This window comes from Ipomoea nil, unplaced genomic scaffold (genome assembly GCF_001879475.1).
Source record: "Ipomoea nil cultivar Tokyo-kokei standard unplaced genomic scaffold, Asagao_1.1 scaffold0444, whole genome shotgun sequence".
Lineage (NCBI taxonomy): Eukaryota > Viridiplantae > Streptophyta > Magnoliopsida > Solanales > Convolvulaceae > Ipomoea > Ipomoea nil.
In genome coordinates, this window is record NW_017616872.1 from 125,461 (window position 1) to 197,549 (window position 72,089).

General features: G+C 38.1%; 5 protein-coding genes across 5 annotated transcripts in view; 1 reads left to right on the top strand and 4 right to left on the bottom strand.

Annotated features, from left to right (window-relative positions):
* Positions 1 to 19,422: 19,422 nt before the first annotated feature.
* LOC109172880 (uncharacterized mitochondrial protein AtMg00810-like) lies at positions 19,423 to 20,616 on the bottom strand. The gene has a single exon (XM_019322123.1). The coding sequence runs from the start codon at positions 20,614 to 20,616 to the stop codon at positions 19,423 to 19,425; it is 1,194 nt and encodes a 397-aa protein (XP_019177668.1).
* A 1,661-nt stretch (positions 20,617 to 22,277) lies between these two features.
* LOC109172881 lies at positions 22,278 to 23,489 on the bottom strand. The gene has a single exon (XM_019322124.1). It carries the CDS (start codon positions 23,487 to 23,489, stop codon positions 22,278 to 22,280), a length of 1,212 nt encoding a protein of 403 aa, XP_019177669.1.
* Positions 23,490 to 23,520: 31 nt separating this feature from the next.
* Positions 23,521 to 23,919, bottom strand: LOC109172882. Its single transcript, XM_019322125.1, has one exon. The coding sequence runs from the start codon at positions 23,917 to 23,919 to the stop codon at positions 23,521 to 23,523; it is 399 nt and encodes a 132-aa protein (XP_019177670.1).
* Positions 23,920 to 58,042: 34,123 nt separating this feature from the next.
* On the bottom strand, positions 58,043 to 58,459 carry LOC109172883. Its single transcript, XM_019322126.1, has one exon. It carries the CDS (start codon positions 58,457 to 58,459, stop codon positions 58,043 to 58,045), a length of 417 nt encoding a protein of 138 aa, XP_019177671.1.
* A 13,404-nt stretch (positions 58,460 to 71,863) lies between these two features.
* Positions 71,864 to 72,089, top strand: part of LOC109172877 (beta-amyrin 28-oxidase-like) — a 2,874-nt gene continuing 2,648 nt past the window's right edge. The window contains exon 1 of the mRNA XM_019322119.1: positions 71,864 to 72,089. This exon is cut by the window's right edge and continues 16 nt beyond it. Within this exon, the coding sequence (XP_019177664.1) occupies positions 71,930 to 72,089 (160 nt within the window). The 5' untranslated portion in view covers positions 71,864 to 71,929.

Below are 72,089 nucleotides of genomic sequence, written 5' to 3' on the forward strand. Positions count from 1 at the left end.
AGAGATTAGAGGAGTCAGCACTCAGCATCCCTTTAAACGGGCAGGAGTAGGCACCACTCAAAGCGAGATTCACATGAGGCTGCCTTTCATCAATGATAATGAAACTTCAATAGAAGCAAAAAATCAATATATGAAATGGACTTGGAGTAACCGTAGAAATATTCAGAATAAATCATAATCTAGGCATATGATATGAATAGCTTTTTGCTGAAAAAAGTATTAAATTTGGACAACACAACCATGAAAAACATATTGTATCTAATCCAATCAAACTACTTGGATGCTAAACCTACCCTTAATTTCGAAACGCGGCTGAACTGAATGATCAAGGGTGAAGACCTAGTGGGAAAAAAGGGATTCAATATAAAATGAAGACTTATAATTTTTGTAGTCATCAACTCATTGTATTTATAGGTGAAAAATATGAGAATTATAAATTTGTAAAAATTTTCAAAAAGAAAGTGTATTTATTTATTTAAGGTATTGCCCTAATCAATTCATTATATTGATATTCCTAATCAATTCATTGTATTAATATTCCTAATTAATCTTATTCCTAATTAATTCATAATATTGATATTACTAAATTTCCATTTTTCATTTTCTTACCAAATAAGCTTTATTAAGTATTTGACCAATAAAATATAAAATATTTAATTAATTTGACTACAAAAGTTTGAGCGAGAAAATGAAATAGGAGGATTTTACTTTTATATATATATATATATATATATATATATATATATATATATATATATATATATATATATATATATATATATAAAAGAAGATTTCTCATTTTTTACATATGTTGAGTCCAATTATAATTGAGTTGTGGTTCAATTATAATTAACATTAAATACAAATCAAGATCTATTTATACGCGTAATATTATCTTTTAAAGGTTTTATCTAATTTTAGTATTTAATGAATTTATAACATTGTACGTATTTCTTAACCTTGTATCTTATGTGTTGTATAAACCCAACAATCTTTTCACACACACACGCACACGCACACGCACGTACACGCACGCATGCACGCACCGCGCACGCACACACACAAAACTAATTTTTGGGCATTGCAAAAATAAAAAATAAATCAATTAACATTTTATAATATAATAAAAAATAGAATTTTTAATATAACAAATAATGCTGGGCCAATACATGGTTACTTTTTTTTTTTTTTTTTTTTTTTTTTTTTAATTTTAATTTCTAGGCCAAAGCTAATCCATTGTTGTAACCCAATACCTAAAATCCATTAAACCCATTAATATTGGTTAATTTTTTCCACCAAATTATAAATTGGTAACTCTTCTCCAACATCACGGAACATTTCATCCAACCTATCTTCAGGCTCATCATCTTCATTTGCTTCGTTGTCAACATACATGTTAGATGTACTAGTCTCTCTTCCTGCTTCACCGTGCCATATCCATTTTGTATAATTTAGATTAATTCCATCACAAATTAGATGATCATATATGTCCTTTGCACTTAATAGTTTTAGATTACAACACTTCTTACAGGGACACCAAAACATCGCATCATTATTTGGAAGATGACGTTTTGCAAACTCTATAAATTCTCTAACTCCGGCTTCATATTCCGTACTCAACCGAGAAGCACTCATCCAACTTTTATCCATCACAAGTCAGTCTAGGATAATATTAATTCCAATTAAACTTTTGTTAACATTGATTCAACAAATATCTAAAATAATTGTTGTGGTGAGAATAGACTAGTAATTACAAATATATACAAATAAATCCTAAAATGCAAATATATTTACTAAAATTCGAAATAAATCAATAATAATAATTACAAATATATACAAATAAACTCTAAAATGCAAATATATTTACTAAAATTCGAAATAAATCAATAATAATTACAAATATATACAAATAAACCCTAAAATGCAAATATATTTATTAAAATTCAAAATAAATCAATAATAATTATAAATATATACAAATAAACACTAAATTGCAAATATATTTACTACAATTCGAAATTAATCAATAATAATTACAAATATATACAAATAAACCCTAAAATGCAAATATATTTACTAAAATTCGAAATAAATCCATAACAATTACAAATAAACACTAAAATGCAAATATATTTACTACATTTCGAAATTAATCAATAATAATTACAAATATATACAAATAAACCCTAAAATGCAAATATATTTACTAAAATTCAAAATAAATCAATAATAATTACAAATATATACTAAAATGCAAATATATTTACTAAAATTTGAAATAAATCAATAATAATTACAAATATATACAAATAAACCCTAAAATGCAAATATGTTTACTAAAATTTGAAATAAATCAATAATAATTACAAATATATACAAATAAACCCTAAAATACAAATAAATTTACTAAAATTTGAAATTAATCAATAATAATTACAAATATATACAAATAAACCCTTAAATGCAAATAAATGTACTAAAATTCAAAATTAATCAATAATAATTACAAATATATACAAATAAACCCTAAAATGCAAATAAATTTACTAAAATTCGAAATTAATCAATAATAATTACAAATATATACAAATGAACCCTAAAATGCAAATGAATTTACTAAAATTCAAAATTAATTAATAATAATTAAAAAAAAAATTAAAAACGTACCTCTTGCGGCAGAGGGTTCCGTCGATGGCGGAGCGGCGGCGGCGGAGGCGCGATGCAGCGGCGGGGAGGAAACGGTTTAGCAATGGCGACGGCTTGAAGTTGCAGCGGTGAAGGAGGCTCCTAGACGATGCGGTGGGGAGGACAGACGGCAGCGGCGGCGAGTTGCAGCGGCTACGATGGCTGGGATGGTTGCGTCGGCGTCGGCAGTGCGATGAAGCGGCGGCGAGATGGATGGTGGTGCTGTGCGATGAGGTGTTGTGCGATGATGGAGGCGACGAGGAAGTGACTGAAATTGAATGGGCAGGTCTATTTTATAAACTATATAACGTCAGCTAATTGCTATTAGCCGACGTTATAACAAAAACAATTTTAAAAAAAAATGTTTTACAAACCATACGACGTCGGCTAGATAGTTAGCTGACCTCGTATTATATTTATTATTTTTTATTTTTTTAGTATATAACGTTGGCTAATAGCAATTAGCTGACGTTATATATAAATATTTTTTTTTAAATAATAAATATCCTACGACGTCGGTTATTTATTTCTTTTATATTTTATTTTTTATTTATAACGTCGGCTAATAATAAATAGCCGACGTTATAAATTTAATTTAAAAAAATAATTAAAATGTTTTTAACGTCGGCTATGTATATAGTCGACGTTAAAGGCCCGACGTTGTATGTGAATTCTGTAGTAGTGATAAGAGCTATTTTTATTATTACCATAATTTGTTACTCTTATTAATTGTATTTCCAGCTCCATGTTTCGATTTATTTTATTATAATGGTAATAATGTTTTGTTTGTAAACCGCTTTTAATTATGCTTTTATCTGGACTCATAGAGTTAAGAATGTTGATTTATTATTTTCTAGCATTAATGTTTGTTGGCTTAAGTTTTAAGTTTTAATATTTTCTCGAAAAATGTTTCAAAAGCTTACAGTTTTGGTGAATTTTTTTTTTCATTTTAAGTCTTCTAATTGTTATAATATTATGTGATTATTATGGATATTCGTTGTAATTTTGAAATTTTCCATAATTTGATAATATTCTTATTAATTATGTAGTTTGATTTTGTATTACAATTTGAAAAAAAAAAAAAAAAAACCCATTTTTATGTAAATTGGCTGGATATTGTTTACCTTTTGTTATGAATTATATTTTGAAATTATTATTGAATTTGCTTATTCAAAACTTTTATGGTAATAATGATGATATATTGTGACATTTAATAATAATACTATAATAGTTATTATTAAATGTTGTTTGGTTATTATTATGAAAATTGATTATTCCATTATTACTATTATGTAATAATTATTAGAATTATTATAGTAATAATGATTATCGATTTTTTAAACCGATGGATCAATGATATGTACAATTACTATAGATCATCATTAGTCTATTAACATTTAATAACTATTGTTATTAAATGTCAGGGGTTATTATTGAGAAAATTGATTATTCCGTTATTACTGTTACATAATAATTATTGTATTATTATAGTAATAACGATAACGATTATCAGTTTTAGACTGAGAAATTGACATGTCATAACATTATTGTCATTATAGTTTTAGACTTTGATGCCCATGTTGGTTGAGTGTGAATATTTAGTTTTATCATCATACGTTTAATTTAAGATTGTTTTTATGAATATAATCAAATTAAGTGCATAATATTGTAATTTAAATTATGCAATTTGGTTTTGTGAGAATTTAATTTACAAGTAAAAACATATCCTATGGTTTTGATATTGTTGAAATTTGCATTTTAAGCTATTTCTCATTAAGTTTACTATATGCATTGAATCATTTTCTATTGGGCCTACAAGTTAAAACTTTTTGTTTGATCTGAGTGCTAAATTATGCTTACTTCCCAACGGGTCACCTATCATGCGACTGCTGCAAGTCATCCATCATGTGACAGTTGTATGTCAAGCACGCTTAACTACAGAGTTCTTTGGCTATCTGGTTGCAATATCCTACTTAAAACCAATTGGAGAAAAGTAGGTGGACATTAACCATTTAACCACATCCCTCCACAGTAAGCCACAATCCTACGTCTCAAATCGAGACGGGGCTGAACTCGATCAACCTAGCCGACACCCAAAAATCCCCCTCCAGCACCTGTTGCAATATTTGATCACCAAGCCCAGTTGCGCAGTATGCCCGACTCGGTCTTTAGCCTCCGCGCGCATCATCCCCCTCCTGAGACTGGACGCTGGACTTACGCCAACATCCCATCTGGGGCACGACTCGGCTTTCGCCTCGCCATTGATTTGAACCCGTGACCTCGGCTCTGATACCAATTGATGGATCTCAGCTTTGCATTATACTTACTTAACCGTACCACAGAGTTATTTGGGTATCTGGTTGCCATATCCAACTTAAAACCAATTGGTGATAAGTAAGTGGACATTAACCATTTAACCACATCCCTCAACGGTAAGGCACAACGCCACATGCATCTCGAATCGAGTAGGAGCTAAACTCGGCCAACCCAGCTAACGCCAACACTTTTCAATGCTTGAAAAGTATAGTTATTGTTGGTTTGTACAACCCTGGTGGCTGCTCGGCAGGCCAACACTACCAAAAGAAAGTAAAGATCTTTTTGTGAGATAATGAAAATAAAGATGAGTTAATAGAGAGAGAATAATGCGGTGTTATTTGTCTAGGGTTTGGCCCTCGAAAGTGCTGACCAAAAGCCTTTTACATGATGATCCCGGGGGGATATTTATACATAAACGCGGAGTTCACATATGGTAAATAGGGTTGACGTAAAGCCTAACTTAATAGGGGAGTAGGGCTGACGTAAGGGCTGATGTGCTGTCAGCTTACTGCCTTTTCCGTATGAACTAAATAAGGAAGCTGCCTAATGCACGAGGATTGCTTCCGTAGAATCCGCTCAACGCATTACTGGGGCGCGCCCGATCAGGAATGGTCCCGACTGCGCGGAGAGCTCTCCTGGGTACTTGCCCTCGGATAATGACATCTCATTCGTAGGGCCTGGTCGGCCAGCCAGGTCCCTGGAAAGTGTTCGATCAAAGGCGCGCCGGCCGGCGTAACTGGTCGTCTAATCGTATCTCTTCTGCGAACCCGTCCGGGGATACGTCGGCTGGCAGGTCGGCCGGTTGGGAGCGCTCGGCGACTACCGTAAGGCGCTTCACATCAGGGCTGGGAAGTCCTTGGCGATCTTCCCCCTGCTAAGTTGTGAATCTTCTCTAAGTCTGGCTGCCTTGTCTGACCTTCCATCCAGGCGGCAGATTTGTGGTATCTATCACCAGTCCCTCACTTTTTTAGGTTGTAGCTTAACCTGAAAAAGTAAAGAAAGAGAAAAAGAACGCAAGTTCCCCAAGCATCCTGGCCGCCTGGTTTTTCGGCTTGCCCAGACTCGTCTGCAACTCGGGCGGGATCCCGATTGATCCCGTTGTTCCCGACTGGTTCTGCGGGGCGATACAACTGTGATTGGAGTAATTATAATTCTTCTGTTAATTCTGTCGGTTGGGTCTTTAATACCCCTTCATAAGCGTCACCTCAAGTGTAACATCAACGGCTCCCGTCCGTCTAATCCGAGACACACGTCGTATTCTGGTCGCCCCTCCATCGTTATAAATACCCTTCTTCCTCCTTATTCTCCTCTTTACACTTCTCAGTCTCTTCCCGTCTTTCCTTCTTCTCTTCCCCAACACTTCGAGATAATGCCCTGTCGGTTGATGCCCAACTCTTGTTGCTCACTGACTGCCTTCCTCACCTACTGTCATTGCCTTAGGGTAGAGGCTACCCAGTCCTCATTTCAACAACATTTCCATGTCTTCCGAGTTCGGTACAGCTACTGCTGTGTCAAGGAAGCAACCCGCCAACATGGACAAACTGCAGGAAGGCCGATCTTTCGAGTACGTACGGGGGGGGGGGGGGGGGTTAAGCTACAAGGGACCCCCTATGCTAGTGTAGAATCTGACGGGCACTTCACCAGTGAAGCAAGTGCAGATTCGAAAGAAGGACGACCTCCTCTCCATTATCCATCGAGGGCATGGTGCAAACCCAGCAGACTTCGTCTCCGAACATCTCCCGCGCGAATCCATACGAAGCCAATGTCTTCTTCATGGATATAGTACCGGTCAGTGATGGGTCTCGATTTCTAGAAACTTTTTGGTATATCTGCGGAGCGAATCTGAGCTTGAACAAGACTGCGTGGCAACCTTCATTATGATCGATAGAGCGCCTACGTGTCTTCGCCACATCCATGAATTGAAGCAAGAGTCGACCGAGAAAACGCTCCAGCCGGGCAAGGGTGAAGCTTGAGTAGTCTAGTCGTCCATTTCCTTTCCTTTCATTTCGTTTTTTGAATGTAATCTGCCCTCCGGGGCTTTTGGATGCTAAACTTTCCCAACGGGCCTTTTGTTTATCGGCTGCTTTCTTTTTCTTCCCTGCTTGTTTATCTTCCAAGTACAGTTGACCGCTCATGTTGTTCGGTCGGGCTCTTTAGTGGCCACATCCTTCGCGGGGTTAGACTGACCGCCTACGAGCCCCGGAGGAGCATTAATAACTGCTAAGTCCCTCAGTTGGCGAGGATGTCTGCCTATGAGCCCATGAGGAACATCGGAACGGCCAAATCCCTCAGTGGGCGAGGCTGACAGCCTACGAGCCCCTGAAGAACATCAAAATGGCCAAGTCCCTTAGTGGGTGAGGCTCACTGCCTACGAGCCACTGAGAAACGTCAAAATGGCCAAGTCCCTCAGTGGGCGAGGCTGTCTGCCTACGAGCCCTTGAGCGACATCAGAACGGCCAAGTCCCTCAGTGGGCGAGGCTGTCTGCCTATGAGCCCCCTGAGCGGAGGTGGTCGTCCTCGCGGCGTGGTCGCTCTTACCTGAGTAGGCGGTATCAACCGTCTTCGTCGAGAGGAGGTGATCGTCCTTGCAGCATGGCCGACCTCGCCTGAACAGGCGGTATCAGTCGCCCTCGTAGAGAGGAGGTGATCATCCTTGCGGCATGGCCGCCTTCGCCTGAGTAGGCGGTATCAGCCGCCTTCGTAGAGAGGAGGTGATCACCCTCGTGGCATGGCCGCCTTCGCCTGAGCAGGTGGTATCAGCCGCCCTCGTGGTGAGGAGGTGATCATCCTCGCGGCATGGCCGCCCTCGCTTGAGCAGGCGGTATCAGCCGTCCTTGTAGAGAGGAGGTGATCGTCCTCACGGCATGGCCGCCCTCGCATGAGCAGGCGGTATCAGCCGTCCTTATAGAGAGGAGGTGATCGTCCTCGCGGCATGGCGCCCTCGGCTGAGCAGGCGGTATCAGCCGCCCTCATAGTGAGGAGGTGATCATACTCGCAGCATGACTGCCTTTGCCTGAGCTGGCGGTATCAGCCGTCCTCGTAGAGAGGAGGTGATCATCCTCGCGGCATGGCCGCCTTCGCTTGAGCAGGCGGTATCAGCCGCCCACATAGAGAGGAGGTGATCATCCTCGCAGCATGGCCGCCTTCACCTGAGCAGGCGGTATCAGCCGTCCTTTCTCTCAACACGAGATCCCCTACTTGGAGGTATCTAGTATTGGCTCTCTTAGCCTGATAGCGCTTGACATTTTGGTGGTATTCGACTATCCGGGCTTAAGCGACATCTCGCCTTTCTTCTAAGAGATTCTTCTCTATTCGGAATGTTTCCTCATTGCCTTCGTCATTATACAGTAAGACGCGCCGGCTGGGCACTAAGAGTTCCGTCGGGACCTTAGCCTCGAATCCGTATGCCAAAGCAAAGGGCGTCTCAGCAGTTGCCCTCCGCGGGGTTGTTCAGTAAGCCCATAATACTTTTTCCAACTGCTCGACCCACGTGCCGCCCAGTTCTTCCAACTTCTTTCGTAACCCGTCCAAGAGGGTGTGGTTTAGGTTCTCAATCTGCTCGTTGGCTTGGGGGTAGGCCACAGATACTTTGCTATGCCGTATACCATTCTGCACGCAGAAGGCCGCGAAGGCTCGGTTATTAAACTGCCGTCTGTTATCCGTTACGAGCTGCTCGGGTAGCCCGAATCTGCATATGATGTTTTTCCAAACAAAGCGGCGAAACTGATACTCGGTGATAGTTGCCATACAGAAGCGCACTCGCCCGGGCGCCTGGGAGAGCGGTCCGAGCAGGTCGATGCCCCACTTGGCGAATGGGATCACCGTGGTGATTGGTGTATAGAGGGTTGCTGGTCGGGTGCCCTTTGTAGCGAACATTTGGCACACGGAACATCTTAGCACTTCTTCGACGCAGTCCTTTATCATGGTTGGCCAGTAATTGCCCTGAATGATGAGCTTTCTAGCCAATGTGTTGGCGCCCTGGTGGGTCGCGCAGATCCCTTAATGGGCGGCCGCCATCACGGTCCTAGCTTCTTCGGGAGGCAGGCAACGTAGCAGTGGCCCCCCAAAGGATCGTTTGTAGAGCAACCCGTCCACCAACTCATAGGATGGATGTAGCACCCCTAATTTTTTAAAACATTTAAAGCTTATATAATAAATGCAATCTAACGATAATAATCCAAACAGAGCATAAACTATCCATAAGAGTTGGGGTGCTGTGCCAAACCTAGGTTTGAGAACCTAGATGCACAGGCTAAACTAACCAAACATATATAATCCATAAATCAATATTCAAATACAATCCAAGTCACACATGCTATCTACTAATGCTAGAACTAACTAAGCTAAGTCCACAGGTCCAACTAGCGCACTTTGTAGCTAATGATCAGCACCTGAAAAACTTACGGTGTAACAACCGTTAGCGAATAATGCTGGTAACCCACTCCCACGCGTTAAGTACAATATAGGTAGATATAAGAAAATCATTTTGGAAGCAGAATACATATATAACCTAAGCAACTCTAGCTTTAAACCAAGATCAAGACTCAAGACACAATAATAGACTTGACACTATAGAACAATCATAAAGACTAGCATGCATCCTAAGAACACAAGACAAGACATAATAGACAAGTAAGCTCATAAATAGCTATTAAAGGCAACAATGGGATCCAATGACAATCAATTAGCAAACAATCATCAAAGCACACAGTCCATCTTCCAACCTTATACCAAGTTCCAACCTTTACTCCTCTCCATCCTTATATCAGTTCCAACCTGTACCTCCAGGCCACCCTTATATCGCCTCCCTTATTCCTCTGGAGCAACTACATGCCCCACACTGAAACCACCAACAAGTCTACCAACATGGTAGCACTGAAGTGCCATTCGCATGGTCCATGCCTCTAGCACCACTACCAAGGGGTCAGCGCATATAGCTCTGACATGGCACTGCGGCGCTTATACCCTGACCCAAGCCTTTAGCCAGCAAGCCTAAGGGGTGGTCTGTGCCTTTTGCACGACAATCAGGCACTCATTGTGCTTTCTACCAACAATTCATTTCCACCAATCACAATCTCATTCTCATCAGCCACATCAATCATTGCACAATGATCACAACACCTGTCATCATTCAATCAATTAATCATATAATCAAAAATAACAATCAAGGTACAATAACAAACGACACATGCTACATACAAATTCCTAAAACGGTATTTCAAAACATCGTACGAGACTCATAAACATCAAACGGGGTACAACGGGGCACAACAGGACACGGGGAAACATCAAACGGGGAAAAATGACCCGCCGCGCCACCACATTCCAGCGGGTGGGCAGTGGGTGGTGGACCACCCGCTGGTGGGCAGCTGTGATTCCAGCGGGTACCCGGTGGGCAGACCATTGCCCGCTGGAACTGGACAAACCGGGCAGGGGGTAGGTGGTGGGGACTCATTCCCCCCACCTACCCCCCCCCCCCCCCACTGGTACGAATGTAGAAAACCGGTTCGGGGTTCGTTCGTGGAACCCAAAACCATGTCCAAACACATTCCAATACGTATCAACAACAACACAGATTCGTTTAACAAAGATTGAACCAAGAACCATTCCAATTACATTCTAATACGATTCCTAAACTTGCCAAGGCTCGACATCAATCACATAACGGTACAGGAGCATCCGGAACCTCTTCATCAAGAAATCTATATGCAAAGCCCTAAAGACAAGTCTTAGACTAGAATCAACACCCGAGCATGCATAAACCCACCCAAGAATACCAAGAACATCACAACACGAGATTTATGATATAAACCATAGGGACAAGCTCTAGACATAATTAAATACAAGATCAAACTAATAACCACACAGGGCCATCAAGAATATCAAGAATAGCAATAATTCACCATATAAACCTAAAGACAAGCTCTAACAAGATATACATACAAAATCACACAATCAATAATTCAATCAGAGCCAATCAATAAAAGATAGCAAGGAAAATAGGTTTTGTAAGACATGGGTTACCTGGTAGTTTTAATTAAAACTCCTTACAACTTCCTAAGATCTTTCCTCAATCGATCCTCCCTAAGCTGGTAATGGGAAATTCCTTGGCTTGGAGAGGATTTCGTGTGGGGAGAAGGTGGTATGGGTGATAGGGTTTTAATGCCTTCTAATCCCCCCCCCCCCCCCCCCTATATAGGTTAGGATCCCTAATACGAATCTAACTAGGTAAGAGGTTTAAGATTCCTAATTAGAATTTGATTAATAATGAGCCCTCTTTCTTTATTCGTAACATATATATATGTTTAGGATTCCTAATTACAATCTGAATAATAAAAAGGTCTACTTTCTTTATTCCTAACAGGATTAAATGCTTAATCAGAGATAAGGGTCCATGGTCCATTGTGGACCACATTAATTAATCAAATGAATTCTAACTAACTTAAATTCTTTTTAACTATCAGTCAATCCTCGTTAACCGAACCAGACACATAAAATGGGACAGAGAGAATAATTTGGATGATTTTTCCTATGGTTATGCACATATTTATTTGATAAACATCCCTGATAGTACTAATTCCGGGCTGTACTTGGAATGTATGTACGGTATGTATGTGTATGAACAATATAGTAGTAGAACAAAGTAAATCTCTTTTATTCATCAGTGTTCTTATGCTTTAGAGATAAGGGAGAGAATATGTCTACTAGACAGAGGAAAAGGGAATAACCCCTAACTTGGAGGGCTAAGGGCCCTATTTATAGGGTCAAGGGTTGGCGGGTTGACCTTGACCCTGACCCTGACCCGAACCGTTTGACCCGACCCAAGTAGGAGCACGGAGCGTATGTGGAGCCTAAACCCGGGGCATATTCCCCATCAAGAAGCCCCCCCCAGTCCGTGCCCTGAAGATGAGTTAGCGAGGAAGGGTTCGGGCTGAAAAACTGCTTACGGTCCGCGACTTACGTCGGTTGCCTCGTTAAAGAACCTTAAGCTAATAAAAACCCAGTGGAAAAATTTTTAACTTTAGGAAAAAAAGAGCACAACGCTAAACGCAGTCTGGTGGACTAAAGAAAGGGGTTGTGTAACACCCCACTTTTCTTAATCTTAATTACAATTCTAAACCCACAATAAATACAAACTAAGCAGCGGATAAACGACTTAATAAGTAAACTAGTGGGAATTTCACCGCCACAACCACCACTCCATGGTGATTGCACAAGCTAAGGATGGAACTAAAACAATAAATCAAACTAACATTCGAACTACTTCATTAAAAGTCATAAGAGGAAAAACACCCCGATGTCTAGTCATCAAACCGGAACATCAAAACATAAGTTCTAACATCAAACATAAACATTAAAGTCTACAAATCCGTCAAAAGATCAACATAATAATAAAGAGAGTTCAGACTAATAGACTAGTCTAACTCAATCATCTCTCATACGCTGGGCCCACCTGAAAGGGGTTTTACAAACAACACATAGACAAATAGGAAAAACACTCGTTAACACGAAGCTAAGTATAACCACACTCAACCCTGTAAAGTATTATAGAATATACTTTGGAAAAACATTTGATCTCATACTAAGTCAAACAATTTCATCACGTAACAACTGTAGATACATCACAGACTTACTATATGCTTACAACCTATAATATCAACAGTCATGCTTCAAATATAAATAACTCATCAAATGAATATTTCAACACATAAATATCTCAACAAACTCATCACAACGAACTCATGCTTACATGCAATTGTATACTATCAAATCAATAATAAACTATTCTCATGCTTTCGAGTTCTCTTCATGCAAACTAGATTTATATAAGACATCAAAGTACAACTAAAACAATCATACTCAACATACAATCTCGGTTAATCATTCTCACATGCAATGTAGTGCAATACTATACTCAATTATAGTATCGTGCAAACATTCTCATTATGCAATCACGTGCAAACTATAAGTATACTCATACACTCACTTGTAAAATAGAATACTTTTTTTGTGGAGGTTTCTTAGAATCACAAGGACAGGCAGGCAGTAGGCGGGCAGGCGACTGCCCGTCGGGCACCCGCTGCCCAGCGTCTCGCCGCCGGCCACCCGCTGGAAAATCCCAATGTAGGATGGTGGTTTCCCCGTTTGATGTTTCCCCGACCCTCGTGGTGTCCCAACGGACTCCGTTTATCGTGCCTGTGTCTAGTTTGTTGTTTCGGGTACCGTTCGTAGGATAAAAGAGTCTTGTGTATTACATGCTAGTTGAATTGGTATCTCGTTGGCCTAGGTGAAAGAAGTATGAACCCCTTAGGAATATTCCAAGTATGTGGATGACCACGCATAAGTTTATTATACGTCTTCTCTCCCCCTTCCCAATGTGCTAATGTGAGTTGCATGTGCTTGCTATGTGTTATGTGTGCATGATACCCCAATTTGGTTGCGATCAAATTGGCTATACGGGCAGTTGGATGGGTTGAGAACCATAGCAACTGTTAACCAGGCCGGTTGCGATCGGTCAAGTATATAAATATTATAAAGGGCTGCGGTCCACCGTTTGGTTGCGATCAAACGTTTTACATGAGCTGCGGTTCATAATCTGGTTGCGATCAGAAATACACTTTTGGGATGCGGTCCACTGTTTGGTTGCGATCAAACATTATGATGAGCTGCGGTTCATCGGTCGGTTGCGATCGACCCCTTCTGTAACACCCCCCAAACAAGGCCCAATAAAAGCCCTAACACATGCAGATTAAACAGCAAAACTAGCACAGCGGAAGATGAAAACGGGATAAAAAGAAATCCAAACAGGGTGTTATGCCACGTCTACCAAACCCGGTAACGCTACGGCGAACAATCTGCAAGTGTATAAAACTATCCCAAAACATCAATCTAACTACACTGGGCGCACAGGCCACAAAAACCACAAGATAAAGGTGCTAAGCTACCAGGCTCTAGACATCGCGCTCGTCTAAACATCACCTGAAAGATACAAAGATAAACATGGGACGACGCCCGGTCAGCGATAATGCTGGTAACCCACCAATACCGTTAAGTATCATATATAGGTAGATATAAGATAGAAAACCATTTTCGAAACGGAATACATAAGTATATAAGTTAAAAGCCAAGATCGAAAGACAACACAAAACTCATCACTCTCAAAGATATCACCGGGAACACATCCCAAACCACAAAGGTTACCACAACACGAAGGAAATACAACTCACCCATGGCAACACATGCCCTTGTGACTACACACGTCACAAGAAAGAGAACTCATCACAATGGCTACACAAGCCCTCGCGACATCACCCATCACGAGTTGATATGCCTTCCTTATGCCCTGTTCCAACCTTATGGCTACCCCCAACCTTATACCTTATTCCACCATTACCTCCAGGACCCCTGTACAGCCAAGTCCAACCTTATTCCGCCGGGACCGTCGTCCCCCACCAACAACCCGCCTATAAGACCACCAATTTCATAGTACACGAGGTACCATACACACACATGGCACACATGCCCGGATAACACATGTTATCCCCCAATCACGTGAACCTTTCTCGAAGGAACAGAGCTCCATAATCACGTCACGGCCACTACGAGGACCGCTGCAATACCTTGGTGACTAGCGTCCCATACCACTAATCGTGCAATCCAGGTAAAGCCAAACACGCACAACAACTCACACGAGTCAAGCAACGGATTACAACGAAGGTATGAAACATACTCAATCAAGGAATGGGTCACCACCCAACGACAACAACGATGTATAACACAAGTTAACATCAACCACACGGAAGGTACGAACAACACACACGCTAGCATTAAGACAACAAACTAGCATGCTTAACAACGGGGAAACTCAAGGTAGTTCCGAGGAACACACAAGACACCTCTTGGTTCAACGAAGCACAATGTTGAACACTTAGCACGATTCAAGACACCAAAGAGCCTACATGGATACCTACCATATAGTTCTAGACCTACGAAACATCAAGAAGACGCTCAAATAGTTCCACAAAAGAACAACGGGAAGTCAAAAGAGCAAATACCGAGACAACCGAATCACGAGGAACAAATCCCACTCCAACTCCAACCATGTACCCGCGGGTGGACCCACGGGTAGTGCCCCACCAGTGGTTCCGCCAGCGGGAACAATATCCCACGAGGCTGTGTACCCGCGGGTAGGCCGGCGGGTGGTGCCCCTCCCGCCGTTCCGCCCGCGGGAACATACCTATTCCACAACTAATCCCTTCGGGGATTTTCTTCTCCAACACAAATTCAAGTCCAAAACATGCCAAATCTCACCAAATACAACAAAATGACTTGAACCATGGAAAATGCCAAGCAATGGCACAAAGGAACCCTAAACACAAGCTCTAGATACGCAATATCACAAGATAAATGCATAAACACTCACATTTCATAGCAAAGCACAAGTAGAATCCAAGAAATCACATACAGGTAAGCAAAATAGGTTTGTAGAGCATGGGTTACCTCTTGTAGACCAAAAGACTTCACTTTACACCACAACAAGCTCCCCACAAAGCTTACTTCTCAAACCCACTTCAAGATCAAACCAAAAGATCATAAAGATCCTACCTTTAAGAAAAAGACAACTAAGATGGAACCAAAAAGACTAGACAAGCTTAGATCTTACCCTCCTAGATGCCCAAATAGGTGAAAGGTTAAATCTTGGAAGCAAAACTTGGAATCTTGACAAGGGTCTCAACTTGGCTTGAAGAATAAGCTACTCTTCTTTTCTAGAGAGAAGATGGAGATATTTTCTAAGGATTGTAAGGAATGAAATGAAGAAGTCTTCTAGGTTTAGGTTACAATACTAGCTCTTGATGAAAAGACAAGGATACCCTTACTAAGCTTTAGAAAGTGTAAGGAACAAGGGAACTCCTCTCAAAGCACAAGGTACAACACAACTTAAAGATTGACTAGTCAAATTCTAGTCCTTGAGTATTGAAAATTAGGATTTTAGGAATCAATTCCTCAAAAGAATTTGAATTAATTACTCAATTAATTCATGGATTGAAATGTGGATTTTTGGGGTGTCACACCTTCGTGTTGCGATACGAGGCAGGGTGCTGTAGGGCCGTGTTAGCGCTATATGCACTGACTCTCATGTATGGGCGTGCGATTGGTCCTGTGGCGCCACCAAAGTGTGCTTATGTGTTGAGATAATGATTGAATGATGATATATGTGAAATAATCTTGTGACCTTAGGGTATATGCTAGTATCTTTATATGCAAGATTATAACTGCTGAATGTGCTTGTCCCTACCTGTTGAGTCTATTCCCGGTTTTTTAAGCTAGAGTCTCCTAAGTATATATCTTCCGGCTTCAAAATGGTTTTCCTATATATATATATATATATATATATATATATATATATATATATATATATATATATATATATATATATATATATATATATATATATATATATATATATATATATACATATATACATATAGCTATATTGTATTTTAACGCGTTGGAGTGGGTTACCAGCATTATTCGTTGAACAGATATATTTGGCTTTCACGAACAGATGAGTAGACTCCGGAGCGCGCTTGAGGACCGAGGCTTAGGTAGTTAGTTTTCCTTTCGGCCTACGTGCCATGATGATGTATTGACATTGCTTTGAGGATATTTAATTAGAATAGCCTGTGCATCTGAGTTCTCCAGCTCAGATGTGGCATAGCACCCCAAACTCTTCTGTTTAGTAATGCTCTATTTCGGTATTAATAATAGTATTACATTTATTATATAAGTTTTAAATGTTTCGAAAATCTGGGGTGTTACATCGACGGTCGGTTTGCCTAGCTTGTAAGACGTGGAGGATTTACGAAGTTTGGATTTATCGATCAATAGACCAAACACCTTAGTATGATAGAGGGTTTGCATGCTACTCGACCGATCTACTTGGGAAACACTTTAGCGAACGAGCTACTCCACCTGTGTAGCCCCCCACTCCCTTAGGTGCGAGAATCATCAGCATAAGGGAGTAGATACGATGGATTCTCGAGTTCACCTTGTAACTTTGATTGCGATCGAGAAATGACCCGATCGAGCTTATGATGCCAATGCATTGGATCATACTCATAGCGTCGATGATCGGGAAGTGGCTTGATCGGGCTCACAATGCCAGTCTACCACCGGCCGGTTCTGCCTAACTTGTAGGACTTGGAAGATTTACGAAGTCTAAATTTACCGATCAAGAGACCGACCTCTAGTATGATAGAGGGTTTGCGTGCTACCGATCAAGAGATCAATTTTTACTGATCGTGAGAAACGAACGAGCTACTCTACCGTTGTAGCCCCCCACTCCCTTAGGTACGAGAGTCATCTGATACAAGTTTACGCGACACTGCGGTCGTAAGATCGGAGCCTCGTCCGATACTTAAAGTTAACGCGACATTGTGGTCGTAAAATCGGAGCCTCGTCCGATACAAGTTTACGCGACATTGCGGTCATAAAATCGGAGCCTCGTCCGATACAAGTGTACTCGACATTGCGGTCGTAAGATCGGAGCCTCGTCCGATACTTAAAGTTTACGTGACATTACGGTCGTAAGATCGGAGCCTCGTCCGATACAAGTTTACTCGACATTGCGGTCGTAAGATCGGAGCCTCGTCCGATACTTAAAGTTTACGCGACATTGCGGTCGTAAGATCTGAGCCTCGTCCGATACTTAAAGTTTACTCGACATTGCGGTCGTAAGATCAGAGCCTCGTCCGATACTTAAAGTTTACTCGACATTGCGGTCGTAAGATCGGAGCCTCGTCCGATTGGTCCGGAGACCAAAATTGCCTACAAAGTAGGGCTTGATGCCGGGACTTTTCCCGGGCTTAACAATGTCGGTGGTGGCGTGGCCGATCCGACCGGGCTCTAAGTTCCGATGGTGGAAATACCAACCTGACCGAACTTATTACAATATAAATTTATACTATTACAATTTTCTAAGTCTAAGCCTATAAGCCTATAAGTTATACAAATTACAATTTGGCATATACATTTTACAATTTTACTACTAGGAAGCTAATTATATTTACAATTTTTAGCTAATTTAAAGGAGTATCAGTAAGCTTTGCCGCATGTATACTCGGCGAAGAATGGAGATTGAGTTGGAGTCTGTGCGCCAAGCTTCAAAAACAGTGCAGGGAATTCGTTCACTCGCTCTATGAGTCGGTCAGCCGCATCATGCAAGTGTGGACGAAACAACTGGTAGCCGATGCATAAACACATGGTACATAATATTATAAGCGGGATGGGTTCGGCGGTCTGCTCAGGAAGTACTGGTAAATACCTTTGTAAAATTTAGGGGTCGTTTACCAACTTGGAAAAATGGAAGATTTTGCAAAAAAATGGAGAATTGGAGGAGTAAAAAAATGGAGAATGGAAAAGTTGTTTACTAAAATCCTTATTCCAAATGCTTCTTCCTTCTCCATTTTTCCATTTCATGTACATTTTTGGAGAAAGGAAATTTGGACTTCTCTAAATGGAGGGATGGAGGAATTATGGGTGAATAGTAACCTTAGCAAGAGGTTGTAGGTTTGAATCCAACTCTGCGCGTTTGATTTTACTTTTGCTTGCTGCTTCAGTTTTGTCGCCTTTGATTCAATTTTTGTTTGCTGCTTGCCTGCTTACAGTTTTGCTTTGCGGAAAATTATTATTATTATTATTATTATTATTATTATTATTATTATTATTATTATTATTATTATTATTATTATTATCTTTATTATATATATATATATATATATATACATATTTGTTGTAGAAATGTAAAAATGCTATATGTGATGCTTGTATTTAATAAAGTCAGAAAATTAGAGAAATGAAGAACTAGAGGAATGGGGAATGAAAATTGGAAAATTGGAGAAATGGAAAACTGGAAGAATGGAGAAGGAAATTTGGAAAAATGGAGAAATGGAAAACTGGAGAAATAGAGAAATGGAGAAACAGAGAAACGAAGTAAACGACCCCTTAATCTCTCATTTCTTTTCTCTTTCCATCCACTTGGCTTGATTTCTGCGCTACACCGCCACACCCACCAATTAAAGTGCATGCATGCACTATCTAATCACCATTAGACTGACCACATGCAGCTAATCACTGGGAAAGAAGAATCTGTCATCTCTTGACTAAAATAAAAGAAATTAATGGTTCCCTATTTTCTTGTTATTCACACTCTACTCCCAATTTTGAAGATGAAGAACCATAGCCATATTCACATTTCGCGATACAAACTAAGCTTGAAGAAAGTGTGAGAGTTTATTCATTTGGGTGGAGAAGATGAAGATGGACGTTACAAAAAAGGAAGGGGAATCTGCCACTTATTAAATAGTGTGGTGGCAGTTGTAACAACTAATGCAAGAAAATGAAAGTACAGATATACCCTTGTCACATTTTCTTTCCTTCCTCTAATACCCCCCCGTAAGGTGGAGTGTGTAAATTTTGAACACCCAGCTTAGAGACAAAAGATCCAAACAGTGAGATTGGAAGAGCCTTGGTAAAACCATCTGCGACTTGGTTGAGAGTAGAAACAGGGAGCAGCTTGACAAGGCCTTGAGCAATTCTTTCACGAACTACGTGGCAATCGATTTCAATATGCTTAGTTCTTTCATGGAAGACATTATTTTCAGCAATCGCAACAGCGGACTTATTGTCGCAGTAGACAATGGCAGGCTCACTGGCAGCAACCTGCAAAGCCTGAAGTAATGAAGTGAGCCATTGTAGCTCGCAAACAGTGGTAGCAAGTGCCCGGTATTCTGCCTCAGATGAAGATTTTGAAACTGTAGCTTGTTTCTTCGATTTCCAAGATACAAGGGATTGGCCAAGAAATATGCAATATCCTGTGACTGATCTGCGGGTGTCATGGCATGAAGCCCAGTCTGAATCGAAGAAAGACTTGAGCAGAAGAGTGGTGGCAGTTGGATATAGAATGCCTTGTCCAGGCGACCCTTTGATATAACGAAGTATGTGATGTGCAGCAGCCATGTGGATGTCGGTTGGAGAGCTAACGAATTGACTGAGCCGATGAACAGCATATGTGATATCCGGCCTTGTGGCCGTAAGATACAACAATCTCCCAATCAAATGACGACAACTGCCGGGATCATTTAGCGGTGTGCCATCATGTTGTGATAAGTGAGAGCCCGGGACCATTGGCGTGCTCACTGGTTTGCAATTGATGAATCCGGCATCATTCAAGATGTCAAGGGCATACTTCCTTTGACACAAATTCAAACCAGCAGTGGTGACTTTAGCCTCAATACCCAAAAAATATCCTAGAACACCCAAGTCTTTAATTTTGAAAGCCTCATCCAGTGACTCTTTGATTTGTTGAATATTAGTTAATTCACTGCTTGCTACTAGGATGTCATCAACGTATATCAAAAGAGCAATATAGTCACGGCCTGTACCCTTAGTAAACAGAGACGGATCAACAGCTGCTTGCTTGAAACCATCACGCAAAAGGGCGGCTGTGAGTTTGACATTCCACTGCCGGCTCGCCTGCTTTAAGCCATACAACGATCTCAGCAGTTTACAAACTTGGTTCGGCTTCTCTCCTTGGAAGCCCAGGGGGAGAACCATATAAACCTCTTCGTCTAAATCCCCATGGAGAAAGGCGTTATTGATGTCTAATTGATGAACATGTCATGCCTTGGATGCAGCCGCAGCTAGGAAAGTTCGAATAGTTGTCATCCTAGCTACCGAAGAAAAAGTTTCGAAGTAGTCCACGCCTAGTTGTTGCGTGTAACCCTTAGCCACCAGCCTGGCCTTATATCTTTCGATAGAACCATCCGCTTTGAGCTTGACTTTGTAGACCCACTTACAACCTATGGGGATCTTTCCAACTGGTAAGTCTGTTAGCTGCCATGTCTTATTATTTTGCAGAGCAGTAATTTCTACCTTCATTGCATTCCTCCAGCATTCCTCATTGATGGCTTGATTATATGTGCGAGGCTCCGTTATAGACGTGATAGATAATGTGAGAGCCATATGCAAGGGGTCTAGGCGATAATTCGATACATACTTGGATATAGTATGAGGCGAAGAACCTTGTTTCCGAACCATGTCACAAAAATATTCTTGTAATTTTCTGGGTATGTGCCTTTCTATGTGTGACCTTCTCAAGGGAATTGGGGAATTAACAATGGCCTCCTCCTCGTGGATGGTTGTATTGGGAGTGTCACTGTCCACTGGCAAGGATTCAACTATGGTAGGATGAAGCTCATTCGATGACTGATCAACAGAGGGGTCCGCTGGAGTGGACTCATGATTAGCCCGTGAAGCTTGTGGCTGCTCATAATTCAACATAGTTGATGTGGGGATAATTGACAAAGAAGGATTGCAAGATTGAGGAAATGTCTTGACTGGCTGCCCGGAGAAAGGAAATTCCTGCTCATAGAAAACCACATCTCGCGAGACAAAAACAGTGTTATCAAGCAAGTCATATAATATGTATCCCTTCGTATTAGCTGGTATGCCAATGAATACACATTTTCTTCCTCTAGGATCCATCTTGTTCCTTGAGTGAGGTAAAGTTGAAGCAAAACACAAGCAACCAAAAACTCTTAGCATAGTGAAAGTAGGATCTTTACCATACAGTTTGCGGTAAGGACTAACTCCTTCAATCACTGGAGATGGGATGCGGTTGATGATGTATACGGCGTGCATGACACATTGGCCCCAAAACTCTAGAGGCAGCTGGGCTTGGAAGCGTAAGGTTCTGGCCACGTTGAGGATATGTTGATGCTTCCTTTCTACCACAGCGTTTTGCTGCGGAGTGTTGACACACGAAGTCTGATGAATTGTTCCCTTCTCACCATAGAAATCTGTCAAGTTGAACTCGGGCCCATTGTCACTTCTAATTGTTTTAATTAGAATTCCAAATTGTGTATAAGCATAGCTATGAAACTGTTTTATCAGGTTCCCAACTTCTGACTTTCTTTTCATCAAATGCAGCCACGTAAACCGGGAGTAATCATCTACCAATGTCAAGAAATAGCGTTCTCCCTTCATTGAATAAAACGGAAAGGGACCCCAAATATCTGCATGTATCAACTCAAAGCAAGTATTTGAAGAAGAAATACTTATTGGAAAAGGAGAACGTTTTTGTTTGGCAAAGTGACACACATCACAAGCTTTATTCACTATGGGCAAATTTTGAGTCTCTTTAAGCAAATGCAACTTATTTACAGGAAACTGTCCCAAACGCCTATGCCAAATCTCAGTTTTATTACATTGCATGACTAAACTTTTGTGAACAGCAGATCCTTTGGTGGCTTCAACAGATAAAGCCCTCTCTCTTGTTCAGCTAAACCAATCGTCATCCCATGTGGCTTCTGAATTATACACTGTTCAGAGGAGAATGTTAGGCTATAAGACTTGTCTTGGAGCAACTTGCTTACTGAGACGATATTAAAGTGAAATGTTGGAATATGCATAACATCTTTAAGCAATAAATCATGTCCAAGCCTTACAGTGCCTCTGTTTCTAACTTTAATTCGACTCCAATTCGACAGGCTAACTTCATCCCCTTCAACATTATAATACTCATCAAACAGTTCAATAGAACAAGCTATGTGGTCCGTGGCTCCGGAATCTAAAATCCAAGTTGATGCACAAATTGAAAGGAAATTAATTTGAGAAATAGAATACTTGCCTTCCTCAGCATTCTTAGTGAATTTTGGAATCAAGGATACTGCAGCTGTGGCACTGGAACTAGTAGGCTGCTGCCCCATCTGATTTTGCAAAGCTATCATCAGTTTCTGAAATTGATCACTGGAAATTCCCAGGTCTGTTGAGTTGCTCACCACTGGTGCAACACTCTGCTGTTTCATCTTAGATTTGTATCCCGGAATCCACCCGGGGGGATAACCGTGTTTTTTGTAGCACTTGTCAACGGTGTGCCCCGTTATTCCGCAGAAAATGCACTTAGGTTTATTGCCTGCATTGCTTCCATATTTCTTAGCATTATAGGAGTTCATAGCAGCCACCATCTCCTCTGTAGAACTATGGGCATTTTGGACACTGTTTGCCTGACTGATCTCGATGCTACTCAGAATTGGTGCACTAATCTGCCTCTCAACCTTTTTGGCCATCACATACACCTTATATACTTCCAGCAATGGATCCATAACAAGGACACTAGATTTCAGACCATTATAATCGTCATTTAAACCTTGGAGAAACCGTATGACTTGATCGATCTCCCTTTCCTTTCTAATTATATCAATGAGGTCACAGACACTTTTCGGTTCACATTTACAACTAGGAATAGGTCTTAAAGCATTCATTTGTTCCCACATAGTTCTACATTTGGTATAGTAATCACTAACAGAGAGATTAACTTGCTTCGCCTCGTAGATCTCATTCTGTAAGGCGGAGATCTTCTGAGCGTCGCACTGTGCGAAACGCTTTCTCAAATCCTCCCAGACGTCTACTGCACTCTCTATATGCATGATGGATTGAGCGATGGAGGCATGAACCGATCTAAAAAATCCACGAGCACACCATCAAATTGCAGTGCCTCCAAGCTCCATAGCGGCTGTTGCCTCTGTTTGGTGCCGGAAGACTTCCGTCGACGAGGCACCATTTGTTTTTGACTTCCAAAGCAATTTTCATCGAGATTGACCAGGAAGCGTAGTTGGAACTTCCTGCTAGAAGCGGACTAACCAGAATCACAGAAGGATTTTCGCTTGCACTGAGGAAATATGGATTCTCCATATCTTCCACTGCATAGCTCCTTTGCAGATGAAGACTCCTCTGTGGAGTTGCTGTTGAGGACGTGCGTGTTGGCAATCCAACTGCTGGTGTAGTTGCATGTCCTCCTTGGCTGGCTTCGCCGGTAACGGCGGCGGCGTATGAGCTCGACCGTCGCTCTGATACCATTTCGCGATACAGACTAAGCTTGAAGAAAGTGTGAGAGTTTATTCATTTGGGCGGAGAAGATGAAGATGGACGTTACAAACAAGGAAGGGGAATCTGCCACTTATTAAATAGTGTGGTGGCAGTTGTAACAACTAATGCAAGAAAATGAAAGTACAGATATACCCTTGTCACATTTTCTTTCCTTCCTCTAATATCACAGAAAATCTGCTATTCATCTTTTCTTGGAATGGTACATCAACAGCAGGTTCAAGATACTCTTCTCTTGGAGTGGTACATCAACAGCAGGTTCCAAATACTGGTCTGCAATGGCGTGGTGATGTGTGTAAATACTCAGGAAAACACTCTTTGATTTTTGTCGTGGCCCTCAATCACGTGGTCCTTTTTTCCTTAAGTTGAGAAAGGACTCAGAAAACATCAGATTGTTGTGTAGCTTCGTCCCTTCATTTTTCAGAACCCAAAAATTATAATGTAAAATCGAGACCTTTGATACAACGCGAGATGATGTGGATGGTTGTTTGGAGGAGAATGCTATAAAGCAGTGGAGTAGATCAGACGATGGTTGTCGCCTGTCTCCGATGAGTCCATCGAGACCATTCCCTGGCCATGCAGCGTGGCGGTGGGGGAAGTCTTTGGTTATTGAACACGCAGAGCTCTCAGGACTATTAAACATGGAGGATAGAGAAAGGGAGAAAGATGGCGGTGAAGTTTTGGGTTTGCTCAGTGAAGGAGATGGGGTGGACGGTGGACCTGCTCATCTGGGTGGCGGCATGCATGGCGATTCTGCTGAATGAAACGTGTTGAGGAGAGGTGCTCTGGACCTCAAGAACCTCCTACTGCTCGAAGAAGAGAAGTATAAATAAAAAGCCAACAAAGGAAAGGAACTAACAAACATGGTGGTGCAGTGGTTGGGGCATTGGTATGCTTGTAGCATGAACACCTGGGTTTGAATCCTTTTTCATTTCCAGAATCTCTTCTCTAGCTTTTCCTTTTTCTTGGAGGACGATGAGCAATCTGTCCTTAAAATTGAAATGAACAGAGAAAAGGAACCAATGTACCGATTGGTCTGGTGGTTGAGGTGATTGTTTGGCAGTTTGAATGTTTAGGTTCAAATCCTTCTAACTCTTGAATTTTGAGTTTGGATTCTTCTAACTCCCGAACCTCTTCAAACCAATTTTGCACTAAGCTTTAATTTTTCTAGAATGGTAGGAACGTAACTCTTTGTCACGATCCCGACAGATTCCAGATTGTACGTGGAATGTATGTACCGTATGTATGTTTATGAACAATATAGTAGTAGAACAAAGTAAATCTCTTTTATTCATCATTGTTCTTATGCTTTAGAGAGAAGGGAGAGAATAGGTCTATTAGAGAGAGGAAAAGGGAAAATCCCTAATTTGGAGGGCTAAGGCCCTATTTATAAAGTTGGCGGGTTGACCTTGACTCGTTGACACTGACCTGACCCAAGTAGGATCACGGAGCGTACGAGGAGCTTAAATCCGGGACATATTCCCCATCAATCCCTAAGGGTGGACCAAGAATGAACATAGGGTTTATTTATAAAGGACTTGAGTTGGGAATAAAAATGCATGTGTTGCATAGAAGATATTACTCGCACTTTAATTTAGAGCACACACTGCTGGAAATTATGAAATTTCCGACCACCTGAACTTAATCTTAAATTAAGTCGAAAGCCTTGTTCCGACCACTTTTGGTATTCGGAAAAATCTTCGTTGCTATTTCCGGCCACTTTTTGCTTTCAACTTGATTTAAGATCACTTTCAGGTGGTCGAAAATTTCATAATTTCCAACAGTGACATACCGCTATGATTCATGTTTTTTTTATCTTCAATGGAGGTTTTGCCAATACATGCACCGAATGAAAAATTGTAATATATTCTATTAATGTTGTACAAATTAAGTGGTGTAAGTGTGATTAGGCCAAATTTAGCCATTGTGGCAGTAATTAGTTTTTAATAACAAATTACATTCAAGAATAAACATAATGTTTTTTCATTAAGTTTTATTACCACATAAAGTACTTCAATCGTTATATCCTGCACCACGACGCATATAGCACTGTGCACCCCGCGCCTCCCAAAACGACGTCATTTTAGTAAGTTATGTAGGGCGTTGACGTGATTATGTACATTATGGTATACAATTATGTGTATTTGACTATTTGTTTATACAATTATGTACATTTTTGATACAATTATGTACATTTTTTTTATACAATTATGTACATCCGAAACATGAAATTTATGTGTATTATGTTAAGAGTTTATGTGTATTATGTTAAAAGTTTATGTGTATTATGTATTATGTTAGATTATATGTATTATCTTTTTTTAAAAAAATATGTGTATTTTGTTATACAATTATGTAAATTCATGTATACAATTATTTGTGTTCTAGTTTTATGTACATTTTTTAACATGAGATTTTTTTTTAAAAGAAAATTAACCGCCAACACGTGGTAGCGAAATTTCAAAAAAAAATAAAAATAAAAATATGAAACGACGTCGTTTTGCATCAGGGCACACAATGCAATGCGCACCCTGGTGCACGATATAAATTGCCAAAGTACTTAAAGAACAAGTTACATTGTGATCATAAATGGATACTACTCACATTTAATTTAGAGGAACTATCTCTATGGTTTATGTTTTTTTGTTTCTTTGAGTTAATACTTGCACCAAGTGTGAGAATGTAAAATTTTCCATTGTAATGACAATACTAAGTGCTGCAAATTTATTAGGTCATTTATGGTCATTATGTTGTGGTTTGAAACAGACGTAACGGTACGGTTTTCGTTACATAGCCTATAATGATGGCACGTAAGGTATTTAAGCATGGTCCTCCCACTACTCCTGTTACAGCCTCACAACTATACCATCTACATAGTTTCTCAGGAGATTAAGTGGTAGACAAAACTCAGTTTTGTACCATTCTTCAAGAAATGGAACGTAGACTACAACTATGGCTGGAGATGCTCGATTATATGATTTAGCTATCAAGTAGATAAACTTTTGTGTTTTACATGCATGTATAATACATGTATTTATTTGTATATATCTAATATGCCTGACTCAGCTTGTGTGCTAGTTGAGAATGTAACAGGCTTGCCTAGTTGCCTTTCTTTCCAGAAATAGGATGATCCTCAGCAAGAACTTGTAATTCATGGGTATATGTGAAGATTTTGTAATATTTTCCCTAATAATATATATTATATATTATATATTATATATTAGGGCCTTAATTAAGTGGTGCAAGTTGACTAGGCTTATTAAGTGGTCTGGTTGGACTTAATAACTAGTAGTTGTTAGTCAACCAAACTCTGTGCCTAATATAATCCTGGATTGATGGGATACAGGATGTTGGATGTTAGCACATTCAGTTACGGTACTCAGACCGCTCAGTAGATACCAATACACCATCTAGGGTTCTGAGTCAGGTCTGAGGCAAAACATGACTAACGGTCTACCGTTAAGAGGCAACACAACAGGAACATCAACTATGGCTGGAGATCAACACGGCTACGCTTCCGCTATCATACGAGGTCAGGTTCCTCGTATACTATGGTTTATTATAGTTAGACTATTTGTATATCTAACATTTGGTATCAGAGCCTTTATAAATCTATCTCTGCCTGGTTGATTGTATTGCTTTGAGAATGCAATATTTATTTTCATATGCATTAAGTTTTTGTATATGGTTTTGTATATTAATTCTTTAAAATATACAATCACTACACGAAATTTCACATTTAGTGACAACAGAAGTTGTCACCGGAACTATCATTTTTGGTCACTATTGAAATTAGTGACCAATTTTTGAAGTCGTCACCTGTCGTCACTATATCCTCCGTCACTATTGTAGTAGTGACGACTTTTGAAAGTTATCACAATTACTCGATACTTTTGTGACAATATTTACTTACACTAGAAGTAGTATTTGAGTGATAACGATAGTTGTCACAATAAATGTATAATTTGTGACCAAATATGTTATTACAAAAAATTGATCTAGTGACAACTAAAATCGTTGCAATTAATTATTTTATTGTGACAACACTTTAGTCACAATAGTTGTACTTATTTGTGAGAATTTTTCTTGACGCAAAAACGATTATCAGTGACCAAAATAGTGGTATCAATAATTACTTTGTTGTGACAACAATCGTGGTAACAAATGTTGTATTTATTTGTGACAAAAGAAGTTAACTCTAAAACAATCATTAGTGGTAACTAAAGTCGTACAACAATTCAATTTCTTGTAACCATCATCTTCGTCACTGATATCTTTGAAAATGGTGACAACGTATTTGTCACTAAAATACTGAAAATTAGTTAGCGAAATTTGTGTCACTAAAATAAGTTGAAATAGTACTATTGTCAATCTTAATATTTATATAAATGACCATTACTTGGTCACAATTCTTGTCATAATTAAATGTTTTAATTTAATTATTATTTGAAATAAAATAACTCATTCAACTAATGTTACTCGTCAAATTAAAAATATATATATAAAAAGTCATTATTGTCTAACAAATATACGTTGTAAGAAATACAACTAACAGAATCCAAATAAAAAGTTTTTAAAATAAAATGTCTTGACTATTCTTCACTTGAGGTAGTTGATGGAGATGCATTGTGTAGCATATTTTGAATCCCTTGATTGCTTGCTAAGTGAGCAAAGATTTGCTTGATTTCAGCAACTTGTTTCTCTTTCTTCTTCTAAATTATTTTCACGCTTCTTTGAAGTTTCTATTTCTTCTTGAAGACGAATCTTCCCTTGTGCTTTTGAAGTTATTCCCTTACTTAAACCACGTACATAGCTTGACTTTCTTTTTAATACCAAATCAAAATGTTCAACAAGTGGTAGAGGGGCAGTTGACATCTTTTCTTTATTTTTCTCTCACTCTTCTTAAAGTTTATTCTGCAATTAAGATAAATATTAATAATTGCGTTAATTAATTTAAACAAGGTCATAACATTTATGTGGCTAACGTTCATACCATGATTTCTTCTCCATTTGGAACAGACCAAGTTTCATTAGAATTTTTTCTTGATGTCTTCCAATTTCCAAACTTCAACATCATCTGGTCATTCGTTAGAATCTTTGTCTTTCTATAAAATAGAGAATAAAGATAACAAAAAGAAATAATTAATTGCAAATTTTATTGATAAAAAAATATGACTTCAATTTTTATTTATAAAAATTTACTTTACCATCTCATATGCAATTTGTACAATTGACTTTGTAACACTAACTGATTTAATTTTTTGATTTCCTCTATTATTTTTGTTTCTTTCGCTTTGGTCCTATATAGCTAAAAAGTTATTATTAATAAAAAATAAATAAAGTAGATATGAATCAAGATACATTCAAGACCACAAATTGGGCAACAATATCTACCAATTAAAATTATAATATAAAATAATTATAAATTAAAATTACCTTAAACTTTTGAGTCTCACATTTGTTTTCAATTAGCCATCTCCCATCATATTCATTGACATCATTCTACACATACACATAAATAAAAATTGAGTTATTAATAAATCAAGATTAATATATATATATATATATATATATATATATATATATATATATATATATATATATATATATATATATATATAGATTTTGGATCCGGTGAGGTTACCTTTGGCAGGCGAGGTGGTGAGGCTTAATCTTGTACGTTGGTTGGCATATTTTAACGTTTTAGATTTAATCTTCATCTTGTGCGTGTGAGCTGATGTGGGTGTACATTTAGGGATTTTAATGTCTTTTTGGTGAGGTCTTTATTAGGTTGTATTAATTTATTAGCAGATTTTGTGGGCTTGTGCAGGTTAATTATGGGGTGAAATCGTGGTGTACCTTTTTGAAGACTTCATTTGCGGTCTATTCGTATTCTTCTCTCCTTCCGTATGGATTCTTCCTCCGATAAGGGTTTTTAGCTTTCTCTTAGGGTTCTCGGCTTCGCGTCTCTTCGGCGTCCGGTGTTCTTCTCCGTCCGTTTACGGCGTCTACGGTGTCCTCTTCTCTCGTCAGTAGTTGCGTTTGTCATGGCGGGGTCTTCCAATCGGCAGTCCAAGCGTCAAAGAGGGGGGGGGGGGGTATTCTAGCTGCATTCCAGGTATTATTGTGCTTTGTTTCGTTTATGTGTTTAGTATTGGTATTGCATGTAGACATGGACGGAAGTAACGCCGGCGGGGGTTCGGGTTGAGGTAGTTCAGAGACCGGGGGTGGGGTGATTGGGTTTTTTCCAGGTATTAGGGTTTTGTCCGGATTTTTTCGTGTTTTTTTTTTTTTTTTTTTTTTTCTGCCCTTCTGTAATCTGCGTTTTCCGGGGTTGGTTTTTTTTTTTTTTTTTTTTTTCACTACTGAGCAGATCTCAATTTTGTTTGGAAAGCAGCAGGAGCAGTTAAGATCGATGCAAAGGACCTTAGAAGATGAGGAGAATTATGAGAACACATCAGTGGAAGTGGAGCTTGAACCAAACAATTGCAATGTTAAGAGATCACTAGTTGGGGAGAGAGAGCTAGGACGTTGCATCAATGGTGGTAGTAAGGCTGGTTTGAGTGATTCCACCCATAAACATGTGAGATATGCAGTTGGGACATCAAGTGATGCTAGTGTGACAGAGAAACATGAATGCAATGTGAGAAGCCAAGAAGAAGGGCAAGACACCCAGGAGGTGGAATTTACGAGCACGGAACGGTGTTAGGGTGCCTTTGGTTCTGACATCAATGGGGTCGAGACAGTACCTGTGATAGAGGGAGATACTGTGGGAACTGGACAAATCCATGAATCTGGTGCTAATATTGACCTTGTAGGAACAGAAACTGGGGTCGAGACTGAAAGCCCTGCTGCTATAAATGGTGACAGGAGTATAGATTTAAACAAATGCTGCAGTACAATAGTTGGTGAGGATACAATGCAATTAGATGTTAACACGAATGAAACAGAAGCCCAAAGGCAGGAACATACTGCCCTTGAGGTTGAGGTTTGAAAATCCTGTAGATGACACTGAAGCAGTAGGAGGAACACACTCATTAATCTTTGTCTAGTTTATTAATACAATTTGTTTATATACTGTCTCCCCTAACACCGAATCATGTTAATATGTTACATTCGCAACCTCGGAATACATGCTCTAGCTTTCATTATATTTCAGTTCCCTACATAATGTCTGGATATTAAACACACGGCCATTTACTTCCTCTACGTCGCAACTAGCACATGCTAAGAAACAAACTTGCACACTCGCCAGGAACTACCTTGCACAGTCTTTAGAAACAAACTGGCACATACTTTAAAATGAAACTTGCACAGGCCCAGGAACTAACTTGCACAATCGTTAAAAACAAACTTGCACATACTTAAAAAAGAAACTTGCACATGCCCAGAAAGTAACTTGCTCATTATCTAACGTAAGTCTAATTCAACGAAACTCCATCCACATGTCTCACTAAACACACGCCATAAACTGCACCCACCATGACTTCAAAATGCACACGCTCATCATAATACATGCACAGACGTAATAACATCTTACAATGCAAAACTAGTACGGTTGCACACACCTCTATCCGAATTCGACATTAACGTGGCCGGGAGAAATAACGCCTTCAGTAGGTGTCTGCTATGCGACTGCTTTACTACACCTCTCACCCCATTATTAAGAATATTTATTACCGTTATTATTCAAGATACTCAGCTAATCACATGACCCTTCACATGGAATATATTCCAATTTATTTGTAACCAAAAATAGCTCCAATATTACAATTACTTATTTACCCTTGTGCATAAACTACCATCATAAATGCATAACAAATCTCTTTCAATCTCACCCTTCTATTTATAATGATTTAATGGATGAGATGAGATCTCATGATCTCATCCATCTAAGTGACCTCATGGGATCCGGAGCCTATATATATATATATATATATATATATATATATATATATATTAATAAATCAAAATATATATTCCAGAAGAGCACACATTGTTTTGAAAAAAGAAAATATGGCAGTACGATTTTGGAGACTGATTGTATATGTTCACTGTAATTCAGTGAAATAATTACACAAAATAAAGAAAATTTAAATTTCTATATATTTTACACTTAGTTTCTGATTTAAATAACAATAATGCCTATTCGTATGTACTATGGTGTCATGCTCTGCTGTTTTGAACTATTGTGATTGTTCAAGAATGTTGTTTATAAACTTTGAATTTTAATTGCTCATATGATGGAATAATATAATATGCCTGCCATATTATTATTATTATGTATAATAATAATGATATTAATTAGTCATCTGTGTCCTGCAGTCCTTTTTACTCTCCTTTCTTCTGTGTCCTGCATATTTGTTTCTTATTCCCTGCAATCCTTTTATCATTTATACTTTCTCTAAGGAGATGTTTATTCATTAATTGGATTAATTAACACGGACCCCTAGGTTAATTAATTCCATCATTGGTGCTTTCACTGAGAGTTGAACTTGAGACCTCCCGCTTACCAAACGGGTGCTCTAACCAACTGAGCTTCATTACAAGTACTGCTAAAACATAAATTAAATAACTGGGAACATATGAGAGGAAGAAGCAATTGACAAAGTTTAGTACAGATCCAGACTAAAATCTTATCGCGGAATGCTATTATACAGCGTACACAAGTATATTAAAACTAGATATGGGGTGGTAAAGAATGGATCTTTAACAAGGATAAAGTCTCAAAACTTACACATCCATCAAATGGTAGCCATATTTTCATCGAAAATAAATAAAAAAAAAATCAAAATTTATCTCATTCTACGATAAAAATCCAGATCTTGATTGAATCATACATAAACATACATGTAAAAATATATTATATATAAAGAGAGAGAGTGTGTGTACCTTGCTAATGATGTAGAAGATGTAACTTGCAGACTAATTTTTCGTTTCTGTGTAGTTTTGCTACGAAAGTTTTTGTATAATTCTAAATTGTATATATATAAAGCAATACATATCCTGGAAAAAAAAAAAAAAAAAACTAGCAGAAGAGGCTCCAAATTTCTAAGGAAGCAAAAAAATAGGCGCTAAGTTTCACTGAAAACGAAAAAGGAGGCGTCATTATGATTTTAACATTTACTTTCCAAATTTACTAAATAATTATTAAAGAAATAATATATAAACATAAGGAATATTTAATTATAGTTAATATTTTAAATACTTAGTTTTTGGTAATGCACATAAATAATAAAAGACTAAATTTGTTCAATAATTTGATTCCTTTAAAATTGGATTACCTTGTGGATAATATTGTTACCTAACCAACCAAATCAATATTTTGATTGTTTCAATTAATGGTCGAATTAATAATCAATATATATTTTATTATGTATAATATTTATTATATTTATATTTGATACAAGAATTTTCTACAAAAAAAATATACTAAGAGGATGACTGTTAATATACAAATAATAGTCTAATGTGGTTAAAACAGTAGTGGAAATTATGGAATTTTCGACCACCTGAAAGTGATCTTAAATCAAGTTGATACTAAAAAGTGGTCGGAAATAGCAACAAAGATTTTTCCGGATACCAAAAGTGGTCGGAACAAGGCTTTTAACTTGATTTAAGATCACTTTCAGGTGGTCGGAAATTTCATAATTTTCAGTAGTGAAAGAAATATTTCAATTAATTTTATTAATTTTGAATCAAACTTAATAAATTTTTATTTTAATAAATTGTTACGTCGGGGGAGGCATCAACTTTGGTCGTCTCTATAATTATTGTGTTGGGTTGCTAATTGATGAAATTTGATGTTTAATTATTACATCACTTTTGTAATGTAAGTGTGAATTTTGTACACGATCAATAACTTGTACCCCTCATATTGTTGTTAGGGAGGCTCTTTCTCTATTTGGTCTAACGGGTTGGAGTATGACTCTTTCGCTTTTGCATGATGTATTGTTGGTACTAAATATATACATGTTTATTTCCAAAAAAAAAAAAAAAAAAAAAAATTGATATGACAAATTAGTAAAAATAAGTGATAGTGAACTTATCTGTCACATAAGAATGTTTAAAAATGAGTCATTATAAAATGTATTTTCACAATTACATTCATTTCACACAACATCTATATATTTAACTGTAGTGATGAAGTCATTCTAACAACTAATTACTCCTGACAATTATCATAAATTAGTGACAAAAAAAAATAAAAATCAACACAATTATTGTCACAATTTTGTTACGGAATTATAAAGCGTCACAAATATTTATAAAAATTTCATCACAAAAAATGACAATATTAGTGACAACAATATTTTTTTCCCACAATTGTTTCTCATTTCTAATTGTACTAACCAATTGTATTTTTATTGATAAAAAACGTTGTCACGAATATTATCAACAACAGCGACCACCAACTATTTGTCACAAAAACTACAAACATTTGTGTCTACATTATATTTTGTCACAATTACATTCGTTCCCGCCATAATTATAATGCCGCCAAAATAAACATACATTTAGTGACAGCAAATAGTGACAACGCATGGTACGACACTATTATTCTAGTAATAGTGACAACTTATTCGTAACAAATACTTACTTGTCACAATTACCTTATTATCTGTGACAAAAATTTTTTTATCACAATTACAGCACACAATAGTGTCGAATTATTTTTTTGGTCACAAAAAATGTATTATTTGTGACTAAATTACGAAGTGTCACAAAAGATTTGTCACTAAAAGTCATTATTCTTGTAGTGAATATATCTCTATTTGGTTATGATTTATTGAAGAAATTTTATATGTTAATTGAAGAATTAATTTTGTTGGAATTCTTGGAATTTAATTCTGACATTAAGCAAAAATGCGAGCATCTTCCAAATTCTTTTGCCAACTACCACATACAAGTTGTCGTTCTTTTGCCTACTGCCACATACAAGTTGCTGGTCACCGTCAATTTTTCGGCTGTGGCATCACGGCACTTCTTTTATTTTCTGGAACCAATCAGCGTTGTGTTTCCTCCGTCAGCCGCTGCTTTGACGCCATTAAGTCAGGTGTTCTCAGAGGGTTGTGAATCGGAGATGTCATCGCGACGGTGGGCTGCTGGTTTGGGTCGACGACGGCAACCTTTGGCGTTGAGCGAGGTGGTCCGGCAGAGGCGTGCTTGGCTTCTCAGCGTCCCCTCCTCCTTCAGGCCGTCACTGGTTTTCTGGAAACGGAAATAGGACGACGGTGTGTCTTGGTGTTGCAGGCGGCGGTGGCGTTGCGGTGAGGACGGTGGCAGAAGTTGCTTGTTGTCGTCATCTCCCCTTCAGGCGGCGCTCGATCCGGCCGTCGCTGCTTCCTTCTTCAGACACCTTCAGGCGACATTGGTTCACGCCGGCGCCGGTTGTTGGTGGAGGAGCATGTAGGTCTGCTTCTTCCTTCTTCAGTCGGCTGCTAGGGCTCATGGTTGAGAAAGAAGATGATGATGATGGACTATAGTATTGTAGGCCGGGTCAGGCCCAGACTTGGCCCAGTACTTAAAAAAAATAATCTTGGGCCTGTATAGTTTATTTGGGTCTGCTTCAGTTTTCCATCATCATATTTAGACTTCTTCTAGTTTAATTGTTCAATTTAATTCCTTCTTAATTTATTATTAAATTATTATTCACTTTTGGCAAATATTAAGTTTTAAATTTGCTATTTGAATTTTAATTTAATTTTATGGTGTAAATTGAATTGTGGTCTCAAATTTTTACAATTTATGGTTAATAATATATTAATATGTAAAATCAAAGCATGCTATGTATATTTATTAAATAATTATTTTATTGCTATAATTATACATTTATAATAGCATGCATTAAGGTTGGATTTAACATATTATTATTAACTCAAATTCTTTTTTAAATATCATTCAATTTTGAATTCTTAGGTCAATTTTAGGCATTATGACCTACTAAAGCAGCTTGTTTGGTTTCCTCTTAATTTTGAGCACGTTTTAGTATTATATGTCTCTGGGACTTTAGAACCTATTTTGAACAAGCTATTTGGGACCTATCTTTGGTCATTAAAGTATGGATCCCATTGATTGATATTTAAATAATAATTATAGCTCCTTTTGATTATAACATGTTTATTAAGTTTTAATTATTACTAACTACCATATTTTGGTATTCATTGTTGGTAATAATATTAAGTTTTGGGTCTACTTCAGTATTAGACCATTTTCCATCCATGTTATAATTCACTTGGGCCATTGAGGTTTATGAGCCTAATTTGAGTGATTAGGTGCTATAATTATTGTCTTGGGCTGTTTTGAGACATTAAAGATTTAATGATTTAATTGTTATTTTGGCCATTAAGAATTACAAACTATTATTTAAGTTGATTAATTTTTTAATCTATCAATAGTTTTCAAGGCCTTAATAATAATATTAAGTCTTTGATTTATGGCAAAAGCAATATAGTTGGTATATTGTTTGTTTAATGGTAATTTGGTTATTACCTTAACTTCAGTCTCCCTAAGTATCATAATAGTCATGGTTAATTATTATGTGGTAAATTGAGATTAGTATTTGGCATCCCTTAATTACAGTTTTGCCATTTATTAAGTTAAATTCGGCATTATTAATTACTATTATTAAGTTTAGGGGCTAATCTCATTTTATTACTTTTCATAATAATTATCATTTAATGGTAATCTGCTATATTTGGTACATTGGTATGATTACCACTTCATTTTACATGACTATTAATGTTGGTAATTAATTTCTACCAATAAATTTTTTAAATGTACTATTGGACGCTACATCGGGTATACTGACACCGACAGTGAGGATGGGAGAATTCTAGAGTTTTCTTCTGTTGTGGATCATCATCGTTGTTAGCGCAATGGAGAGATGCGGTTTGCATCATTAAGGTTAGTCATTAATTATCTTTTATGCTTGTTATTGATAATTAGTGCTACAGTTACAGTTAACCGCTAATTTGGACTAGTCACATATTTTATCTTTAGAAAATGAAAACATTTAAAGGTGCATTATCATACTATAGTTTGTCGTTATTATTAATGTTAATAGCGATTATAATGTTACTTATTGCTATTAATAATTAATTAATGATAACATTAATATTGTTATGGTATTCAGATATGTACCTTGAACTGTTTTCAAATGAATTTATGTGACAATGTTCCAGTACAGAAAATAATTTTCTTAACATTAATATTTTTCGGACTTCAAATTTTATTAAGTTTTCAAAATTTTATCCGAAAACGGTTATAAATGTTAGCGGTTTTGACCATTATTTTTCCATATTTAGTCTCCTACTTAATGTGATAATATTATTATGACTATTTATTGCTATTTTGATTGTTTGCAATTTTGCCGTTAATAATAATAATATTATTAACTGAGTTATGGAGAGTGATTTTGAATCAATTTAGTAATTTTGGAGAAACATATTTTCTAGGCAATTGACTTATGCTATTAATTCTATAATTCATTTAGTTCTTGGAATTATGATTTTAGTTCTGATTGCCCATGTTTGGTTAAGTATGAATAAATGAATATTTAGTTTAAATTCATATTCTTTAGTTGGTTCATACTCTTTAGATTGTTTTATGCATTCGATCACATTAAGTGCATAATATTAAGTTTAATTATGCAATTAGGGTTTATGAGATTTTAATTTACAAATGCTAGCATATCCTTTTGGTTTGATATTGTTTGAATTTGTAAATTCAGTTATTTCTCATAAATTTGATCTTTATGCATTAAAACATTTTACCATGGGCTTACAGTTTAAAAATTTTAATGTATATATATTCAGTACATTATTATTCAAAATGTTGGGTCTCTTTTGGTTTGAATTCATCGTTGTTTGAATATTAAGTTTATACTTTAAAATCTCATATTGTAAATTGCTTTAAGTTATGCAATTTATTTGGAATATATGAGTTTAATGTTTAATTTTATGCATATTTGTCCTAAGCATAATATTCTGTTTTAAATTATGCAATTTTATTATGCCTTTAGCAATGCATACTTTGAGATGGAATTATATTAGTTCCTATTTAATTTGGACTTACGCATAAACTTTAGTCGCGGTAGTGCCTGAATTTAAGCACGTTTAGTCCGCTATTTTTAGTCCACCATTTAAGCTTTAATCATAGGTGAACCTTACAGTTTTCTGGTGTACACCCTACAGTTTTAGGTTCATACCCCCAAACAGTTATACATTAAGTATATATGAATCGGGGAGACATACTATTTTTAATGGCCATGACTTAAGAACATCTTGAGCCACTAGTCTCCTTAAATTGATACTCATCGGGGAGACATACTATTTTTAATGGCCATGACTTAAGAACATCTTGAGCCACTAGTCTCCTTAAATTGATACTCTATTTAAGGAATTGGTTTTCAGTGAGACTTAGTCTCTAACCACCTTTCCTTGGAGTATATTTAGATTTTTCCATCACAATCTGGTATAATCTGTTTGTCAAAATTTTAAGTATTCCTTGCCAATGTGATTTGATTTCGGTTCATTAAAGAATAGCCAAAGCATCTTTAATTTACTAAAGTCTCTTAAGTTTTCAATCTTGGTTAATTAAGGAATAGCTACAGTATATTCAGCTACCTAAGATTATTAAGTTTTAATCACATAAAGTTTAGGCAAGAATTTGATAATTTTCTAGTGATCTTATAATTTTAATTTGGTTTGGGAGTAGCCACAGCATCCTTAATCTGTTAAAATTATATATTAAGCGGTTTATTTAGATCACATAAAGTTTTGGACATATCATTTGTGATTAATTGTATGTAATATGATGGAATTTAGCCCACAGGCAATTTCGTTATATTTGTATAATTAATCAGGATGAAATACTGGACTACGGTCATAATTTAGCCCACAGGCAATTATGTATCGGAATGTAGTTTAGTAGTTTTATCAGTGATGATAGAAATAAATCAATTTATTTACTTTATGGTTATTTGTAAATAATTTCCAATTCTATCATGAAGTTTAATTTTATGATGTAAATTTAGGTCATATTTCTTAATTTGCCCACAGCGATTAAGAAAAGGAACATGATCTCTTAAGTTTTTTTTATCATAATGATAGCAATGAATCTTATTGGCTAAAATTTTAGCCTACAGGCAAGTTTTATGTCATTTGATTCTTCAACTCATTTGATAATGGTTTCATCATAAATAACATTTTTCAGTTGGATCTAATTGAGTAAAACTTTAGCCCACAGGCAAGTTTTATGTCACTAGATTCTTCTGGCTCTTTAGTAATTGTGAAAAATATTATCATAAGGTTTCTTAATTGGATTTAATAGAATTAAAACTTCAGCCCAAAGGCAAGTTTTATGTCAACAAATCCCACCACCCATTACATGATAATTTTATCACAATTTCTTAGAGTTATAAATTCAGTTCAATTATAATTCTAAGTTTCATGGTTTGCATTGGCAAAACATGTATTCAGTCACTTCCCAAAATTTAGCAACTTTTATTAATTGATCCACGAATCTTGCTCGGTTCTTCAGACTAACTGTAGTAAGTTACGTGATTTGACATACATTTTTTGGATTCCATTAATAATAAAATGTATCTTTTGAGCCAAATTCTAACTTGATTTTGAAAGATGTATTTTGTATTTTTTTAGTATGTCCAACTATGGTGGGAAAATATATCTTCATTATTTAGTTGGACTTTAATTGGAACCAAAATTGATTATTTAGTATGTCTAACTAATGGTGGGGAATTATGTCTTTATTTGTTAGTTGGTCAATAAATCAATTATGAGTATGTATATTATTAAGTTCACTTTATTAATTTCGCTGAAGAATATTTTAATCAGTGGGAGTGATCATTTAGCAAAAGATCATTAAGATATTCCACTAAAGTTTTTGGATTTAATTATTGTATTCATACATTCCAAATTGAGTTGTATGTTAGACAATAAGTCCAAAAGATTTCACAAGTATTAATCTTGTATTTGTTCATATAAATTCATAAGTTCAAATTATTGAACATTTGGTTGTACAACATATTTATGAAAATGTTGCAACAATATTAAGGAATTTATTATAACAAAAGCATTTAACTTGTGGTGCACTGTAATTTAATAAATTCTTTAGTGAAGAATAGGGTCTTTAGTTTCTTCAAAATTGATCCTGGACCATTTTGATTTGTAAGGCTCAGAACAATTTTGTGAGACATATAAGACTCGTTATGTTCAGTTCATTTAAAATGGACATTGAAGTTATTTGGGAAGTTATGGTGTATGATTAAGATTCCAAATTTATGGACTTAGACCTTTGGTTTATTGTCTAAGTTATTGGAATGCTTTTGTGACTTGACTATCTTTTGGCTATTTTTGATGAGTGGGAGTAACAGACGTGTTAACTCCAAGCTCTTAGCTGTTAGAGATAGTATTTAAAGTTAACTTATAAAGAAGTCATGGAATATAGTTAGGATTATGCTAACATTAAGAGATCTCTACTTAAGGCATGCTTATAAAGTTTTAGAGATCATACAGTACAGTGTACTCTTTTGTACAATTTGGATGCGTTTTCTCTTTCAGTTGTGCACATAATGTATTTTGAGAAACATCCCTTAAGGTACCGAGAATAAACATAGGGTTTGTTCATTAAGGACCTAAGTTGGAGAATTAAAATGCATGTGACCATAGTGGATATTACTCTGATTAAATAGAGACGTGTCACTATGATTCTTGTGTTTTGTTCTTTGATGAAGGTTGTGCTAGTACTTGCACCAAGTGGGAGAATGTAAGATTTTCCCTAATAATATATATTATATATTAGGGCCTTAATTAAGTGGTGCAAGTTGACTAGGCTTATTAAGTGGTCTGGTTTGACTTAATAACTAGTAGTTGTTAGTCAACCAAACTCTGTGCCTAATATAATCCTGGATTGATGGGATACAGGATGTTAGCACATTCAGTTACGGTACTCAGACCGCTCAGTAGATACTAATATAATCCTGGATTGATGGGATACACGATGTTGGATGTTAGCACATTCAGTTACGGTACTCAGACCGCGGGTTCTGAGTCAGGTCTAAGGCAAAACATGGCTACCGTTAAGAGGCAACACAACAGGAACATCAACTATGGCTGGAGATCAACACGGCTACGCTTTCGCTATTATACGAGGTCAGGTTCCTCGTATACTATGGTTTATTATAGTTAGACTATTTGTATATCTAACAGATTTCCCATGAGTTTTCCTATACGTTGATTCTTCGATCTAGGATTTTCTAAGATAGTGGTTACCTTCATTCATCTGGAATTGTTTCGGAAGTGAAAGAAGTATCTTCTTGACAATCTTGACTTTCGAGAATGGTTCTTCAAGAATACTAACTCTGTTTGTAAGATCGATGTTGAACACAATTATGAATTTTTAAAAATAATTTCTTCCTCACGTACTCATTCTTTTCGATTGCTTTACATCCTCCGATCCGTGCCTTCAAATAGAGTTTGGAGATTCTCCCATGTTCTTTTAGCTTCAGTGAAACTTGTAACAAGAGTAAATATAGATTCATTAAGAGAGCTCATAATGGAATTTAGCGCTTTGTTATTGAAGTCAGCTGCCGCATGTTATGCTTCAAAATGCATAGTTGGTGCCATCCAGGCCATCTCATAGGGATGCATGTTATTCTCCATACTATTAACACAATATGAAACATAACAGAACCAAGAAATAGAGGCAAGGTTCCAAAGAAACTGAATATTCATAGTGAACTTATCAATTAAGCAAGAAATAATTCAAGAAACATGAATTGCGACACATTCCCAACAAATCAAATCAATATAGATTTAAAAGCTCTTATACCAACTGCGATTTCATTGTTTCTCTTACATAGGTTAATTTAATTCTCTAGAATTAATCATTCAATTTCATTTACTATTTCACGGTTTGAGTAACTTGTTAATAGTTCATATATTTGAATATGCAACAAACGTAAATCAAAAACGATAAAGAAATATAATCAACGCATAATTTGTTGACCAAGTTAGATGCAATTTGCATCTATATTCGGGGGAACATTAATGGTGAATTCAATCCACTATATCACATAGTGCTTAAACAGACAGTAAGAGATACAATCTCGCTAGTAATTGATGAACACCATACTATATAATACCCACTCAGTATGCACAATAGCTTCACAGCAACCGTCCGACTTCAGGATTCATCCACCACTGCACGACAATTAATATGGGATATGGTCCAAATAAGTGATTAAATCACGATTGAGTTTCTAACAAGATGAATTTAGATCAATGTCAAAGATGAATTGTCTTGAGAGAGATTTAGAGTATATCTTGAATCTGAAATTCTTTATAGAGAATTCATTGCTGGAAATTATGGAATTTCCGACCACCTGAAAATGATCTTAAATCAAGTTGAAAGTCTTGTTCCGACCACTTTTGGTATTCGAAAAAACCTTTGTTGTTATTGTGAATTGGTAAAGAAGTGATGAATTTACAGTATTCAGAAGAGATATTTATACTACAAAGGTGAAACTAAAACTACTAAACTCAAGGTAACCACAGCAATAAATACGAAACAAACTTAACAAACTAACAACAACCAAGCACTATATTATCTCTTATCATGCCCCCGCAAGATGGACAGCCGTCCGGCGAGGCCAATCTTGGACACCAGAAGCTGAAAGCGGCGCCGTGGTAGAGGCTTCGTAAGAGCATCAGCCAGCTGATCATCACTTGCAATATTAGAAACACGAAGTGCACCACTCTGGACACGCTCACGAATAAAGTGAAAGTCAAGAGCAACATGCTTCATACGAGAATGAAAAACTGGGTTTGCACAGAGACTGGTTGCGCCAAGATTATCGCAATAAATAATTGGTTTCTCCGGGAGAGAAAAACCAAGCTCGCTCAGGAGAGATGAAATCCAAGCAAGTTTCGCAGCAGTACCAGCAACAGTGCGATATTCGGCCTCCGTAGAGGAACGGGCAACAGTTCGCTGTTTCTTAGAACTCCACGAGATAGGATTACGTCCTAAGTAGACAATATAAGCTCCTGTAGAGCGGTAATCATGCTTGTCACCAGCCCAATCAGCATCAGAGTAAGCATGAAGTTGCACCGGTGAATCAGCAGAAAGGAAAATACCATGATCCAAAGTTCCGCATAAACATCGAAGCAAACGTTTCAGTGCCGCCCAATGGTCTACGGTTGGTGCTGCCAGAAATTGAGAAAGTTTATTAACAACGAATGCTACATCTGGTCTGGTCAATGACAAATACTGCAAGCTCCCAACTAGTGCCCGAAACTCAGACGGGTTCGAAAGAGTGTGTCCGGTTGTAAGATGTAGTGGAGGAGAAATAGCCATAGGTGTGGCCACAGGTTTAGCATCCGCCATCCCCTCACGACAAAGTATGTCATAAATGTACTTCCTTTGGTTGAGAAAGAGGCCGTGAGAGCAAGGAGACACTTCAACACCAAGAAAGAAGGAAAGAGAACCAAGATCCTTTAAAGAAAACCTGCGAGCTAGACAAGAAATAAAGGAGCAAACAGATTTTTCATGTTTGCCGGTTACAATTATATCATCAACATACACAAGGACATAGACAGAGTCCGAGTGATGAGTATAGTAAAACAATGAAGTATCTGCCTTCGAATTTTTAAAACCAATCTGCAGAAGGTAATAACGCAGCTCAGTGTACCAAGCCCGAGGGGCTTGTTTCAGACCATACAACGACTTTCGTAACCGACACACATGCTGAGGTAGTGTACGATCAATAAAACCGGGAGGCTGAGTCATGAACACATCTTCATTCAAAGTTCCATTCAAAAATGCGTTGTTAATGTCCAACTGACGAGTTACCCACCCATGAGTAATAGCTAGACTTAAGACCAGCCGAACAGTCGATGGTTTAACAACCGGACTGAAAGTCTCAGTATAATCAAGCCCTGGTCGCTGATGAAAGCCTTTGGCAACCAGTCTAGCTTTGTATCGAGCAATGGACCCATCTGGATGATACTTGAGGCGGAAGACCCATTTGCAACCCACCAGATTGTGAGATGGATCGGGGGGGACAAGATCCCAAGTCTCATTATGAGCTAACGCTGCAAACTCATCCTTCATGGCTGCCAACCAGTTTGGATCCTGCATAGCTTGCTTAACAGAAACAGGTTCAATAGGAACAACTTGAGCTGATAAATTGAGTTTTTGAATGGGTTTAAAAATGTTGTTTTTCGACCGAGTGACAACCACACGTGGGGCAGGAACTGGTACAGAAGCTGGTGGGTCAGGAGGAGAAGTAGCAGGAGATGAAACTTGACTCGTTTGTGAGCAACTAGAGGGAGAAGAGTGGGATGTAGAACCAGGCAGAGATGGTGATGGAGACGACTGAGTATTTTGAGTAGGAGGTGAGGGGAGTATAGGTGATAGAGGGGAAGTTATAGGGGAATTTGGAGGAAGATTATGTAGGGGTGGCGGTGTGATGTTTTGGTAATGTGGTTGCGCCGGTGAATGGGCGATGGGAAGAGAGATAGAACACCACTCACCTGCGCTGGAGGACGAAGGGCGGGAGAGGTCTTTAGCAATATGTGCAAATGGGAACCACGCTTCAACAAACCGTACATGTCGAGACACATATATACGATTTGTAGTTGGTTCTAAACAATAAAAAGCATGTTGAGATGCCCCGTACCCGACAAAAACACAAGGTAATGAACGAGACTGAAGCTTGTGGACAGTATATGGTTTGAGCCATGGATAACACAGACATCCAAAGCTGCGAAGACTAGAGTATTTTGGTTCACTACCAAAGAGTTTAGAGTAAGGGGAGTGATGGTTAAGAGTTGGTGTGGGAAGGCGATTAATGAGGTAGACTGCAGTGGAAAAGGCAAGAGTCCAGTAACTAAGTGGCATGGAGGCTTGGGTAAGAAGAGCAAGACCCGTCTCAACGATGTGACGGTGTCGACGCTCCGAATACCCATTATGCTCGGGAGTGTGTGGCGGAGAGGTGAGATGAGAGATGCCACTTAGTGTTAAGAAAGATGACAAGGCTTTGTACTCACCACCATTGTCAGAGTACATGGTTCGAAGTGTTTTATTAAAAAATTTCTCAACAATCAACTTAAAGCGTACAAACACATCATATGTGTCAGACTTCCGCTTGAGTGGATACAACCATACATATTTTGTATAGTGATCTACAAAAATAATATAGTATTTGTAATTATCAAAGGAATGTAGTGGAGAAGTCCAAACATCACTGAACACAACCTCAAGCGGTTCTGCTGTAGTAAGAGTGGAGTTTTTAAAGGGAAGTTTATGACTTTTATTGCTAAGACATGCATTACAATGTGACTGAGCAAAAGAATTAGAAATGCCTAAACGAACCAATAGTTGGTCGAGGATGGGAGCGGAGGGATGACCTAAGCGGTGATGCCAATTATTGTCACAAACCATTGTGGTGAAGACATGAGTAGACACACTAGGAGACGTCGGCCACTCATAAACTCCATTTTTAGATGGTCCGGTTAGGAGGGGTGCCCCCGTCTGAATGTCCTTAACACAAAAGGTAGTGGGTGAGAACTCAATAAGGGAATTATTATCACGACAAAATTGTGAAATAGAGATAACATTTCGACACATGGTGGGAACACACAAAACATTAGAAAGGGAAAATGACTTAGATGTAGAAGGGAGAGAAACAAAACCAGTATGTGAGATGGGAAGACCAGAACCGTTCCCTATCATAACTTCATCTGTACCATCATATGGTGTGTGAAGAGCAAGATTTGAAAGATCCGTGGTAACATGATGGGAGGCACCACTGTCTAGCAACCAGGAGGGTGCAACTGGTAAGGTAGCAGCAACATGAGCCTGTGGTTTTACCTCTTGTTTGCGTGTAGGACGAGGGGGAAACTGAATATTTGGGTACTGTCCACGAAAGACAGAACAATGAAAAAGAACATGACCTTGAACATTACACCACTGGCAGCGACCAAGAAAGGGTTTTGGAGCAGGCCGGGATGAATTGTTGGTGAAGCGGGGATATGAGGGTTGCCGAGTCTGAAAATTGCTTACTAGTCGAGTTTGAGTGGGATGAGCTGTAGCTGGAAACGTGGTAGGAGGAGTTGCACGGTGTAGAGCAAGTTCTTTGTTAATTAACTTTTCATGCAACTCTTCAAACGAGATGATGGAGTCACGTCCATTAACAGCATCAATAACAGATTGGTAATCAGAATCCAGACCATCAAGAATTTTGTCTGTGATATCTTCAGGTTCCATGGGTTTTCCTAAAAGGGCAAGTTCATCAACAACTCTCTTGATTGGTGTATGTACTCGGTAATTGTGGAGCCGCCTTTGATGATATTCTTGAGTTGATCCTTGAGTTGCTTTATGTGACCACGGGTGGGGCGAGCATAAGTATTTGCTAGGATATTCCATGCCTCGTGAGAAGTTTGGGCACTCGAAATGAGAGGCCCGACAGCTGAGGACAAAGTACCAGCTATAGCGCCAAAAAAGAGCTTATCTTGGCGTATCCAAGTGGAATAAGCAGGATTTGGAAGTACGCGATCTTGCACAGTGATAGTAGCAGTTGGGATGAGTTTACTGCCATCAATAAAATGTTTAAGATCATAGCCAATAAGAATGGCTTCAAGCTGAATTTTCCATGTGAGATAGTTGGAGGAAGTGAGTTTTTGAATGTTATGAAATGTAACCACAATTAGTGGTTGGCTAGGTTCAAGATGATTAGGAATGGTATTAGCACCTTCAACATTAGGTACCGGATTGACTAGAGTGGGGGAGACAGTAGGTTGAGTATTTGCATCATTAGCAGTCATGGAAAATAGAACTTAAGGTGAAGGGGAAAAAAATATATAGTTTAGATCGAATATCAGCCATGGAAAAAAAAAATCTTATCAGTTATTTCCAATCACTTTTTGCTTTCGACTTGATTTAAAATCACTTTTAGGTAGTCGGAAATTCCATAATTTCCAACAGTGATTTCCAATTAAAGTAGTCTTTTCTTGTTTAACCTCTCTCCTTTCATTAGGAAATACTCTTATTATATATGCTGAGTAGGGTCTAGATATTTTCATGTAAATCTAATTTAATCTTTCACTCTTGAGGCTAATGTGAGAGGTTGTCCCTTGACCATTAGATCTCCCATGCAACAGACTTGTACATTATTGTAAATTGCCTAGAGAAGGTTATCTTAGCTATAAAATGAACGCATAAGGTTGACTTTAGACATGCCTGATATACTTGATCTTGATACAAAGTAATCAATTGTGTAGCTGGGCTACAAGTATAAAACACTAACACTTTACTTATTGCATGATATACTTGATCTTAAGCCAAAAAAATGACACATTAATTGTCAAAATTAGAGCTGGGAAAAATCCGGGCCTCGACCAGCCCATAGTATTCAGGGTCAGTCCTGGGAGCTAGGCCCATAATTTGTTATACTGTTTATTTTGTTTTAAATATATGATTTTTTTTATAAATTGATATATTTTTGTTTGAAATGAGATTTGAACCCTTCCTCTTAATCCTTGTTATCAATTTAAGTTCTTTCCAATTAACCTACTTCAACCTCTTGATACACTAATAATAATAGTAATAGTAATAGTAATAGTAATAGTAATAGTAACAGTAATAGTAACAGTAATAGTAACAGTAATAGTAACAGTAATAGTAATAGTAATAGTAATAGTAATAGTAATAATAATAATAATAATAATAATAATACACACACACACACGCACATTACACACAGTCACACACTTTTCTAAAATTAATATTTTTGCTATTAATCTCAAAATTTAAAATTAACATGATTTTCTACTAAATTAAAATTTATAAATGACGTTAAATACATTTGAACTTGTAGTCTTGTATAGTATTAAAACTTTATATAAGACTTAATATTATTTGATAACTTATAAATATTATAAAATGTAGTATAGTTTATAAAGTTCATTTGATTTTTACTCACTAAATTATGTTAGATGATAAATTAACAATTTATAAAAGACTTTTAAATTGGGTTTGCTTTTAATTTATGGAGAATTGCTGTGAGTAGAAGTATAAGAAAGTGTAGGATTAAGAATTTTTGTGTGATAAAAATAAATTGGATAAGAGTGTTTATAGGGTAAAATGGTAAATAAAAAGAAGAAAAACATAAAAATTTAGCCGTTGCACTGGCCGAGAGGCAAGAACAGGAGTAGCCTCTACCGGAGGCCAAGCCTAGTCTAGCCTCCGGCAGAGGCTACATGCAACGTGCAACGGTCAAATATATTTGGCCGTTGCATGTTGCAGGGCTGAGTAGTAAGTAATAAGTCCAGCTGCCACAATCAAAATTACTATTTTTTTATTAGAATTTTAGGCTTTTAACCATGGAAGCAAAGCTGGAATTTTGCTGCCATGGCTGTGTTTGCCCGGGCCGGTTAGGGGCCTGGGCCGTGCTCGGGCCTGGGCCATGGGCCGATTCCATGCTGGGCCTCGAATTTTTTTTAAAAGGACCTGAATCAGCCCTTAACAAGCCGGTTCCGGTTCGAGCTAAGCCCGGCTCAGGCCTAGTGAGGCCCAGACCCACTTTTTTCCGGGCCGGTTCACGGTTGGTTCGACCTTGAACCGGCCCGTGGTCACTTCTAGTTAGACCTGGCAATTATCGACACGACCCGTTAACATGACACGAAACCGAACACGAAAATAACGGGTTAGTGTTTAGCCTTAATGTGTCCCGGGTCGTTAACGGGTTGATCCGTTAAAGACATGTTATGATTCGTGTCTTAACAGGTCAATCCGTTAAGAACCCGTTTAACCCGTTAATATTATCGTGTTAACATGTTAAAACGAACTCGTTTACACGAACATGTTTATAACCCGCTTAGAATCATGCTTATAATATTATTTTACTTATTTAATAACTAATATAAAAGGAAAATATTTGTGTTTTTTAAGAAGCATGTTTTAGTTGCAAGACAAAATAATGCTCCGCAATATTCGTCAACTCCGATCGTGATCGCCGATCACCTTCTTCGAACGTGGCCCTCTCTCTCGTACGTGTTGCTGGGAGTGTGTTCTCCCTAGATCTCTAGGGCTTTTGTTTTTTCGCTATTTAATTCGTCCCCGATGGATGTTCCGATCAAGCTGTGTGTAATTCTTCTGCTAATTCTGTATCCCCGTCACTGGTACCCTATTGCCATGGAGATCTCCCAAATTGAGAAACAATGTGCCGATCTGTCTCTGGCTGTGGAAGAAGCTAGCGGATTGGAGGCGCCGGAGACACCACTGACTCCAGATCCCACGATCCATCATAATTTGGTGGCCCGGCTACTCACGGATCGACAGATCAGATTCGAACATCTACAACAGGTGCTCGCCTCTGTGTGGCGCCCAGTTATGGGCATGTTTGCGGTGGCCTTGACAGAGGAGCTCTTCCTATTCCAATTCCCTCATCCTAGGGACCTCCAGCGTGTGATCGATGATGGACCTTGGTTCTTTGAAAACAACCTCTTGATATGTGAGAAGGTCCCGATTGGAGTTAGGCCGGAAGACGTGCAGCTGGACTCCGCACTGTTTTGGATTCAGGTTCATGGATTACCGGCGATGTACGCCTCCATGGATTTCTTAACCAGGATCGGGAATGATATCGGTACTTTCGTCGCCACAGATCCTTTCAATTTTTGTGGGACCTGGAAAAGCTATTTCCGTATTCGCGTAAAGTTGAACGTTTCGGCTCCCCTAAAACGGCGGATGAAACTAAAGCGCCGGGATGGATCAGTGCACTGGCTAACCTTCAAATACGAGCGGTTGAGCACTTTCTGCTATTGTTGTGGAATGCTCGGCCATTCAGACAAATTCTGCCGGGTTGTGTATGACGAGGGGATTCTGCCTGAGACTTTCCCTTTCGGAGTGTGGATGCGGGCTGGTCCGAGGCGTCAAGTCAAACCAGTGGGGGCGCGTTGGTTGCTCTCTAATTCTACTGCATCGGTGGGGCATTCGGCTGTTCCACCGGCAGGTCCTCCACCGTCTGCTTTGGCGGAGATGGAGGCACTAGGGGTGATCCAGGGCGATCTCAAAAGACGAAGGGAGGATGAGCACGTGGATCTTGCAGGGACTGATATTATGATGGGAGAAACATCAAAAAACGTTGGGATGGCGGGTCTGGCAGACCAGGCTCGCCAAGACAAATGAGTTGTCTCAGTTGGAACTGTCGGGGTCTGGGCGGTACCCGATCAGTTCGAGAACTATTGGACATGACGTCCAAATACCGTCCCATGTTTGTCTTCTTGATGGAGACAAGGGCGACCATAAATAAAGTGGAGGAACTGCGTGTGAAATTGGGTTTTGATGGCAAGATTTGTGTAGACCGTACAGGTTTCGGAGGGGGACTAGCATTTCTTTGGCGAGATGCGGCTGTGGCATCCTTAATAAGCTACTCACATAATCATATTGACATGAGGATCACGCTACCTGGTCGGCCGGCATGGCGGCTTACCGGCTTCTATGGTGAATCAGACAGGTCACGGCGTCACGTCACATGGGATCTTCTTCGGAAACTTAAGGACGATTCACCTCTCCCTTGGGTGGTCGTTGGCGACTTCAATGATATAGCTTTTCATTCAGAAAAGCGAGGCATCCATCCCCATCCGGCAGTGCTGATTGAAGGCTTCAATGATGCGCTGGAGGACTGCCAATTGGTTGATTTGGGTATGCGAGGCGGCAGATTTACCTGGGAGAAGGGGCGAGGTACGGAGGAATGGGTTGAGGAGCGACTGGATAGGGCGGTAGCCACAACGGAATGGTTGGATATGCATGAAGATGTGGTCGTCCATAACCTCTTTACACAGTCTTCTGATCACTGTGCACTTATGATGAGTCTGGACGCAGAACCTGTTCGTGCAGCATATCGGTCCTTCAAATTCGAAGCGGTCTGGTTACTGGAGGAGGGATGTGTGAAGGTTGTTGGTGACGCTTGGCGGTTATCCGTGGGAATGGATTTTCAATCCCGCTTAGCTACATGTGGCGAACATTTGAAGAGATGGGCCGGCGAACACCACCGCAGATTTGGTTCCCGTATCCAACACTTGCGTCGCACGCTAGTCAATTTGAAGGAGGATTGCACTCTTCAAGGGATCATGAGTTTTCGGGAAGCAGAAAATGAATTGGAGGGCCTTCTAAAATCGGAAGAAGTTTTTTGGAGACAAAGATCCAAACAGCTTTGGCTCCGACAAGGCGACGCAAACACAAAATTTTTCCATAAGACCGCAACGGCACGCCGCAAACAGAACCTGTTACTGCGGCTCCAAGATCAGAATGATGTTTGGCAAGAGGGCGAAGCAATGCAGGCAGAAATTCTGAGGTATTACACTTCTATTTTTAGTTCCAGTACTTGTAGCGCTGACATCTTTCATCGGGTACGGGAACGGGTGACAAACGAGATGCACACATCTCTGAGACAACCGTTCACGGCCGATGAAGTGAGAGCAGCTCTTTTTGACATGGCACCTGAAAAAGTCCCCGGCCCTGATGGTATGTCACCGGCTTTTTTTCAGCATTTTTGGCTGGTGGTCGGACACGATCTGACGGTCTTTCTGCTTAATTGTGTGGAAACCAAGCGGTTTCCCTTGGGTTTTAATGATGCAAACATCGTACTAATCCCCAGGAAATCTAATCCGATTAAGGTGTCAGATTTGAGGCCGATAGCCCTCTGCAATGTCATCTACAAAGTACTAGCTAAAATGTTGGCTAACAGGCTTAAAGGGCATCTGGAGCACATAGTTTCTCCTTCACAGAGTGCTTTTGTTCCTGAGGCTCCTAACAGATAATATTTTAGTGGCCGGTGAAATCGGGCACTATTTACGTCGGAAAACGGGGGGAAGAATTGGGTGGGTTGCGCTAAAGCTCGATATGGCTAAAGCGTATGATAGGATGGAATGGTCCTTTCTGGAGGGAATGTTACGGGCATTGGGATTTAAAAGGGATTGGACGGAGTTGTTGATGCTATGTGTCACCTCGGTTAACTATTCCATTCTTGTGAATGGTTCAACCGTGGGTCAGGTGTGTCCCACTCTGGGTATTAGGCAAGGTGACCCCTTATTCTCTGCGCCGAGGGTCTTTCTATCCTTCTGCAACAGGCAGAGGATCGGGGAGATATTCATGGGGTTAGGGTGGCCCGGGGTGCGCCGGCCATCACTCATCTATTTTTTGCTGACGACAGCTTGCTTTTTTTCAGGGCCAATCAACAGGAAGCCTCCCAAATTAAAAATTGTCTTGATCTTTATTGTACGGCGTCGGGTCAGCTTATAAACTTTGAAAAATCCAGCGCAGTTTTTAGCCGTAACACACCGGTTTAGGCACGAGAGTCGGTTTCTGTTCTGTTTGGGGTGCCCGAGACCGAGAACCTTGGTCGCTATTTGGGGCCTCCCCTCGGTCCTTGGACGTAACAAAATAGCTGTGTTCAATTTTATCGAGAATAACATTCGGGCGAGAATTGGGTCATGGCAACACAGATTCTTATCCCGTGCAGGTAAAGAGGTCCTTCTGAAGAGCATTGCACAATCACTTCCAATTTTTACCATGTCGGTATATTTACTTCCTCTTCGTGTTTGCGATATTCTAGAAAAATTATTCAATCGGTTTTGGTGGGGTGGTGGAGGAAATGGGAGCCGCGGCATACACCGGCTTAGCTGGGAGATGATGTGTACACCAAAATCTAAAGGGGGTATGGGCTTCAAGAAATTGCATCAGTTCAACATCGCTCTACTGGCAAAACAAGGTTGGCATTTACTAACTCAACCCGATTCACTAGTCAGCCGATTGATGAAGGCGAAGTACTACCCCAATTCGGATTTTATGGAGGCGCAAGCCGGGGGAAATCCCAGTTTTCTGTGGCGTAGCATTTTGGCCGGGAGGAAAGTCTTGCAGATGGGCATAGCGAGACGTGTTGGTAATGGCGTGAACACGAAGATTTAGGGCTGGCCTTGGCTTCCAGGCTCGTCCAACCCGCATCTGCTCACACCATGCATCGACGAACTTCGGGATGCAACAGTTCATGGTTTGCTAGATGCGCAGGGGCGTTGGGACGAGGAGGTAGTACGCGATCTTTTCCAGGCGGACGATGTCTCTAGAATCTTGTCAACCCCGATCAATTTCAATTTTCCAGACTGCTGGAGATGGTTGGGCGATATCCGCGGCCGATACACTGTCCAGCATGGGTATCGACTTCTCATGAGCGAATTACCACTCAACGAAACTGGAGGCAATTTTCAGGCATGGACAGCTCTCTGGGCGTTACCGATACCTCCTAAGGTCAAGAATCTGCTTTGGAGGTGCGCTCGAGGTATTTTACCAGTACGAGATAACTTAAGAAAAAAGATGGTTTGGATCGGTGGAGGGTGTCCTTTTTGTGGTTGCCCGACCGAGACGACAAGCCACATTTTCTGTGAATGCCATTTCGCGTTGGAAATCTGGGAGCAGACTGATGTTTTAAAGGGACTGGACTTCCTCAGTTTCTTGCAGCATGTGTTTAGCAACCCCTCGATAGAGGAAGCGGCTAAGTTGGCAGCGATTTTCTGGACAATATGGCAGGCTCGAAACGACAAAGTTTGGCATGACAAATCCCAATCATTGTTGGCTGCAAAAACGCGAGTAGCTGAGCTTCAGACTGCTTGGACCTCGACTTTTGGCAAGCACAGCAATGCCGCAGCAAACTCAGCTGTACGGGATCAATGGATACCACCTCCATCAAATGTTCTCAAGTGCAATATTGATGCAGCCACTTTCGATCACGGTGCAGGCTATGGTGCAATCATTCGGAATCACGAGGGACGGTTCATAGCGGCAAATAGTGGAAGACTCAGTAATGATCGCGATCCTTTTGTGGCCGAATCCCTGGCAGTCATGGCAACTCTAAAATAGTTGAGGGAGCAACAGTTTAATAACATTATTCTCGAATCAGACTGTTTAAATTTTTGTACTGCTTTTAATTCTAGTTTTGTTGATTTCTCGTACGTAGGACTGATTGTAAAGCAATGTCGTTCGATTTCTAAGGACATTGGGGTATCTTCTATATCCCATCTTAGGAGATTAGCGAATCGTGTAGCTCATGCGTTAGCTCGGGCGACCGATTCTATGACTGGCTCCGAGATGTGGCTGCATGTGCCACCTACTTGTATTTCCGGTTTATTATGCATTTAAAGAATTGTTTCGGTTTGTTTCAAAAAAAAAAATATAAAAGGAAATTTAAAACTAAAACCGTCAAAACTTTGGAATTGTTTTTGGAAAGTTCAAATGTTCTATTCTTATTTAGTTATCTTTTTTCTAAAAACAAAAATCATTTACATGAGGAATTTAGATTGAATCGTAGGTTCTATTTTTTTTAATATATACGAAGTATAACTTTACTTAAAATTTTAATTACACACACACACACACACACACACACACACACACACACACACACACACACACACACACACACACACATATATATATATATATATATATATATATATATATATATATATATATATATAATAGGTTTAGCCGGTTTAAACGGGTTTCGTGTCGTATCGTGTCGACACGATCCGAAACTTGTTAATAAAACGTGTCTATCGTGTCAACCCGTTTAACCCGTTAACAAATCGTGTTCGTGTTCGTGTTAAAAACGTGAACGCGTTAACCTTAACGTGTCGTGTCCGTGTTTGGCCTTATCGTGTTCGTATCGTTATCGTGTCAACCTGTTAACGAACACGTATACACGAATTGCCAGGTCTACCTCTAGTCACAATGTAACTGAACTCAAATTAATTACTCAATACCCAATTCCTTAATCAAACTTGAATGACACAAAGCGTATTTAATTGCCTTAGTCATAGACATGTATTCTGCTTTAGTTGTAGACAAAGCTACAATAGACTGAACTGATGACCTCTAACAAACAGAGCCACCACAAGAGTAAGGACATACCCCATTATTTAACGCATGTTATCCATATCACCAACATAATTTGACTCCATATATACTTCGATCAAATAAGGCTCATTCTATTGACTCCTAAATACAATACGTAAAGAATTGCGACAGAAATTGTGGAAAACACGGAGTTACCAAAGCCAGATCTGGAGAAAAGACTAAACAACCCTTAGCCGACTAATCCAATCTAAAATATAAGTAATTAATTACTTAAAAGAGAAAATATAATACTTTTGAGGGTGAATCAACGATTTGGTCCCTCACTTATTCGCGACTTGTCAATGTTGCCCCTGAATCACGTATTCATCAATTTAGTCCCCGAAAATAATTGTTTTTCGTCAAATAAGTCCCTTAGGCCGTTTTCCGTCATGTCTCAGGCGAGACCTCCGATTTGCCCTGGGCATTTTGGTCTTTTCACGCCTTCTTCTTCATTAACTCTGACCAAACTTCGCCGGAGAAGCTCAAGCTCGCCGGAGGGAGCTTCATCTCTTCCGCCGACGTCAGCTTCACCTCCGATTTCAGAGCTTTCCAGAATCGCAAGCAAATCAAAGCAACACTACAACATTTTTACGCCCCGGTCTACTCCAGGGGAAGACAATCAAATAGAGAAAAAGCAACGCAGCAATGGTGTTGATCGAAGCCGTGCCATCCTCTGACGAAACGTCAAAGCCAAAACCGCCACCAGTCAAGGCGGCTGAAGCATCGACAGGCGCTGGTTCGTCCCCTGCGGCTGCACCGGCGGCATCTGGATATGGTTCCGATGGTTACGAGACTGCTAGCGATACCGAACTTAACGAGATCAATGAGGCAGAAGGGAAGAAAGAGGAACAAAACCTTAGTCACAGTAGTGTAAAGGACGAGAAAGCAAAAGAAGATTATGGGAGCCCTGCCACATCAATACCGTCGTCTTCTTCGGGTGGAAATGAAGAGGCGCCGAAACAGAAAATGGAATCCGACATGGATCAACTTCACGAGGTTCTCTCTCTCTCTCTCTCTCTCTCTCTCTCTCTCTCTCTCTCTCTCAATGCATATGACTCCGATGCTAAATTTGTATATGCTTATGTTACATTCAGTGATTTTGAAAAGAGTAAGCTAAATAAGGGAATAAATATCTTCTACTCTGCTGCTGGAGAATGATGTTTATGCATTGTGATTTCCGGCATTCATTGGAGCTTTGTAATCCAACGATGCGTTGGGGGTGCGCCGGCGATCCCCCGGCAGATCGCGGCGATAGGCGGCGGCTAGCTCCGTCTCGATCTCTTCTCTCTCGGTAAAAGCTGAGCAACAACAACATCCGACGGCGAGACAAGGTCCATGGACCTACATCTCCCCTCCCTCTCTCTGGTGGAATCACGAAGAGGCGGAAGTAGCAGATCGGAGCAGCGACCTCCGCCCCTGGCAGTTGATCCCTCCCGGCGAAGCAGCAAACCGGCAATGGAGTTTTCCGGCGAACTTAAGCTTCTCCGGCGAAGTTTGGTCAGAGTTAATGAAGAAGAAGGCGTGAAAATACCAAAATGCCCAGGGCAAATCGGAGGTCTCGCCTGAGACATGACGGAAAACGGCCTGAGGGACTTATTTGACGAAAAACAATTATTTTCGGAGACTAAATTGATGAATACGTGATTCAGGGGCAACATTGACAAGTCGCGAATAAGTGAGGGACCAAATCGTTGATTCACCCTACTTTTGATGAAAAAAAAAAATACTTTTACATCAAAATGTAAAAGTATTACATTTTCTAATATAAGTAATAGACATTTTATTAATGATTTAGTATTACAATTACTAGTATAAGTATTACATTTTATATTGACCCGATCCATCTCATGGACAATGATCAGTGAGACGGTCTTACACAAATTTTTGACTTAAAATTATAATATTATATTCACCATTTATTTTTAATTTACTTTTGCTTCTTTATTAATGGGTTACACTTGTGTGGGTCGGGTCGGGTCAATGTAAAAATGTAATACTCGTATTGAAAAATGTAATACTAATTAGGATAAGGTGTTTGTTACTTATAAGAAAAATTGTAATGTTTTTGAAGACAAATGTAATACTTTTAAATTTTGATTTAAAAGTATTACATTTTCCCTTATAAGTAATGTTGGCAAGTGTTTGTTACTTATAAGGGAAACTGTAAATACGTTTGAGGAAAATGTAATACTTTTTTATTCAAAATGTAAAAGTATTACATTTCCCATATAAGTAATAAACAACTTTTTTTTTTGAATACAACTGACTCTATTACAATGTAGTATCTGTTCATAACTACTTTCTCAGCCTATTGAAGCACAGAGCTAATATGCCTCCATTGAGGCTCAATCCCACAACCTCCCATATAAGGGAGTAACTTGGTGCCATTAGACCACAAGGTCCTTGGCGCATTTTATTCTTTATTAGTATTAAATTTTTCAAGTATTATATTTGATTTTGACTCGATCCGTCCCACGGACAAGGACCTGTGAAACGATCTTACACAAGTTTTTGCCTTATTTAATGTATTACCAACTAATTTACATTAAACCTAATAGGGTAGCTCAAGTGGCAAATGAGCTTTCTTTGTGGCGAAAAAATTTCAAAATAACCTAGATTCGATTCCCACAAGTGACGAGAGGATCGCTCGACCTTCTAGTTGGGACTCATCAAGCATGTCATATCTCGAGCTTGGGAATGTGCTTTCCACTATAGTAACAAAAATTGTGCAGGAATATTGATCTCAAATGAACCACTATTTACAACCCTTGCAATCCCAACTCTGATGTCTGCAATCCATTTTGAAAATCAATCAACCGCCTGTCTATCTTCCACTGAAGCTAGTTCCGTAGTCTCAAGTTCTTGGTGAGCCATAATACCTTACAATTTGTCCATAGGTATGAAGAATTAATATTTGCTCTGACAACTACTGGTCTTGTTGCTTTCGAAATAACAAGTAGGATCTATCTAAAATCGCCGCCCAAAACTATTGTCTTTCCACCAAAAGTCTTTTTAGCACTACCCCATTTGGCGAACCTCAATAGATCCCTCATGGTGTTGTCCAAAGCCTCAAGATAGTGTTTGTGCGTCATCAGTGTTTCATCCCATATTATCAATTTGCTCCTTATTATAAGGTTAGCAAGGTCACTGCCTTGCAATATATTGCACGTGGGATGGAATCTTTATTCAAGGAGAGTGGTATAGCAAATTTGGAATGCGTCATCATGCCTTCCGGCAAGAGCAAAGATGTCATTCCCCTGGAAGCAACATTCAGAACAATATCACCGTGACTCCTTATCTTTGATGATAACGTTCTCCACACAAACGTCTTGCATGTTCTTCCGTAACCATACACAAAGAACAATCCACCTCCATTGGAAGCAATATCATTCATCACAGAGTCGTAAACATTCTTTTGCTCATCGGTCAATTGTGTTACCAATGTTTCATGCTTTGCCTTCAACAATTCTTTGTCATACGCCAACTCTTCAGCTATCAACATGTTTTCACTCAAAACTATGCTAGTTTCGTCTAGAATTGGCATTTCTAAGAAGTCTTTCAGACTCTTCCCCCCAGAAAGATAGCAACTTCTCCAACTCCACCAAAGCAAACTGTTTTTTTATCTAAATCCGATAACATCAACTCTTAAAAGGAAAAAAAAAAACAAAAAAAAAATAATTTATTTATAAATAATGAAAAGTAAATAACAAAGTCGAATAAATAGATTGGAGTAAACTAAATATCATTGATTCAATATTGAGTAGTGACGGAAAAATAAGAATAGGAATTTTAATATTGTTGTATTTTTAATATTAAATAAATTGCTGAATATAATATTTGTTGTTATAATTTATATAATTGTATATCGATTCAAATATTCTTAAAATTCTAGTATTTTCACCCTTGCGTTGCACGGAATTGATTTGTTATAATTTTTAATTCCTGAGATTTTAGGAAGAAAAAAAGATAGTGATAAGTCAAAATTACTCCTTCCTTTTTAACCTAAAATTAATGCCTAACAACAACAATGGACATTTTTGACTTTATACTACTTATTCGCTTTCAATTCCCATGTATACCAAACATTAGAATTGAAATTCCCAGTAATTCTATTCATATAAACCAAACACTGGAATTTAAATTCTCACTTTATTTCCAGTAATTCATCTCCCATGGAATTGCAATTCCTTTCCCACGTAATTCCTCCTCTCCAACCAAACGCCCTATATAGGACTATTTTATGTGGGAAGTTAAAATGGAGAATTTTGTTTATATATATATATATAGTATAGATAATTATTATTATTATTATTATTTGTAATATAAATATTTAAAATCTAAATAAATCTAATATTTTATTTAATATAAAGTATTAATATTGGGCACATATTTTTGCACGCATATAAAAACTAGTCATATATATATATATATATATATATATATATATATATATATATATATATATATATATATATATATAGAGGGACGCACTCAGGTGCGAATAAGTGCCCAGGAAGGAAATGCGAACGAATCAGCGCGTGACACGTGTCCAGATCTAATAACTTAAAAAAAAACGCGGTGGTATTTTCGTAAATAATTGAACATCGAAGTGCAAGTAAAATCTCTTATAAGTGCACCTATTTTCACCTATAAGTGCATTTAATTTTGCCTTGTTAGCATTCACTTTCCGCAACCATTCATGCACCTGGGTGCGCTTATAACTATATGTGCAACTATTTATAACTATTGGTGCAACTACTTATAACTATATGTGCACCTACTTTCACCTATAAGTGCATGTAATTTTGTCTTGTTAGCATTCATTGATCTGAGTTCAGCGGGTAGTAACACTCCTGAAAACCACTCGCAAACATTCATACACCTAGATGCAACTACTTATACCTACGTGTGCAACTACTTAGAACTGTAGGTGCAACTACTTAGAACTATAAGTGCAACTAAGTATTGATGCTCAGTGTAAATTTTTACTTGCACCTATAATACATTTTACATGCACTTGTAATACATTTTACTTGCACTTCGATGTTCAATTATTTACGAAAATGCCACCGCGTTTTTTTAAAAAATCAGTGTTTCTCATCCATTAGATCTGGACACGTGGACGAACAGAATCCATTCATATTTTGTGCCTAGGCGAGCCGTTCGCACCCGAGTGCAACTCTCTATATATATATATATATATATATATATATATATATATATATATATATATATATATATATATATATATATATATATATATATATATATATATACACACATTACATGTTGAAGCCAATAATTAATTTGTACAAGTGTGTTAAGTTCTTTTCGCACTCACTAGTCAACAATCTTTGGAAGAATGATTTCACGCATACACATCAACAGTCTTGCGCCGGTTACGGCGTGGATGCGTTGACTGCCATTATATGGCAATGTGTGAGATATACCCTAACTAAGCATATCTCAGTAATTAAATTAATTAACCAAGTGTCCAAGTTGACCCGAATTAATCAATCCGTTCAAGAACGAAAAATGAATATAGAATGTGGGAAGTATTTGAGCAAGATGAGTCAAAGATGAATATTATATTTAATTGAAAGAATATTACAATAATCATCTTCTCCAAAATATTACAATAATCATGTTTTACTAATACATGATATGTTTAAACAAGACAAGTACAAGGGACACTATTTATACAAGGTACGCCCGAGCAACCATCTGTGCAACTCGGGTACCGTTCGCTAAGGGCAGGTAGTTATAAGTTCCCAACTGACTATGCCGTGCCCACCTGCCCCAGTTGAAGCATCATGACGACCCGACCCCAGCCTTGTGCCAAACCACTTTGGGCTCACTATGAGGCCTACCCCAAGGGCTAGCAATCGTTATGCTATGGACACGTGTCCAGCATGCATTGTGGACACGGTAATGGTGCTGTTAATGGCACCGTTATCTTCCACTTTTTTTTTAAAAAAAAATTTCAGATCGCTTCATTATAGGAGTATATGTTCATAATTTTATCACTATATGTTCATAATTGTAAGTTCATAATGTCAGAGCTTTGTGTTCATAATTTCATAACTGTACATTCATACTTCCATAACTGTACATTCATAATTCCGTAACTGTACATTCATAATTCAATAACTGTAAATTCATAATTTTCGAAGCTCTATGTTCACAATTTTAGAACTCTATGTTCATAATTTTATCACTATATGTTCATATTGTAAGTTTATAATGTCAGAGCTCTGATTCTATAACTGTACATTCATAATTCAATAACTGTATATTCATAATTCCCTAACTGTACATTCATAATTTCATAACTGTACATTCATAATTTTCGAAGCTCTATGTTCACAATTTTAGAGCTCTATGTTCATAATTGTAAGTTCATAATGTCAGAGCTCTGTGTTCATAATTCAATAACTTACATTCATAATTCCATAATTGTACATTCATAATTCCATAACTGTACATTCATAATGCCACAAATGAATAACGCCGTTAACGACGAGACAAAATCAATTTTTTTTTTAACTAGAATGCCGTGTTTTCCCTGAAAATAACGTCGTTTTGGACTCGTGTCCACAATGCATTGTGGACACGAGTCCACAACATAATTTGCAAAGGGCTAGAGCTCGGGCAGTTGTTATGTCGTGAAACTGTGTCCACCTTGTTCCGAGGTATGGTTTAATATCATTAATATGAATATGAAGTACAATAGCTCACACATGATTAGTATTTTTGGCTCTTAGCACTCAATCAAATAGATTGAGTTAGGAGCTCATAGAAAGAGCTAGCCAGGCTATTTTCTTCTTTCGCCTCCTTTTTCAAAGTATTACATTTTCCCTTATAAGTAATGTTGGCAAGTGTTTGTTACTTATAAGGGAAACTGTAATACGTTTGAGGAAAATGTAATACTTTTTTATTGAAAATGTAAAAGTATTACATTTCCCAGATAAGTAATAAACATCTTTTTTTCTTTTTTTGAATACTACTGACTCTATTACAATGTAGTATCTGTTCATAACTGCTTTCTCAACCTATTGAAGCACAGAGCTAATATGCCTCGATTGAGGCTCAATCCCACAACCTCCCATATAAGGGAGTAACTTGGTGCCATTAGACCACAAGGTCTTTAGCACATTTTATTCTTTATTAGTATTAAATTTTTCAAGTATTATATTTGATTTTGACTCGATCCTTCCCACGGACAAGGACCTGTGAAACGATCTTACACAAGTTTTTGCCTTATTTAATGTATTACCAACTAATTTACATTAAACCTAACAGGGTAGCTCAAGTGGCAAATGAACTTTCTTTGTGGCGAAAAATTTCAAAATAACCTAGACTCGATTCCCACAAGTGACGATTCCCTTTGGGCCAGTTCCATGCCTTCCGAAGCGAACGGTGACTTTGACCGTTAAATGGACATAAAAAGACCCGGACCACCTTGTGGTTTACCCCCAAAAAAATTGATTGACATTAAATATTGTTTGTAATTTTTTTTTTCCTTTTTCGTCCTTAAATTAAATGAGATAAAAAAAAATAGAATATTTTTTCAGTAATATTTTTAAGAATATACAAAGCATTTTTGTTTAAAAATAGGAAAAAAAAAAAAGGAATTATTTGATGTTGACTTGGTCAATTATGTGTGAAAATCCACTCACTAAGCAGTTGGTCAATTTATTAGGAAATTATTGATTATTCTTCCAAAAGGTTGAACCCCAACCCTAACAGCGCCCCACATCCCGACCCGACAAAGTATTTGGGAGGATGTAAATCATGGTAACTCAACTGAACATGAACCACAGAGGCTAGACCTTTGCTCACTGCGCACAAGGAACCCCCCTCACTTGGAAATTATTGATTATTGGACTTACTATTGGAGTCATTTATAGCAGTAATCGTTATACCCTGCACCACGGCGCACACAGCACTGTGCGCCCTGTGCCTCCCAAAACGACGTCGTTTTGTTAAGTTGTGTAGGAAGTTGATGCAATTATGTACATTATGTATACAATTATGTACATTTTTTTTATACAATTATATACATTTTTTATACAATTATGTACATTTTTTTATACAATGATGTACATCCGAAATAGGGAATTTATGTGTATTATGTTAAGAGTTTATGTGTATTATGTTAAAAGTTTATGTGTATTATGTATTATGTTATATTATGTGTATTATCTTTTCAAAAAAGAGTATGTACATTCTGTTATATAATTATGCACATTCTGTTATATAATTATATACATTCTAGTATACAATTATGTACATTTTTGAAACATGAGATTTTTTATAAGAAAATTAACAGTCGACACAGGAAAGCAAAATTCTCCAAAAAAAAATCCAAAACGATGTCGTTTTGCACCAGGGCGTACAATGCAATGCGCGCCCTGGTGCACGATATATATTGCCAAAAAGCAGGTGATGATTTCCAACTCGTGACTTGGTCAATGTTTACCTCATATATATGAGCTAGCTACATCTTCTTGCAAAATTTTATCTCTAAATATATATACCTTTTATTATTTTAATATAGCATTGTTTGATTAATTCTATTTCATATTATTTTAATTTTTTAGTTAACTATTAGATAAACTATTTTTAGATAGGAATTCAAACTTTCAATTCAGTTGTAACTGTGAGAGATTACACGAGTGTATATCTCAGTACACCTCTAATCTCTCCTATCTATTAGGATACAAATAAAAGACTTATTCTAAAGCTACAAGTAATAAACTATATATTACAAACTAAGAATAATAGTAATAACACTACTCACACACCCCCTCAAGCACAAGGCTGGTGAGCAACCACATTGAGCTTGTCTCGTAGAGCCGCGAACCGCGCCCCTGGAAGCGGTTTGGTGAGGATATCCGCAAGCTGATTCTTAGTTGAAACAAAGTTAACCACAAACTCGCCTGATGCTACTTTATCGCGTACGAAGTGATAGTCAATCTCGACATGCTTCGTTCTGGCGTGAAAAACCGGATTAGCACACAGGTATGTTGCTCCTAAATTGTCACACCACAAACTGGACGGCTGACCCGTATGTAGACCCAGCTCACGGAGAAGAGATACAACCCATGTCACCTCAGCTGCCACATCTGCTAAGGCTTTGTACTCTGCTTCTGTAGATGACCGGGCCACAGTCCGTTGCTTGCGGGAAAGCCAGGAGACGAGATTGGACCCGAGAAAAACTGCGTACCCACTGGTGCTCTTCCTATCAACCGGACAGCCAGCCCAATCAGAGTCGAAATATGCCTGAATTGAGGTAGAGGTGGAAGCCGACAATCGGAGCCCGTAATCCACAGTGCCTTTGACGTACCGTAACACACGTTTGACCATGCTCCAGTGATCAATAGTCGGTGAGTGCATGAATTGACATAAGCGGTTGACAGCATAAGATAAGTCAGGACGAGTGATGGTGAGATACTGTAGAGCACCAATAATTCGACGATACTGCGTAGGATTGTCAAACAGCTCATCAGACGGGGTTACCGCTTGCGTAGTGGAAGCTGGAGTTGCTAGAGGTTTGCAATCTGTCATTCCCGCCCTGTTCAATAAATCATTCATATAACGCCGTTGGGACAAGACCATTCCTGCACTTGTGTGTAATGTCTCAATGCCTAAAAAGAAGCCCGGTTTGCCAAGGTCCCTGATTTTAAAGGCTGTACCCAGTCGGCTAAGTAAGGTGTTAACTAATGAAGGATTACTGCCCATCATGATGATGTCGTCTACATAGACCAGAAGGTAGACACGAGACCCATCCGAGACGTAATAGAACAGAGAAACATCCGTCTTCGATGCACAGAACCCTGTAGTGAGTAAAAAGTCATGGAGGCGTTTGAACCAGGCTCGTGGTGCCTGCTTCAGACCATATAGAGACCGCTGAAGCAAACAGACGTGATCGGGGTGTGCTGGATCTTCATACCCAGGTGGTTGCTTCATGTAGACTGTTTCGTCTAAGTGCCCATTTAGGAAGGCATTGTGGACGTCTAGTTGTCGTAGAGTCCAGCTATGGGTGATAGCTAACGATAGCAGCATGCGTACCGTAGTGAGCTTAACCACCGGGCTAAACGTGTCGAAGAAGTCTTCGCCGGCTACCTGATTGAAACCCTTAGCAACAAGGCGTGCCTTGTGCCGCTCAACAGCACCATCGGCTGTGCCCTTCGTGCGAAACACCCACTTACACCCGATTATATTCATGTCCGGTGCAGGAGGTACAAGCTGCCAGGTGTTGTTATGGAGAAGAGCGTTGAACTCTTCATCCATAGCATCCCGCCAGTGTGGGTGGCCCACAGCTCGCGAGTAACATGTTGGGTCTGCCGTTACTGTTACCAAGGCTTGAAAGTCTTCATGAGTGCCATGAGTCATGTGACGAAGCCGCATGTTGTGGTCCCTTTCCTGAGGTTGGGTCCTACCTCGGCCCCGACCCCGAGGCCGACCCCGACCTCGGCCCCGAGTTGGTAGTGTAGCAGGCTCAATGGCTAAAGGCGGGGCCTCTTGCGCTATCGGTACAGGGCTAGGGTCCCGTGGCCCAACATGGGTAGATGTGATAGCGGGTACTGGAATTATTGGTCCAGAAGCCCATGGTGCGGGTTGTGGCTCCTCTCCGGCCACTCCCAACCCTCTCGCCGGTGCCCATCACTTCATCTCCATGAAGTTAAATTCCCGCAACTATTTGTTTTGGAGAACCCAGTTGGTTCCGTTCCTCACCGGCCAAGATCTGATCGGCTATGTTGACGGTTCCACTCCCTGCCCGCCGGCGATGATAAACAGTGGCGGCTCCGGCGACTCTGGCTTAGGCGGCACGACGTCGGCATCAGTCCCGAACCCGGCGTACAGGGCGTGGCTGCTTCAAGATCAATCCATCTTGTCGCTATTGATATCCTCGATGTCGGACGAGGTTCTGCATCTCGCGGTTGGCCGGACTACCGCCGCCGCCGTCTGGCAGTCCATCAACGCCGCCCTGGGCTCCAATACGCAAGCCCGGTGTTTGAGCTTCCTGGGTCAATTCCAGGCCCTCCGGCAAGGTGGCGCAACTCCGGCAGAATATCTTGGCCGTGCAGAGCTATTGGTTGAGGCGTTGGCGCAGGCAGGTCAGCCATTGTCGATGTCCGAGCAGAATCTCTACGTTCTGCGCGGACTTCGGCCGGAGTATCGAGCATATGCCGCATCTTTGACTGCTCACGCTCCGGTCTCTCTCCCTCACCTCGCAGATCATCTCCAGGCGGCTGATTTCATACTGGCAGATGATTACCCGGCTGATTTCATACTGACAGTCAATTAATTCAAAAAATAATAATAAATATAAAGATCTTTATTATTAGATTAGAGAGTTAATATTAGGAGGTAATCTTAAAAGGACAGAATAATTTTTTTTTTAATTTAATAGGAAAAAAGTCAAAAAAAAAAAAAAAAAAACATTTTTCTATTCTTTATTGTTAGACTTGAAATTATAGCGTGCTTACATAGAATGTATTGCAACTTGTTGGTCAACTTATTTAATTTGTTCAATTGCATTAGAAATATATCTAAACTATCAATTGAAATAGTCAAAGTCAAGATTCTTGGATAATGAAGGATTGCTACAAACAATTAAACTATCAATTTAGAATGAGTCAATTCTTCAATTTCAAGTATAAATTGAATTGTGCTTTCAAAAATACTCCCTTGATTCAAATTTATTTGTTCAATTTATTTATTTTTATTAGTGAATTAAACTTTTACTAAGTTTTGATGCACTTAAATTTAAGTTTTGATGCGATCAAAAATTTAAGTTTTGATAGTTAAATGCAAGCTACATATTAAGAAATTGCACATTAAATATTAAATTTTATTTCTTTTTCTTCAAAATGTTGAATTCTCAATCCCAAAGGTCCCTAGAGAGCCTTTTGGGAGGATGTAAATTACGGTGGCATGGCTCAGGGCCAAATGCATGTGCGCACATGAGATCTACCCACTTTGGACATAATTCCTACACTATCACCGCCGAGGTCCGGACCTTGGTCTATTCTTTCAAATACTACCTACTGAACCATTGAACTAAGCCCATGCGGGCTAATTTCAATTTTATTCCATTGATAGAGAGGTCTCAGGCTCAAACCCCAGTTTGGGAGCATTGACTCTTTGTGCTTTAGTAGGTCGAGAAATTATGTATGAACAGATAATACATTGTAATAGAGTCAATAGTATTCACACACAAAAAAAAAAAAAAAAATGATTTTTTAACTCTTTCAAATCAATCAAATTGTGTATAAAATGTCCTCATCATATGAAGAAGGCAATTTTTAATTTTGGTAAAAGTGAATGCATTTCAGAACTTTTTGAAATAATTTGAATTATAATTTGGAAAACTTGATGCACTAAACTAAAGTGTTCAAATTGATACTTAATAACTAAAAATGGAATGTTTCTATATATAATTGATGGATTAAAATTGGTTTTGCCCAGTTATTAAAATCATGAATTTGGTCATTATGATACATTACTTTGGTCTTGTTTGATAAATGGTGATTAGCGGTTAGCTGATTGGGTTAATTAGAGTGTATAATTAGTTGATAACAATAGCTGTATGTAGAAAAGTGTTTGATAAATTAGCTGTTAACTAATAGTTGTTTGATATAATTTCTTTTCTCAAAAAGTTAATTGGAAAAGTTGATTTGAGCAGCTTTTTTAATTTTAGCATTTTGGAGTTACAAAAAACTAATTAACCAAACACTTATATTGGCCTTGTTTGGTAAAATAGTTATCCTATAAGTCAATTTTAGCTTATTTGACCATTATTATTTATTTGACTTGGTTTAAAAAATCAATATAAGTGTTTGGTTAATTAACTTTTTGTACTCCAAAATGCTAAAATTCAAAAAGCTACTCAAAATAACTTTTTCAATTAGCTTTTTGAGAAAAGAAATTATACCAAACAGTCATTAGCTAACAGCTAATTTACCAAGTACCTTTCTACAATCAACTAATGTTATCAACTAATTATACCATTTAATTAACTCAATCAGCTAACATCTAATTTAACAACTATCAGTTAACAGTGATTTACAAACCAGGACCATTGCTTTTTTAACCAAGTCAAACAATTAATAGTAATTAAATAAAGTAAAATTGACTGATAAGTTAACTAGTTTACCAAACAGGGTCTTTGAGTGTGATCCACAAATGATATGATTTAAGTGTAGTAAAAAAAAAAAAAGATTTGGATTTTCATTAGGAATGAGATAAATTTTAATATTCACACATTCAACGATGGGCAAACAATTATGGGTATATGTGAATGAATGACACAAAAATGATCTATAGTTGGAAACTTGGAAAATAAGAGTATTCCACAATTAAATTATAGAGCCCACTTTTTAATTAATATTATTTGAAGGTCAAGGGTTCGATCCTTGACTTTGGGAATGGAGCAGCTTTAAATAATCTCCAGGTTAACTGTCTCATTAAAAAAAAGCGCCTACAATTCAGCGAGGGGATTAGTCATTGTGTCCGACGGTGGAATCTTTGAATATATTCAAAAAAAAAAAAAAAAAAAAAGAGAGACATTTTTTTTTAATCCACCTACAAAAATGGACCACTACTTGGATATGGTAGTAGTTTTTAGGGGTGGCATTTCGAGTTTTGGTTTTTTTTTTTTTTTTCTTTGTTACAATTTCGGTTTCGGTACTTCGGTATTAAAAACTAATACCATTCGATTTAATATTATAGTTCTATTCGGTTTGAAACATTTTGATTTCGGTTCAGAATTGGTTCGGTTCGGATAAGGACCCCAAATCCAAAGTCTAAACATTATATAACAAAAAAGCAATCTAAAGTTCAAACACACTACTAAGTAGTAATTACCAAACATCAGTGGGCTTTCTGGAACAACCGACTCTTCAGTTGGCTCACTTGGATTATTTTATGGACAAGATTAATAATCATCTATCTGTATAGTTAACATTTGGAGAATAAGTGTCAAGTACTGTATAGTTAATTTTTGGACACAATCCATCATTGCTAGTGCACTGGAATATTATTTTTCATTGCATTGAAAATATATTATAGTATTAGAAAATAATTCCAGTGCACTGGAAATTAAAATTAGAATGATATTAAAGCACATTAATTTCATAGAAACATGAAACAAAGGAAAATACTGAATATTGTAAGAATAAATCAAGTTAGATATAATTGTAAGGTAAAGAACAATTGCAACAAACAACAAAAGTACAAAGTAGAGAACAAGCCATAAAGAAATCAAATAAATAATTTAAGAGAGATACCAGTGAGAATGAACTAAACGGCGGAGCAGGGATCAAGGGACTTAAATTTACTTTTATTATTATTATTATTGTTGTTGTTGTTGTTGTTGTTGTTGTTGTTATTATTATTATTATTATTATTTTAAAAAAAATAGTATTCGGTTGGGGTCGGTTTTTACTAAACCGTTCGGTTCAGTTTTTAACCAAAGAGTTCAGTTTACAAGAATCCTGAACCGTTCAATTTTTTAATATATTACTAGTTCGGTTCAATAAGGTTTGGTTTGGTTCGGGAAAACTGAACCGAATTGCCCACCCCTAGTATTTTTTGTTTCATTATGGTAGCGGTTGGCCCATTGTTAAATTAGAAATAGATAAATTCTATTTGTTGTTTTATAAATTTATTTATGTCGTAAATAAATATATTTAGACATTATTAGAGGAATTATATTATGATATATACTTTCTATTTTTTATAGACTTGCAGTTATATATACTAAAACTCTGCATTCCGCTTTGTTTCCGTCTACGATGAAATAACATAAATCAGTAATGATAGTTTTTTTTTTTTTTCCCCACCAAAAAAAAGTAATGATAGTTTTTATAAAACACTGTCCAATTCATTCCACTTCCAGCCAAAAATTCAAACCCTTGGACAGGGTTCACGGTGCACTGCGAATTCATGTGTATGTGCATGTGCCTTACGTTCTGAGTTTTTGTGTTTTGTGTTATAAAATTCTAACCTTGGATTCTGGTGTATGTGCATGTGTCTTATATATGTTGTGAGTTTTTTTGTATCTTGTATTATGAAATTTTGTACTTTAAGGGTATAAATTTTGTACTTTAAGGGTATAAATTTTGTACCTGAAATAAATTAGTAATTGCGTCTTATGTTATGAATTGTTGTGTCTTGTGTTGTGAAATTCTATGTCTATGAACACAAATTATATATCTAAATCATATTTGAAAATTAATATAGGGAAAATTGCATCTTTAGTCCCTGAGTTATAACCAAGTTCCGACTCAGTCCCTAAGTTATGGCAGTATCCGAGTTTAGTCCCTTAGTTATGAACAAAGTGGCGAGTTTGGTCCATAGCATTAATATTCTGTCTGCAGCTAACCGAAAACTTAAAAACAATTTAATAATAGAAGGGTAAAATATGAATTTCAAATTATAATCCCTTTCTTATGTTGAAACTCATTGCGCAACAGTCATTATTTTCTTTTTATACCTACAATCGAATGTCTTTTTTTTTCCCAAACTCTGAAATCTCAAATTCGTCCACTTCCAAGCTGCGAAATTCATAGGTAAGTTGTTTCTCTGTTTTATATGTTTAAATAAAGAATCAATATTCTCCGTATTTATGAGCACGAAAAAAGTAACTTGAAGGAGGTGTTTGCTAACTTCATGAAGAATATTGATAACTTTTTTCTTGATAATCAATATCCTCCAAGTTACTTTTTTCTTTTGATATAAAATAGAGAATATTGATTATTTATTTAAATATATTAAAACTTCAAACAATTGGCCACCATTTGACATGTCAAACTCAAAGCTGAACACGTCGAAACTTTTGGGAATGTCATTCTTTCCCTAGCTCGTTCAACACCAAGCTTGCTCCAATCATCTCTTCGCTTCAATGCATGATCGCCAATGGTCCCAATGCACTAGTAAACACAATAGAAATCATGCAAACCAAGCATTAGGCCATACCTAGATATGGAATTGAAGTAAGGGAATGAATAATCAATAAATATTGTAATTTAATGCACATAAGCCCGAAAGTCAATTTAAAAGTAAGAGAAATGAGAACGTATCATTCCATACAAATCTAATTTTGAATTTGACAAGCTAGCTTGTAATAAAATGATTCATTAATAAATAGAAAATAACAGGACGTATAACAAGTTATATACACAATTTAAGATACTATTTAAACAAGTGTAAATAGTATTTATTTTGGTAGAAAAAGAAAAAAAAAATTAAAAAAATAAATAAATAAATAGTCTTCCGATCCCTAGCTCATTATTCTATGCTATAACCAAGAGTCTAATATATTATGGGTCACACTTGTGTGTGATCGTCTCACAAATCCTTATTCGTGAGGTGGGTCGGGTCGAGTTGAATCAACATGCAAATGTCATACTGATCGATATGCTCAAATGTAATACTAATCAGGAATAAAAAATTTGTTACTTATAAGGAAAAATGTAATACTTTTGCATTTTGATGTAAAAGTATTACATTTTCCATAATAAGTAATGTTGGCAAGTGCCCTTTAATATAATACTTTTGACAAAAAGTGTAATATTTTTAAATCAAAATGTAAAAGTATTACATTTTTCCCTTAAAAGTATTACATTTACACTTATAAATAATAACAAATTTATTATTAATTAGTATTATATTTGAGTTATAACTATGACATTTGTGCGTATAAATATTACATGTTCATGTTGACCCGACTCAACCCCACACCTCTCACACAAGTTTTTGTCATATATTTTATTTGTACCGGTATTTATGGAATGATTAGAAAGCTAGGGCATATAGTCAATCAATCGATTAAAATATACCCGCCATTCCTGACTTCCACTTCAAGTCCATAGAGTATAGTTAACTCCTGTGGGCTATATATATATATAGCCATGTCATGAACCATTGTATCACCACACACACCTCTCATTACTCTTCTTCACTGTCACTTCACTTGTGCATGTGAGCATCAAGAACAGTAAATATGGAGGCATTTTTCCTTTATTATTCAGTGTTTTTCGCAACAATAATTGTCATTCCCATATTTGTCATCTTCTTTGCTCGTAAACCAACCTCTAACAAACAACACCTCCCGCCTGGCTCTAACGGGTGGCCAATACTCGGAGAGACTATGAACATGGCAA

What these genes read in the sequence shown, in the direction of transcription:
- LOC109172883 (XM_019322126.1), bottom strand. Translation starts at nt 58,459, where the DNA reads ATGCCAATTCTAGACGAAACTAGCATAGTTTTGAGTGAAAACATGTTG.
- LOC109172882 (XM_019322125.1), bottom strand. Translation starts at nt 23,919, where the DNA reads ATGGTATCAGAGCGACGGTCGAGCTCATACGCCGCCGCCGTTACCGGC.
- LOC109172880 (XM_019322123.1), bottom strand. Translation starts at nt 20,616, where the DNA reads ATGGTTCTCCCCCTGGGCTTCCAAGGAGAGAAGCCGAACCAAGTTTGT.
- LOC109172881 (XM_019322124.1), bottom strand. Translation starts at nt 23,489, where the DNA reads ATGCATATAGAGAGTGCAGTAGACGTCTGGGAGGATTTGAGAAAGCGT.